The sequence below is a fragment of the Nelumbo lutea genome, chromosome 3 (assembly GCF_056320005.1).
Source record: "Nelumbo lutea isolate HS-2025 chromosome 3, American lotus-T2T, whole genome shotgun sequence".
NCBI lineage: Eukaryota > Viridiplantae > Streptophyta > Magnoliopsida > Proteales > Nelumbonaceae > Nelumbo > Nelumbo lutea.
The window spans coordinates 109,248,210-109,318,444 of record NC_142686.1 but is presented as its reverse complement, the minus strand read 5'-3'; the positions used below and the strand labels follow the sequence as shown (position 1 = coordinate 109,318,444).

The 70,235-nt window shown below is 40.5% G+C and overlaps 3 protein-coding genes and 1 pseudogene across 7 annotated transcripts in view; 2 read left to right on the top strand and 2 right to left on the bottom strand.

Moving 5' to 3' along the window:
- Nucleotides 1-14,446: 14,446 nt before the first annotated feature.
- Nucleotides 14,447-36,621, top strand: LOC148867538 (Small nuclear ribonucleoprotein family protein). 4 transcript variants are annotated; one of them, XR_016109386.1, is made up of 7 exons: nucleotides 14,575-14,847; nucleotides 14,948-15,011; nucleotides 30,422-30,446; nucleotides 32,555-32,717; nucleotides 34,402-34,749; nucleotides 36,108-36,212; nucleotides 36,286-36,621. XR_016109386.1 is itself a non-coding variant. In XM_088975689.1 (6 exons), exons 2-6 carry the CDS (start codon nucleotides 15,007-15,009, stop codon nucleotides 36,400-36,402), a joined length of 327 nt encoding a protein of 108 aa, XP_088831815.1. In that variant the 5' UTR covers nucleotides 14,447-14,847; nucleotides 14,948-15,006; the 3' UTR covers nucleotides 36,403-36,621. The 4 variants fall into 4 exon arrangements, 2 of the variants coding, with proteins under 2 accessions (XP_088831815.1, XP_088831816.1); XR_016109385.1 differs by having other exon boundaries at nucleotides 14,648-14,847; nucleotides 14,923-15,011; XM_088975689.1 differs by lacking the exon at nucleotides 34,402-34,749 and having other exon boundaries at nucleotides 14,447-14,847; nucleotides 32,555-32,629.
- LOC148867539 (small ribosomal subunit protein uS9-like) lies at nucleotides 17,626-18,353 on the top strand (annotated as a pseudogene).
- Nucleotides 36,622-39,342: 2,721 nt separating the features above from the next.
- LOC148867537 (UDP-glucuronic acid decarboxylase 2-like) lies at nucleotides 39,343-42,163 on the bottom strand. The gene is made up of 5 exons (XM_088975688.1): nucleotides 41,179-42,163; nucleotides 40,910-41,058; nucleotides 40,194-40,357; nucleotides 40,024-40,098; nucleotides 39,343-39,855 (listed from the first exon to the last, which is right to left on the bottom strand). Exons 1-5 carry the CDS (start codon nucleotides 41,784-41,786, stop codon nucleotides 39,550-39,552), a joined length of 1,302 nt encoding a protein of 433 aa, XP_088831814.1. The 5' UTR covers nucleotides 41,787-42,163; the 3' UTR covers nucleotides 39,343-39,549.
- Nucleotides 42,164-53,094: 10,931 nt separating this feature from the next.
- The window catches only part of LOC148867536 (protein pleiotropic regulatory locus 1-like), a 24,226-nt gene continuing 7,085 nt past the window's right edge, over nucleotides 53,095-70,235 (bottom strand). The window contains exons 6-17 of one of the 2 annotated variants that reach the window (XM_088975687.1): nucleotides 63,918-64,002; nucleotides 59,101-59,193; nucleotides 58,442-58,505; nucleotides 58,230-58,315; nucleotides 58,024-58,125; nucleotides 57,490-57,573; nucleotides 55,743-55,803; nucleotides 55,556-55,622; nucleotides 55,321-55,398; nucleotides 54,076-54,140; nucleotides 53,619-53,696; nucleotides 53,095-53,528 (exon numbers count right to left, since the gene is read on the bottom strand). In XM_088975687.1, the coding sequence (XP_088831813.1) occupies nucleotides 53,356-53,528; nucleotides 53,619-53,696; nucleotides 54,076-54,140; nucleotides 55,321-55,398; nucleotides 55,556-55,622; nucleotides 55,743-55,803; nucleotides 57,490-57,573; nucleotides 58,024-58,125; nucleotides 58,230-58,315; nucleotides 58,442-58,505; nucleotides 59,101-59,193; nucleotides 63,918-64,002 (1,036 nt within the window). In that variant the 3' untranslated portion in view covers nucleotides 53,095-53,355. Of the gene's footprint in view, nucleotides 53,529-53,618; nucleotides 53,697-54,075; nucleotides 54,141-55,320; nucleotides 55,399-55,555; nucleotides 55,623-55,742; nucleotides 55,804-57,489; nucleotides 57,574-58,023; nucleotides 58,126-58,229; nucleotides 58,358-58,441; nucleotides 58,506-59,100; nucleotides 59,194-63,917; nucleotides 64,003-70,235 lie in introns of both variants that reach the window. The other variant, XM_088975686.1, reaches the window with a different exon arrangement.

Below are 70,235 nucleotides of genomic sequence, written 5' to 3'. Positions count from 1 at the left end.
AATATTATCTTTTATTGATATTTACCCTTATCTGCAAGGTTCAAAGCATAGATACACCACTTTTGATGCATCAGGTGCATTTATACTTTCAACCTTGCATACCACTCAAATCAATATTGAGCGTATTGACAATTGAGCCATGTAACCATCAAGCAGTTGAAGTCGGAGAATAAAGCATTGCTGATTATTATCATTGAGGCTAAGATTGAAAAGAATTCAGTATAAATACAAGATTTTGCACTCTACATATTTGTAATTGTATTCCTTTCAAATTGATAATAGTTTATACAATTATTACCTAACTCATGTAGCATTATGAGTTGAGCTGCATCTGGACAGCTTGAACGATGATGAAGGGCGATTTGGCCGACCTCGTAGCCCGGGGGCATGTGTACATGACCTGGCCCAGTGTACAGCTCAGCTTGACAATATGACCGCAACTCGACGGGAGAAACACGTCAAGTCCAACGCTAGCCACTTGGCAATTTAAGCAACACACCGAGGACCAACACCTGGCCAATTTTGACTTCCACCAAGTATGGAAGGTCCCGAGCTCTCCCAGGAGTCTGAGCTCCCCCTAAGGGGCCCGAAGCTCTCCCTTCCCAAAAGGGGACCACCCTGGCTCATGATTAAGTGTCCCGACTGCACCTCGGAGCAACATCGTCCTCCCTCCCCCAGTGCAGGCACCTCGGCACCTCGGTACAGGGACAAACCTACCCCAGACAGTCTGGTGCGCGGTAGCTCGGTAAGCTGTGGGGAGCCCTGTCTGACATCCATACCCACCGAACCCAGTGGCAGGGCTCTGATCCCTCGCAAGGCGGCGTTCTGTTTGCCTCCTCTAGAGGGCATGACACGTCTGTTAGGCCCGTACCTGGCAATGGCAGTTTGTGGCAGCAACCTGCGCCTGCCACACCTGCCCTGGCAGTAACGGCAAGGGCGAGGGCGGTTATGCCAGGTATGACCTGACTCCAACATAAAAGAACCCGAACCCACACAAAGAAAAGGTATTGAAGCTTAAGCACTTGGAGCACTCTTACTCTCTACTCTCTTTGAGATTTCCTTCAGTTCTAACTTAGCCATCGGAGTGTTCCCACCGGGATATCTCCTCGGGAACCCTTCACTTCCTCCTTCCTCTCAGGTGCTGTTCGTTCCAGTCAGAAGCCAGGTCACAGCCAGCTAGGAGTGCCCAAATCGTGCAGCATCATTTGGTGTCGTCTGTGGGAAAACGTTTCGAAAATACTCCCTCTAACCTCTATGAAACATCTCTTTCTTACTCACCAACATCCATGGCTTCTTCTAGCAACTCCAAACACAGGAATGCCACAGAGGAGCAGCTCCAAATCCCCACCATTTGCATCGGAGAGTTCGTCGTCCCCCTCTCGGCGGACGGGGTTCCTAGCCTAAAACATGCCTGCAACGGTGGCACCGGTAACTGTCCCGCTGCCCCCTGCAGTCGAGATGACCTTCGCCGAACCAACCATTCTCCCTCCGGTGACTGGCCAAGGCCAACTCGAAGACCTGATGCAATGCATGCGGGCCATGCAGGCCCAGATGCAACAGTTTCAACAGCTCCAGTCTCACCAGCAGCAAGTGTTGCACCAAGTATCCCAGTACCAATACCAGCAACAATTCCCATCACTCCCTCCCCAGCATTCGGCGGCGCAGCCAACTAAACCTCAGCGTCGTAGTGAACTCCCTTCCTGCCAGGGAGACACTACGGCATCATCTCACGGAAGGAAGGGAAGACTCCCTACCCCCGAAGCGGCCTCCCAGCCGGTTAGGCCGGCGTCACCCCAGCACTCGCAATTCAAGCCTCTGCTCGCGGGGAACAGGTTTGAGGTGCTAGCTGACGACCTGGAATAAGGTCCTTCTGTCCGCAGCTACCGGCAGCCATCCCTGCCTCCCCCTGGGCCCATCGAGCTCAACAATACAGATGCCAGCAGCACCAACTTCGAGTCGGCCAAGAAGCAGCGAAGATATCGTCGGGCTCGCCGAACCACCACCGTCCACAACCTTCCCGAGCTCAAGGGAAAAATAGAAATAAGCTCGAGAGAGGTAAGAGCCACACCACTTCTCTCGGTCCTCTCTCCTCTATCCCCGGAGCTCCTTGTAGTCCCCATGTCCAAAGATTTCAAGCTCCCACCATTGGACAAATATGATTGGTCATTTGACCCCAACGACCATGTCGACGCCTTTCAGTCCCAGATGCATCTGGCAAGGGCAAGTGAATCTTGCATGTGTGTGGCCTTCTCTACTACGTTCAAAGGGGTGGCCCGCACTTGGTACCGAAACCTCTCGCCAGGCTCAGTAAGGAGCTGGGCGCAGTTCGTGAAGGTCTTCACCTCCCACTTCGCCACTAGCAAGAGATGCCCGAGGACCCAAGAAAGCTTCCTCAGCATAGTCCAAAGAGATGGGGAATCCATCTGAAACTATATCAAACAGTTTAATGACGCTTGCCTGTAGATACCCGACCTAGACCCTGCAATTCGGCTCACTGCGGCCAAGCGAGGCATCACCCACAAGGAGTTTAGATGGCAGGTGGTTGTCAACCAACCCAATACCATGACCGAGTTCCTCGAACTGGCAGATCGGTTCATAGGGATAGAGGAAGAAATCAACCAGAAGGGCAAGCATGCCCTAGAAAAAGGAGGAGGAAATCGAAACCCCTGGCTCCTAATGGCTACAAGAAGAAGAAGGATCAAGCCTAGGGGTGAGCCCGATTCAGCCTTTCCGAGCTCCAGCAGTAGAAAGGGTGTTTACACCCCTCAACACAAAGCGGGCAAAGATCCTCATGGCGATCAAGGACAAAGTGGCCACCTTGGCTCAAGGCCGATCCTAATGTTAGGAACAAGAACTTGTACTGTAGTTTCCATAGAGATCACAGTCATAGCATCGAAAAATATAATAACCTCCCCGATGAGATAGAAGAGCTCATCCATCGCGGGTATTTGAAAAATTTTGTACAACATGGCAATAATAATAATAATAAAGCAGTTCGGCACGGAGGGCAGAATAAAGAAACCCCCGAGTCCAGTAGACAGGCGGAGCAACTACAGAGACAACCTCCAGACGAGAAACCAGTCCGAGGAACCATCCACGTAATCGTGGGGGATCAATTGTCGCGGGCTGCACCTTGGCAACAGCTCGGTCATCAGCCCGTGAAACTGCCAGGGAGGAGTTAAACCCCTTGAAGCAGCCAAGGGTGGAGGAACCAATCATCTTCACTGAAGACGACGTGCGAGGAGTCCACTACCCCCACGATGACGTGCTCGTCATCAAGATCAAGGTCAACGACTTCGAAGTCAAGCGTGTCTTGGTAGATTCGGGCAGTTCGACAAACATCCTTTTCAAGGCAGCCTTCGATCAGCTTCAGATCCCAAAGGGTGACCTGAAGCCCGCAAGCACTCCACTAGTGGGATTCAGTGGCGAGGAGGTCAGGCCGTTAGGGAAAGTCACTGTGCCGGTGGAGGTCGATACTTGGCCCAGTATGGTAAGGCTCAATCACGAGTTCCTGGTGGTTGCAACCCCCTCTCCATACAATGCGATAGTGGGCCGACCCATCACCCACGTCCTGCGAGCAGTAGTCTCCACCTACCACCTAGCAATGAAGTTCCCTACAGGTTTCGGAGTCGGAGTGGTGCGAGGCGATCAACTCGAATCCCGCAAATGCTACATAACCGCCCTCAAAGGAAAGGCCAAGGTAGCTGATGACCCACAGAGTAGTTCGCAGAGCGGGCCACACCTAGTGAAGAGACCATCCCCGTCCCGACCTCGATGGATGATCCGGTGCGGGCACTTCAGATCGATGCTTCTGCCAAGGAGCCCCTACGGTCTCAGCTAGTAAGCTTCTTACTCGAAAATTTAGATGTTTTCGCGTGGTCGGCGGCAGAAATGCCCGGCATAGACCCCAACATTATCACTCACAGACTTAACACTGATCCTTCAGTTAGGCCCGTTAGACAAAACAAGCGCAACCTAGCCCCAAAGCGATGGAGGGTAGTCGACGAGGAGGTTGGGAAATTCCTTGCAGCCGATTTTATCAGGGAAGTCCATTACCCGAGCTGGGTAGCCAACCCCGTTATGGTGAAAAAGGCAAATGGTAAGTGGCGCATGTGCATCGACTACACCGACCTGAAACGGGCTTGCCCAAAAGACTATTTCCAACTTCCCAGGATCGACCGCCTAGTGAACACAACCTCGGGGCACGAGTTGCTGGGCTTCTTGGATGCCTATTCGAGCTATAACCAAATAACAATGGACCCAACTGACGAGGAAAAAATCGCCTGTACTGCTACAAGGTCATGCCCTTCGGGCTGAAGAACGTTGGGGCTACTTTTCCGAGACTTGTAAATAAGCTATTTGAGCCACTTGTTGGCACCAAAGTAGAGTGCTATGTAGACGACATGGTCGTCAAAACCCAGTTTTCAAATGAATTAATACCAGATTTACACTTAGTCTTTGAAATCTTGCGAAGATTTAATATGAAGTTAAACCCAAATAAGTGTGTCTTCGGTGTCACCTCGGGTAAATTCCTGGGGTTCATCGTCAACCGGCAAGGCATTGAGGCCAATCCGGACAAAATCAAGGCCATCTTAGAAATGAGACCACCCCGAAAGTTAAAAGAGGTCCAGAAGCTGAATGGCCAGTTGGCTGCCCTAAGTCACTTTTTTTTCCAAGTCTACAGGCCATTGTCTGCCTTTCTTTAAAGCCATAAAAAGCAAAGGCTTTGAATTGACTGAAGAGTGCCAACTCACGTTTGACGCGCTCGAAAGGCACCTCACCATCATCCCAGTCTTGACCCGGCCCAAAGTGGGTGATGTTTTAGAGCTATACCTCTCAGCGAGTGACGAGATGGTCAGCTCAGTACTAATAAGAGAAGTAGATCGGGTCCAATGACCCATCTATTATGTTAGTAAAGTGTTGCAGGGAGCAGAGACGAGGTACCCAGAGATAGAAAAGTTAGCCTATGCACTGGTTATAGCGGCCCAAAAGCTCCGCCCATACTTCCAAGCTCACACCATTGTTGTCATCACCAATAAACCTCTGAGACAAGTTTTGCTCATGCCCGAGGTCTTAGGAAGGTTGACAAAGTGGGCCATTGAGCTCAGCGAGTATGAGCTCCAGTACAAACCACAAACCGCTATCAAGGCCCAAGCCTTGGCAGATTTCATCGCAGAATGCACCTTCAGCTCCGAAGTCTCCAGACCGGTAGAACACGAGGCCCCCAGTACGAGAGAGCTCGGAGTTCCTGGACTGGTTGAACACGAGCACCATGAAGTAGCAACCAGTGCGGCATCTCTCCTAGTTAGGCTAAGCCCGAATTGGGATGATGAACCTTGGATCCTTCACGTAGATGGCTCGTCAAATCGGCTGGGATCATTCTGTACGGACCAAGCGGTGTGAAGTTGGAGTATGCACTACGCTTTGAGTTCGTGGCATCCAACAACGAAGCAGAATACGAGGCATTGCTAGCCAGGCTGGACCTTGCAAAGGAAGTGAAAGCCAAGCACATCGTTGTCTGCAGTGACTCCCAGCTCATGGTAAATCAAGTCTTGGGTGAGTACGAAGCTCGCGAACCAACTATGGTAGCATACTTAGCCAAAGTGAGAGAGACTCTGCTCAACTTCCCCTCACACTTCATCTGGCAAATCCCAAGATCAGAGAACATTGAGGTCAATGCCCTATCACGGCTAGCCAGCATGGGAGACAACACCATAAGGATTGTGTATATAGAAAACTTACCTCAGCCTAGCATTCTCAAGGGGGTAGAGGAGGTCGCTCCCGTAGTTCAAGCAGAGCCAAGCTGGATTGATCCACTCACGAGCTTTCTACTACATGGAGCCCTCCCCGCAGACCATAACGCCTCCAGGAGGGTAGAGCGCCAGGCAGCCAAATACGTCATGATAGATGGACGGCTGTACCGAAGGTCCTACACACTCCCCTACCTACGCTGCCTGCGACCCTCGGAAACCAAGCTCATCCTCCACGACACTCATGAAGGCCTGTGCGGTGGACATTTGGGGGGCAGGGCCCTTACTCAGAAAGCACTACGACAGGGGTACTACAGGCCAACCATGAAAGCAGATGCGGCCGAGATTGTCAAAAAATCCAACAAGTGCCAGAAGCACGCTAACATCCATCACCGCCCTATCGCCGACCTGAAATACCTCACTAGCCCTTGGCCATTTCCACAATGGGGGATTGACCTACTCGGGCCATTGCCGCCTGCAACAGGGCAAAGAAGGTTCCAAGTGATGGCAATGGACTATTTCACAAAGTGGGTCGAAGCCGAACCTCTCACGACAATCACAGCTCGGAACGTGCAGAACTTCTTTTGGAAGAACATAGTGTGTCATTTCGGATTACCTTGGGTACTAATCTCCGAAAATGGGAAGTAGTTCAAAGACATCAAGTTCCAAAACTAGTGCCGAGACATGGGAATTCAGCAGAACTTCACCTCAGTGGCGCACCCTCAGGCGAATGACCAAACAGAAGTTACGAACAGGGCTATCCTTCGAGGACTAAAAGCGCGTCTAGACCGAGCTAAGGGACTATGGACGGACGAGCTACCCAACATACTTTGGGTGTACCGTACCACGGAAAGGACTGCCACGGGAGAAACTCCCTTTATCCTTACATACAGCACTGAAGTAGTCATCCCAGCTAAGATTGAAGTCCCCTCGCTGAAACTAGAAGCATATAAAGACAGAGCAAACGAAGACGAGCTACGTACCAACCTCGACCTGCTAGACGAAGTACGGGACCTCACGTACATTAGGACCACGGCCTACCAACAAAGGATAGCTCGGTACTATAACGCCAATGTCAAAAAGTGAACTCTCCGTGTTGGTGACCTAGTTCTCCGCAAGGTTATGGTGCCTGAGCCCGGTGTTGGCAAGCTCGGTCCGAACTGGGAAGGACCCTACCGAGTAAAGCGAGTACTCGGGGAAGGAACATACGAACTCGAAACCCTAGAAGGGAAACAAGTACCTCGGGCATGGAATATTGTCAACCTAAGACTATATTACCCGTGAACCACCGAACTGAGTGAACCACGAGTCACTCTCTTCTAGCCTTAGGGCCAATTTTCCAAACAAGCGACAACCTCGGCAAGACGAGGTCCAGTCACCCCCTCAACAGGGGCAGACTCCAAGAAAATAATTTGGTGTGACCACGAGTCACTCCCTCCAGCCTAAGGGTCAAGCGCTAGGTTAACTGAAGACCTCGGCGCTATACATGACTCTACCGCCTCGCCAGCATAGGCTTAGCACGCCAAAGACCAAAGGCATTTCGAGAACAGACCTTCTGACTCCTAGCCTACCTTGGTATACGTGGCTAGAGGTAAATGCCAACCTAAATAGCCAAGCAGTCAGGTTGGGCATGCGTCTTACTATGCCTACCTCGGCGTACATTGCTAAAACCTGATGATCACCCCTATTAAAGTGTAGGAAGACAGTTCGGGGTGACAACGGTAAAGGGTCACTCACCTCAAGGACTGAATTTACTAACTCAACAGCTCAAATAAAGCAAACACTCCGGCAGAAGTGAATCACACAAAGGAGAATACAAAGAAACAAGAAATGTGATCTCATTACATCTGATTTCATTACAAATGTGATTTCGTTACAGAATCTGGGTCATAAACATGATTTCATTACAGAATCCCAAGTACAAAGAAACAAGAAAAGGGGAATACAAGGAGCACACAACTATTTAGAAGGCTTATCAACCTTACTCAGGGCCTCTTTGGGGGCCTCCTCAGGGGTGTCAGCCAGGTCAGTAGTATCGGCCTCCTCGTCGCCGCCCTCATCGTCAGAATCTGGGTCATCCGCGACCTAACAGGCCATGTCGTCTGTAATATTATAGGTGGTGAAGGCACTTATGTCAAGGTCAGGGTGTGTGTGCCTTATCCACCACCTGTCGAGCTTGAACCCCCTATGGTAGGCCTTCGACATTACGTTGTCAAATCTAGACGACCTGACATAGCCGATAACGGCCTGGGCCTTCGCCTCCCCGAGAGCTTTGTCAAAGATCTCGGTCTTCTACTTAATGTCGGCTTTGAGGTACTCCACCTCGTTCTCCAAGGCCCTCTTGGCTTTCTTGAGCCCCTGCACTCAAGCTGCGAAGCCCTCTAACACGCCTTGAGACTCTCCACCTCGAGATTCAAGGCTTCTTGACCCGCTCTGAGCTCGTTCACCTCGGCCTTCAGCCTATCCCTCTCGCAGGCCAGCTCCTCCTTCTCCAACAGCAGGGCTTCGGTAAAGTTCTTCTGGGCAGTAGCGTCACTTTCCAACTGGTGAATCTTTCCCCAAGCTACCCTCAACTCAAAGTGAGCCGCACGAGATGACTCCTCAACAGCCAAAGCACGCCTCAAGTGTTTGTCAGACTAAAAGGTTAGCGTGTGCACAGCGGTGTTCACCTGGCAGAAGGGGGTTGGTCAGTACTAAAGAAAGAAGAAGGAAAGAAGGGAGAGAGGGAGGTGGCTATTAGGGAGTGAACTCACCACCATGGCATGGGTTGCAGCGCGGGCCCCGAGCTGACTAGGAGAGAGTTCGGCCCAATCTACAACCTTCGCGGTGATAACAACCCCCTTACTTCTTTTAAGGCTAATATCGGGATTCATAATGCTCTTTGCCTCCTCCTCAGTCCCCGAGCTAGATGTCGCCGTATCCGCGACATGATGGGCCGATCCCTCGGAAACCTCGGTAGCAGCCCCGACAGGATTTGGGACCTCGGTAGCAGCCCCAGCGGGATTTGGGACTTTAGCGCCAGCCTCAACTGGCTCAACGATCGACTCTGCCGCCGTTTTAGGCCCCCGAGGTGGTAAGTCCCCCTCCAAGTCTATCACGGGAGGGGCATTAGGGAGCTCGGGCCCCAAGGAGGGGACTTGCGGGAGATCGAGTTCCACGCGCGCCTTCTTGGCAGCCCGCTTCTTCCTCTTCTTCATCTAACAGAGGAGCCTTGGACTGGTAATCCTCTCTTCCTCCATAGGACCTGCAACAGAGCTCGGCGTCAGTAAAAGTCGAAGACACTAGGCGGATTGAACAAAACGCTAAGGTGGAAATCGACCTACTTGGGCTCAAAACAGCTTGAATGAGCTTTTCTTCAGCAATGTAGTCCCTGTGATCGAACCCGGCCTGAGCCCATGAATGAAAGGTCTCTCACGTCTTCCGGTTAAGAGCAATGCTGGGAGCTTGAGTGGTCACACTCCAGTTGGTAAGGAATGGCCACTCCGTACTGCTCCAGACTACAAAGTAGTCCCGCTTCCAGGCCTAGGAACTTGTGTAGCATTTTGAAACCCGGGCGAGGGGACAGGTAGTAGGTCTGCCCGTGCTCGGGTGGAGCGCCAGAGGCACTCTTTTTTATTAGCAGGATGGAGCAGAGGATATCTGCGTCTAGAGAGAAGTTTTGCTCGGAACAGAGGGGGATAGTCCCGACCAGGTTCCGAATAAAATTGGGGTGGAGTTGGTCCAGTGTGATGCTAAAGTGCCTCAACACCTCGGGAATAAGGCGGTGGAGCGGGAGACGAAGCCCGCCAACTAGTTGTTCCCTGAAGATCACGATCTCATATGGACGGTGTTCCCAAGGGAAGTTGCCGGTGGGAAGACTATACGAGTACTCCTGGGGTAGGTTGAATTGCTGGATAAGGTGTTGAAGCATTTCTTGCATCATGACGGATGGACCGAACTAGTCCGGCACCTGACCTCGACGAGAGGTAGACGCCAGTTTTCCCGAGGTCACCCGAGCCTCGTGGGAAGGATGGGCGACGGCAAGGTCACCCCACCCGAGGTACACCTTCGTCTAAAAGATTGTCCCCGCTAGACATGGAAGGGAATGAACTGAGGAAAAAAGGAGAAAGGGAAACTCGGGGACTCATCAGGAAAACGATGCAACCAGACCAAGAGACCCGAGATGAAGACCCCAGACGCCAGCTTACGGTAGACGAAAGGTACTTTGCAGCGAAAGAAAATGACCAAGGTCCCCTGATATTTATAGCTAATGGGCTCGCGCGCCAACTGCCAGGATTGAAGCGATTTAACGGTCCTCAAGAAAACCGGCTGCGGGACTCTCAAGGCAAAATTAGTTTAGCGCGTTTTTTGGTGTCCGCGAAGTCCAGATCGTGTGATGTCCGCGTGTAAGCTGTACGTGACCAAGGTCTTCCTTCCAAATGAACCGAGTGCTAGAGCGGTCCGACCAATGATCCACCCAACAGAATGGCACGAGAACCATGCCAAATCCACCCAGCGCGTCATGAACTCTCCGCGCTGGGTCACCACCCCCAGCACGGGAAGTGGGGGGCAATTGATGAAGGACGATTTGGCCCGACCTCGTAGCCCAGGGACACATGTACATGACCTGGCCCAGTGTACAACTCAGCCTGACAACACGACCGCAACTCGATGGGAGAGATACGCCAAGTCCAACGCTGGCCACTTGGCGAGTTAAGCAACTCGCCGAGGACCGACACCTGGCCAATTTTGACTTCCACCAAGTATGGAAGGTCTCGAGCTCCCCTAAGAGGACCGGAGCTCTCCCTTCCCGAAAGGGGAGCACCCTAGCTCGTGATTAAGTGTCCCGACTGCACCTCGGGGTAGCATCGTCCTCCCTCCCCCCAGTGCAGGCACCTCAGCACCTCGGTACAGGGACAAACCTGCCCCAGATAGTCTGGTGCATAGTAGCTCGGTAAGTTGTGGGGAGCTCTGTCTAACATCCGTACCCACCGAACCCAGTGGCAAGGCTCTGATCCCTCGCTAGGCGACATTCTGTTTGCCTCCTCTGGAGGGCATGACACGTCTGTCAGGCCCGTACCTGGCAATGGCAGTTTGTGGCAGCAACTTGTGCCTGCCACACCTGCCCTAGCAGTAACGGCAAGGGCGAGGACGGTTATGCTAGGTTTGACCTGACTCCAACATAAAAGAACCCGAACCCACACAGAGAAAAGGTATTGAAGCTTAAGCACTTGGAGCACTCTTACTCTCTACTCTCTTTGAGATTTCCTTTAGTTCTAACTTAGCCATCGGAGTATTCCCACCGGGAACCCTTTACTTCCTCCTTCCTCTCAGGTGTCGTTCGTTCCAGTTAAAATCAAAAGTATGGCTTTTTGCAAAAGCTTCTTTTAGCAGCTTTTCCAAGGGAACCAGATCTGCAATTCATAGAATGTTCCTCGCACCAATATCACAATACTTGTAGCCCCGCATTAGGAACATTTCATATACTTATTAACAGGTGCCATTTGGGCCCGGTGCATTCAAAATTATCAAAAGCCCATCCTGAATTGCATCCCTAATTTGTATGCTGCCAGATGTTCCCAATTATTCACACACAAAATGATAACCAGTCAATCTTGGTTTGAAGATCAGATGAAGATAAAGACTGGATCCATTCAAGACAGCTGAACAAGAAGTTGCCCTGATCCATTCAAGACAGCTGAACAAGAAGTTGCCCTGATCCTGCAAACCTCGTTTAGCGAGGGATTGTGCAAGCCCATTACAGCATTTGTTAACATATACAAAAGCTTCGAGTCCTTTAATTATGGCGTTGCAATGGATAAATTCATTTCTGTCAAATTTTGTTAAACATGGATTCATTGCATCATCTAGAACAAATGAGATGGCATCTAGATATTGTCAAATTTTTATTGGTATTTAGATAAAATCACATAGCCCAGGCCAAGCATATTAAACACTATAAAAAACATATGTTTTAAAAAAAAAGTAGAATAAAACCCTAGTGAGCATCCAATTGTACCTAACAAATTGTTCCCGGCAGTCCCCTTTCATATTTTTGCGTCTAGGGGTATTAAATATCAATGTGCCGGTTTTGAGTTGGATCAATAAGACATATTAAATTGAACCAGTTCATAGTGAATGGTCTAAAGTATTTATTAGATTGGATTAGACCTAGTCCATCCCTAATGGATTTATATTTGATTAGATCATATTGAATCAATATTTGGTTTATTGATAAAAGATAAGAGTATAGGTGTCAATGGACCATGCTTAGGTCGCAACCAATTTGAACAGATTGGACAGTCCATACATTGAATTGGACTGGTCCGAAATGGTCCATAATATTTATCGGATTGGATTGAACCTGGTCCATCTATATTGAACCAGATCGAATTGACCAAATCTGATCCAATTAGACCTGGTCCATCTATATTGGGCTCATACTGGACTGGATCGGATTGTCAAGTCCGGTCAAATTGTGGAGATTGGTATAGGAAAGGAGACTTCAGTTTGACTAGACTTCGATAGCAAAGTGCAACCTTCTGTCATTTATTTGTGCTGGAAAAGTTGCAGCTTAAATCATTCTTCACAGAAATGACGCATGCCCCTGTTGACATAGAGCCTGTGTTTAAACCCTCAGGGCCTGCTGGAACAGGAAAAGTTGATGCAAAGTAGTTGAAGAACAGAGAAAAAAGCATTAGGTAATAGAGGTACAAGGTGGGAACATGATTTAAAAGAATTTGAACTGCATTGGGGCCGAACAATTGAGCCAGGCCCATTCATATTTTAACATAACACATGCTCGACCTCAAGCACTCAGGCTGCCCAAGTTGCAACTCTACTAGGCTCAGTTCGGAAGGAGTATACATATAAATATATATTTGTAGAGTGTAAAACCTTGTATTTAGTATTATTTTGTATGTATTTTTATTATACATATTTATGTTTTGGAAAAATTTTGGATAAATACCCTATAATTTGGCTCGAGTGACAATTTGGTCTTGAAACTTTAAAATGCGACAATCTAGTACCCAAGCTCTCAAAATGTGACAATTCAGTACCTGCAAAAAAAAATTGAACATCCCCAAATCCTAGCCTCTTCTATTCAAAAATATTGGTGACTGTTTAGAAGAATATAAAATTTGGGACTGTTCATTTTGTTGTCAATGTTTGGATGGTTGATAAAGAGAATTAGATGGCTTTTGAAGGATGTTTTTGACTTTTCAAATGTCACTTAATGGCTGATTAACGGTAAGTACTAGATTGTCACATTTTGAAAGTATTTTTAAAGTTTGGGGACAATTGGGAGTCCCTTGTGTATGGATATAGAACCCATGGATGGGTCCGAGGGCCCATGAATTTCCACCTGTACTAGTTTTGAGAATTATGAACACTGTTGAAAGGGCCCCATTTATACTAGAAATCAACATTGTTCTTACTAGTGAATTGGGAATCAAATTAAGAAAACACTTTTACATCACCCAAGCATGGTGATTATAAGTTTTTTTTTTTATTATTTATTTATTGCATGAGTATGAAAAGCTGATCGAACAAATTAAGAGGGAGGACCAATTTAACAATGGACTAAAATGCTTGAAACATATGACAAGTGGTATGTTGGCGATGGGGGTGTGGATACATCAATACATGATAGTTATACCATGGAAAATTAGCAATCATCGTCATCATCCAAGTTTAATCCCCACTCTATTCAGCCAGCTACAAGAGTCCTTCTTTTCTTTTCTTTTTTTTTTCCTTTTTTTTTTCATTTCATTCTATTTAAAGGCGTGTACATTATTAAATTAAGAACACTTGAGTTGCTTCTTACTACTTCAATCCATGTTCTTTTTGGTATATCCCAATGCCTTTTTAGCCTTTTCAAATTGCAACTGGTTGTTTCTTCTTATGGGTGTTGTCAAGGATCTTCTATGTACATGATTGTTAGTACTTGATTTTTCTCGGCCACCTAAATCCCAATTCACCCCAAACACCCTATTAGACCTTTCCGATTTTTTTGAAACATCGAAAAACCTAAATAACCCAAATTTCATCCCAAAAACCACTAGACAAGAAAACATCATCAGACCCAAGACATCTTAAAATACTTCCCCATAATTTTTCAATATAAGATTCCTTCATTTATCTTTTCATCAAGTAAAAATTCCATTTTGAGTCCTCCTATTAGCCTAAAACACCCACAATCCATATTCCTTTGATCATAACACATCTAAACAAATCAAAATACGCTATTGAACTATAGACACACCAGAACAAATCAAAATGCGCTATTGAACTATAGACACACCAAAACATTTGCCCATGAAATTTCAATCCAATATTCATCCATTTAACCATCTCATTAAAACCAATATTTTATCTTAGACCTCCTCATTGACCCAAAATTCCATAGTCTTGACCCCTAACCAATGAGACATCACCATTAATTTCTAGACATCCTAAAATCCATACCTATAAAATTTCACCCAAAACTACCTTCATTTGCCTTTCTATCACACAAATATTTTGTTTCCATACTCAACTTTTTTTTTTCTCATTTTACCACCTAACACCTATTACAACTAGTATTTGCAACCAAACACAACTTACTTTTTTTATTCAATAACATTGGGGTCATGTCTCAATGGGCATTTGGGGCTATTAATTTTTTATCAATGTTTAGATGGTTCATAAAAAAAATTAGATGACACTGAAAGGGCATTTATGAATTTTTCAAATGATACTATGGCTGATTAATAATTACTTAACGTAGATATAGGATTGAAGTATTTTAAAAATTTGATTACTGAATTATGACATTATAAAGTTGGAGGACCAAAATGATACTAGGCACAAATTATATAATTTTTTATTCAGCATTGGATCAGAATTTTTAAGACCAAAGTACAACTGAGATAGGTGCCAGCTCGATGCCAATTCACAGGCGGAGATTGGTGTATAGAAGAGGGTTTTTGACATTTTGAATGTTGCATATAATTCACATTCTGCATTGTGCCCGTCCGTACTTTCTTTCCCTTCATTTTTATCATTTTTAGTTGTTGGCAATAGCGGCCATAGCGCGAGAGGAGATCTGAATACTAAACTCATCACTGATTCACTGGTAAGATCTTTCACAAGTTCCACTTTAGACTCTCCTTTTGTGCTTACTAGAAACCTAATTTGTGTATGGTACTAGTTTTATTGCACTCGTTATTTCGCAGTTTTCGAACAAATCCTTAGAAGAATCTCAGCTGCTCGCAATTTCCTAGTTCGATTCAAGATGAGGTATCTCCTAGATTATCTTAATTTCTTAGCATGTTTGGGTAGAATGTTTGTAGCTGCACTTGATGGTTTGATTGTTTTTCCTAAATAAACTATTTTTTTTTTTTAATTTATGAATGTTTTTCCTAAGGAAACCTTTACCACTAAGACAGATTATGCGCCGAAAGAAATGTTTGTTTACAGCTGCAGTTGCGCGGAACTACTATGACGAATAAATGAATTGTTCACAGAATAAAATAGTGTTAATGAAAACCGTTTGGATGTAGAAAGGCAAGGATTAAAATGGCAAGGTAGGGTTGTTTCAGTGACAGTTGACGCTAATCATACAAGCATGGCGGTAAAATTGGAAGGAAGGACAATGTTACCGTTTTAAGCGTGGAAGTCGAGTTGCAGGAAGCCAAGAACTATATTATGAAATAAGTGGGAAAGCAAATAACTTAGTTTCCATCGTTCGCTTACTTAGGTTTACATGCAGAACCATTAGATTTATTTACCATTTCTGAACTCATCAAATGATTGTGTCGACTTTTGTTCAGCATTATAGAGCACTAATATCTCTCTCTATCCCTATTATGAAATAAGTGGGAAAGCGAATAATGTATGTGCGCGTGTGACAATCCCATGTGGAAAGAACGGAAGGTTCCCCTGAAGATGCTGGGGAGGTACCTCTTAGAAGCTATTGTTTAATCTATTGTTTTTGGTTATTGAATTTTGCCTTTTATTTAATATTAACCTATTAGCCTATTAACCTAAGTAAGTGCTTCTAATAGATATTACTTGGACTCCTGTTTTCTTTTGGGTGGGAATTTGTTTTTAAGCATAATTAAGGGAAAATATTTCATAGAAGTGTTAATCAAGAATTCATGGAATGTCAGAATCTGATGCATATTTGACAAGGATACTTCATGATGCCAGACATGTAGGAAAATTTACCTTTTCAGACTTGGAATGAGCTTGGATGTTGACAGTAGGTCTGAACATAAAATTAATAAGGATTCAAGGTGGCTGGGAACAGGTTAGGTGTTTGGACTTGGATGAAATTCTCAGGTGCGTAGCGGATCAGCAAGGGACTTTTCTGTTTTCACATCTGAACAGAGAAAACTAGAGGGAAAAAATTCTGGAATCAGGAGAAGGCATAGGAGTTGAACTCAGGGGACTGGATTATGAAGAAAAAAGGAAGTAGCAATGGGTTATAGCTTATATTTGTGGTTGCTGGGCTGAGTGTTATAAGAGTAGAAGTAAGGTTAACACAGAAAGGATGAAGTACAAAGAAGATAAAAGAGGATAACACTCACAGGGAGTCAGCACCAACAAGACAATTAAAATTATAAAATCTTTTTTATATTGATTAAGAATTTAAGACCCTAATATGGACTTGTTCGGGCTTGCCTCAAGGGAATAGATACAAAGGTGGCTCGTAGAATCAGGAATGCATAATGTTTAACATCACATTAACTATTTGAAGTAATGCAATAGGGGAAAAATAAAGAGATTGATAGTTTTACATGCTTGAATGTGTTTTATATGCTATGCTTGATTTTATTTTTAAATTTTCACTTTAAATATTTTTTACATGTTATGTTTATGAATTTTAACTTGAGATAATAGTTTTTTAAACATTTATTTTGAAAATTTAGTTTATATTTTTAATAAATATCATATTTAATGTTTTTTAATTTTTTGGATTTTTTTTTCTTGCCTTTTTTTGAATTTTAATAATTTATTTAGTTATTTTTTGCATTTTTGCGCCTCGTTTCAAAAAGGCTCACACCTCACCCTGTGCCTCATGCCTTGAGCACAAAAGGCCCCTTGCACTTTTAAAACACTACCTAGGCCTGCAAATTTTAGGGCCAGGCCTGGGTCTAATACTTCAAACCTGTGCCATGCCTAACTTGCATATATTTAAATATATGTATTTTATGCATAATGTACATATGTTATTATATGTTATATTATATTATTTTATATATAACTATTATAATATGACACAATATAATTGCATAATATTCTGTGTTATATATTCATAAAAAATTCTGTATTATATAATGTATAAAATAAATTTATATGCATATTATATGCCATTTAATATTTTTTTTGAGAAGAGAAAAAGTATGATTTCATTATAAAAGAAAAAAACCTTTGTACAACCAGACACTATACAAAGGGGGCAAAGTCACTTTAATTAAAAGTGTGCTGTCCTCCTTTCCTGTGTTTTGCCTATCTATATTCCCTATTTTGGCTAAGTGGGCTGTAGTGTTGGAAAAAAGATGAGGGACTTTTTGTGGAGGGGATGGAAGGAGGAATCAAAATGTCACTTGGTAAATTGGAAGAAAATTTGCTGCCCCAAAGCTAAGGGGGATCTAGGGATTAGATTAGTGAAAGATGTAAACATTGCATTGCTTGGAAAATGGTTATGGAGATTTAATGAGCAGTCAAATATCCTGTGGAGAAGGTTAATTGTAGCCAAGTATGGGTTAGCAGCAGGGAGTGGGAAACATAATAGGTCAAATCATTCTATGGATGTTCAATTTGGAAGGCAATTCAGAAAATACAACCTTAGTTTTTGAAGGGTGCAAAAATATATTAGTGGGAAATGGCCGAAGGGTTCTCTTATGGAAGGACCACTGGTGTGAAGAAGGTCCTTTGAAGACAATGTTTCCTGATCTGTTTGAAGTATCTACAAATAAGAATGGGGTTAGGGTTTAGTGAGGAGAGGAAGGAGCATAGGTAAGAGAGAGAGGTAAAAGCAATAGGGAAGAAGCACATTCATGGCCACACCAATAGAGTCTGTTCAATGTTTTGGCTGAAAGAAAACGACTGTTATTGTTACCTACTACAAGTGCGGGAGGGGTCTGATCAAGATTAATGGCTATCCGATCGAGTTGGTGGAGTCGGAGATACTTTGTTGTAAAGATTTCAAGCCCATTGTTCTATTCGTTAAGCATTGTTTCTCCGGTGATGATATGCAAATTTGAGTGAGAGGTGGTGGGCAGATTTCATAGATATATGCAATTTGATAGAGCATCGCCAAAGCATTGGTTTCGTACCACCAGAAGTACGTAGACGAATAGTCGAAGGAGATCGAAGATATTTTGGTCAGGTACGACGGAACACTACTTGTTGCTGATACTTGGCGTTGTGAGCCCAAGAAGTTTGATGGACAGGGTGCTCATGCGAGGTTCCAAAAGTCTTATCATTGAGGAACAGGGTTTGTTGTTGGAGAGGCTTCTCTTTCTGGAGTCGAATCGTTTGCTCACTCTTTTTGGTTTGTATTGGTTAGGGCTTCTATAAGGAGCGATCCAGTGACATTATGCTATTGAAGCTTGTTTGAGTTTGAAAGTTTTGAACATGGATGGTATGGTGCTTTAATTAAGTAGGCTGGTTGGTGTTAAGCTCTATTTCCTGGCCGATGTGAAGGGATTCATAGAGGCAATGAAACATGGTGTCTAGAAGGATTAAGTAGGGCTGGAAAGGTAGCATGGAGCATACTTCCCTCAACAGTTTTTTGGGCTGTGTGGTGTGAAAGAAATAGTAGAATGTTTTAAGGAATTAGACCTCAAAGGAAGTAATCTTAAGCAAAATACTAGGGATGGCTCATTCAAGGTTGGCAGTTCACCCTTTATTTAGAAATGGACATTCTCATTCTTATTTTATTTTGATTTCCTTTTTGTAAGGAGTAGATGGTTTTGTTCTGGGAATTGTTGATACTTTGAACCATGTTTGGTCTTTTAGGGTCTTTGTATACGCTTACGGTTTTCAAGAGATGTGGAAGGAAGTGACAGTGAATCCGGATGAAGAAGTTAGAGATCGTCTTAAGCTGCTGAATTGTAGTTTAGCTGGTCATTTTGTTAACTCCAACCTAGATGTGGAGAAGATCGAAGAGTGGGTCATTGCTGAGTGGCGACCTGAGAAACCCTTTCATGTTAGGAAGCATACAACTGGTTTTTTTCTTGTTCATCTTCAAAAGCACGGAGGAGGCAACTGGCAAGTAATATCTTGTTGAGTGAACAGAACAAGTTTCGAGAACCTGATCTTAGAATTGGGAGATGGAATCCTCTAGTCGGAGCAATCAGGGATATAGGTCCTCTAAATATGGTGTGGATTGCTTTTTTCGGGATACCCTTGCATGTGTGGAGCTTTCAAACTTTTAAGACAGTGGGAGATGCTTGTGGTAGATTTATACTCGATGATCCTAGAACAATTTCGTGGAGAAAATTTGCTGTTGCTCGTATTTTAATTGAAGTTGATGAGATCCACCTTGTTCTTACTTCCCTTTCTCTTTGTTTTGCCAGTGAATCTTTCAACTTGAGACTGGTCATTGAAGGATCTTACCCAACGAGGTGGATTGAAACATGGAATTGTGGAGAGGAGAGACCCAGAAGATTAGTTTGGGTTCTGGCGATTTTGGAGGGAAGACGAATAGTCAGGCCAAAAAGATTGGGCACAAGGTTGAAAATGAGGGTATTTTAGGAAGCAAAAATGTTTATGTTTCGGTTGGGATTTTTATATTTTACCTTGGGCCACATAATGGACAATGTAAGTAGAGTTCTGTTAGAATAATGTTAAAATAACTTAGTTGCAGATGTTAGGGCCTGTTTGGCTAAATAAAGTGTTTTTTATTTCGTTTTTATTTATGTTATGTATGTTATTGTACTCAGGGGCACAAGGGTCTTTTCCCTTGTATTTTCTGTCGCCCTATATATAGTAAAATAAACACTGGTGCTGCCAGTACTGTTACATTGCAAACCTTCTCTCTTCTCTCATCTCTTCTCTTCTCTTCTCTTCTTCTTCTCTTCTCTTCTCTCCTCTTCCTCTTATCTCTGGCTGGCCACACTGTCAAGATGGTATCAGAGCGGGAATGCTGATTAAGAGAGAGCAGATCGATCAACCCTACTGTCAAGAGAAGATTGGCCAACCCAAAGAACAGATCGAACAGACTAGCAGAACAGAAATCTGATTATGGACTATAGAATAGCTACAACTGGTACAGTTCTCCCTATTTGTCTCTTCTTTACTCTCCTTGGTCATGTGCCGAGTGAAAACCCTATGAATCTGGGGCGGTTGAATGCTGTCGAACCTGTGTAACCCTAGTTTTCTTGGATCGTGTGATCCTATTCATGCGTTAAGACAACTGTAGGTCAAGGATGACTTGTCTTCTTAATGGTTTGAGTTGACTATAAGTAAGAAGGATCTCTCCTGCTGATTAGTGGCTATTATACATTCTGGAATTCTGGTAGGTGGGGACTGTTAAAACTATACAGGTCTGAAATCTACTGAATATTACCTCAGTTTTTGTCCGGAATTTGGTACTGTTTGTGCTCAATCTGGTTGGTAAACCCGAGTGTGTGGGTGTGAACTGAGTGGAGCATTGTTTTGTGGAGTAAGGAGGGGTCGTAAGTCCGTTGTTTGGGACTGGTTAACTGCTTGCCCATGTCGACTGAGAATTTTGCTACTTTAGAGATCTCAGGGAGCCACAATGGAGTGAGTGGGGGAATGGATATGAGCTTTCCCATGGCTGTCATTCCCTTTGATGGTCTGAATTACCTAGAGTGGTCTAGGGGGATAAAACTCTACATCATTGTTAGGGGGCGAATAGGATACATCAATGGGAGAGTAAAGGAACCGAAGTATGGAAGTGCTGAGCATGATAGGTGGAACCAAGAGAACAGTATGGTAATGTCTTGGCTCTTGGTTTCAATGCTGCCACAAGTAAGGAAGACTTTTATGTGGGCTGAAACTGCTTGTGAGATATGAGAACAAGTGAAGTCCACTTATTCAGAACAGAGACACTATGCCAAGATATATCAACTACAAGTTGAATCTTCTACTTGCAAGCAGGGGGAGAGGAGTCTCGCGATGTACTATTATGATTTGACATCAATATGGAAAGAACTTGATCACTATCAGAATGTGAATTGGAAGTGTGATGAAGATGCAAAGGCCTATAAGTCACTTGTATCACAACAATGAGTGTTTGCCTTCCTCCTAGGGCTGAATCCGTCATATGAGTCCATCAGGGTATAGATCTTGGGTAGTAAAGACTTGCCATCAGTCCAGGAGGTGTATGCCTTGGTGCAGTCAGAAGAAAGCAAAAGAAGTGTGATGAATGGTGTAGAAGGGGAGTCAGTTTCCCTAGCGGTCCAGGGAAATGCAGATAGAAATGTCGGAGGTGGCTTTAAAAGGGGTGACACTCAGAAAAAATCAGAAGATAAAAGCAAGCTTTGGTGCACTCACTGCTAGAAGACACGACACACGAAAGATACATGCTGGGATCTCCATGGAAAACCTAAATGGGCACAGGATTTGGGTAAGAAGTCAACACCGGATCAGGGCAAGAAACCAGGCCAGCAGAATAAAAATAGGTATAACTCAGCTAATATGGCATCGACAGAGACTAGTCCTTCCGTAACTCAGGAGAGACATCCCGGTTCTGACCCTAAGGAAGATATTATCAACTCCTTCTGTGAACATTTGGAATTGTATGGTAGGACTCTCCGCCAGGTGGATTCTGGGCCTACTCCTACCTCATTTGCGTCTACATCAGGTAATGCCACAGCCTTCCATGTGTCATCTCATACTACTGATTCACCTTGGATTATTAACTCTGGAGCCTCAAATCACATGACTGGTAAGTCAAATTTGTTCCAGACATATAACCTTCTCTTTGGGAGAGATAAGGTAAGACTGGCTGGTGGTTCTTTTTCTACCATAGTTGGCCGAGGCACCATATCTCTCCCACTTGGCCTTACTCTTCCTAATGTCCTGCATGTTCCGAAATTACCTATTAATTTGTTGTCCATTAGTAGTATTACTCACTCTTTGAACTGCTCAGTCACCTTTTTTCCGTCTTCATGTGTGTTTCAGGATTTTACCTTGGGGAAGACGATTAGTAGAGGAAGCATGGTGGATGGTCTCTACGTGTTGGAAAATCATGCTGGTCTAGTGGCGACTGAGTCCACAAGTTCGTCGAGTGAGAGTCAGGCCTATTTATGGCATAGTCGTTTAGGTCATCTTTTTTTTGAGTCGTTAAAAGTTATGTTCCCAAAATTGTTTGAGTCCTTGTCAGTGAGTCAGTTACAGTGTCAAACTTGTTAGTTGAGTAAGCATTGTAGAAGTTCTTTACTTTTACGAAATAAAAGATCTGAATTTCCATTTCATATTGTTTATTCTGATGTTTGGGGCCCTGTTACTCTACCTACTGCGGCTGGCTATATGTATTTTGTTACTTTGATTGATGATTATTCTCGATACACTTGGGGTTACCCTATGCGATCTCGAGATGAAGTGCCACAAATTGTGAAAGATTTTCAACGCATGGTGTTCACTCAGTTCCAAACGGAAATTCATATATTCCAGTCGGACAATGCAAATGAATATTTCCTTAGTGATCTCACGAAGTTCTTTGCTTCGAGTGGGTCACTTCAGCGAAGCTCTTGTGCCAGGACACCCCAATAAAATGGTGTGGCTGAATGAAAAAACCGTCACCTTCTCGAAGTTGCTCGTGGTTTGCTGATTCATATGAATGTGCCAAAACAGTTCTGGATGGATACAGTATTGTGTGCGACATATATCATCAATCGCATGCCCTCTCGGCTACTAGAGTATAAAGCTCCACATCAGCTCTTGTTCCCTACAGTTCTGCTGTCCACCATTCCGATGTGTGTTTTTGGGTGTCGTTGTTTTGTCCACAACTTGTCACCTACTTGTGGTAAACTTGACCCTCGGGCTGTTCCTTGTGTTTTTCTTAGTTACCCTTCATCTCAAAAGGGGTATCGTTGCTATGATCCCATTGCCCGCAAGCACTATGTTTCCATTGATGTCCCATTCTTTGAGAGTCAACCGTTCTTCTCGGTTTCTCCTCAAGGGGAGAGTAGGGTTGAGGAGAAACAGACGACGACTCAGATTCAACTACCTCCTTTACCCGATCCTCCTCCGTTCTGGGTTTTTCATCGTCGCCATAAGAGCCAGCAGAGTTCAAGAATCGTGGAGCCGGACACTATGCAACCAACATCATCGGATTCACCCGAGGCAGATCCGTCTCATCAGCCAGGTACACTTGCTCCCATTGCTCCTTTAAATGTTGATTCACCTGTCACCAATGATCTTAATATTCCTATTGCTAAGAGAAAGGGTGTTAGATCTTGTACCACTAATCATCCTATCTCTAATTTTGTGTCCTATGAGCAAGTTTCACCTTCGTATCGTGCCTTTCTCTCTTCTATGGATAGTGTCTCCGTTCCTAAGACCATGGTAGAAGCTTTGTCAAAACCTGAATGGACAGATGCAATGCATGAAGAAATTGATGCCTTACACAAAAATGGTACTTGGGAGTTGGTAGATCTTCCTGAGGGGAAGGAACCAATGGGGTGCAAGTGGGTGTTCACAGTGAAACACAAAGCTGATGGAACTGTTGAAAGGTACAAGGCTAGACTGGTAGCAAGAGGCTTCACACAGGTATATGGAGTAGACTATGCAGAGGCTTTTGCTCCAGTAGCGAAGATGAACTCTATCCGGATTCTCCTTTCCTTGGCAGCAAGTCTTGACTGGGATCTTCACCAATTGGACATCAAGAATGCCTTCTTGAATGGTGACTTGGAAGAGGAAGTGTACATGACCCAACCCCCGGGGTTCTGTGCCAAAGGCAGTGAACAAAAGGTGTGCAGGTTAAAAAAGTCCCTATATGGGTTGAAACAATCACATCGGGCTTGGTTTAGTAAGTTCCATTTAGCAGTCCAACAGATGGGATTCAAACAATGCCAGTCAGATCATACCCTGTTTGTGAAAAGAGGTGAAGGTAGTAAAATTGCAGCTCTTATTGTGTATGTGGATGACATAGTGATCACAGGAGATTGGGAGGCTGAAATCTAGTGACTAAAAAAATTCTTGGCCACTAAATCTAGGCCCCTTATGATACTTTCTTGGAATTGAAGTTGCCCGCTCTCACAAGGGCATCTTTATTTCCCAACGGAAGTATGTACTAGATCTACTAGAAGATACAGGCAAGTTGGGGGTAAAACCATCTGATTCACCTATTGAACCTAATCACCATCTGGGAGACAGTCAGGGAGAGTTTTTGAAAGATGTAAAGATGTTCCAGAGACTCGTGGGGAGACTTCTGTATTTGTCTATGACCAGGCCCGATATTGCCTATGCAGTGGGTGTCCTTAGTCAATTCATGCACAGCCCGATGACAACTCACTTTGAGGCTGCAGAGAGGATCTTGAGATATCTCAAGAAGTTTCTTGGAGCTGGTTTGTTGTTCCAGAAACACAGTCACTTAAAAGTGGAAGTATATACTGATGCAGATTGGGCAGGAGCAGTCAATGATCGAAAGTCTACCAGTGGTTATTGTGCCTTTGTAAGAGGAAACCTTGTCACATGGAGAAGCAAAAAACAAAGTGTGGTGGCTAGACCCAGTGCTGAAGCAGAGTATAGAGTGATGGCTCATGGGGTTGCGGAAATCATGTGGATAAGAAATCTGTTAGGTGAACTGGGTTTCGCAGTAAGCAATCCTACGCCACTCTACTGTGACAATAAAGCTGCCATCAATATTGCTGCTAATCCAATTCTGCATGATAGGATGAAACACATTGAAGTGGACAAGCATTTTATCAGAGAGAAACTTGAAAGTGGAGAAGTGTGCACACCATATGTCAGCTCAGAAGAGCAACTTGCAGATATCTTCACCAAAGATCTTCATCATGTGCGGCACAAAGATTTGTGTGACAAGTTGGGCATGATTGACATCTATGCTCCAACTTGAGGGGGAGTGTTAGAATAATGTTAAAATAACTTAGTTGCAGATGTTAGGGCCTGTTTGGCTAATTAAAGTGTCTTTTTTATTTCGTTTTTTATTTCTGTTATGTCTGTTATTGTACTCAGGGGCACAAGGGTCTTTTCTCTTGTATTTTCTGTCGCCCTATATATAGTAAAATAAACATTGGCGCCGCCAGTACTGTTACATTGCAAACCTTCTCTCTTCTCTCCTCTCTTCTCTTCTCTTCTTCTTCTCTTCTCTTCTTTCCTCTTCCTCTTATCTCTGGCCGGCCACACTGTCAAGAAGTTCCAAAGAGAATTAAAAGTTGTGGGGCCCATGCGAACTTAACTGGTGGGGCGAATGGGTTGGGACACATGGGAGTAGGAAGAAAGGAGAGTTTTGGGGAGACGAAAGAAAAGGAAAAGGCTGGATTATTAGAAGACGAAGAGACAACTCAGGTAGGAAAAGTTGGAGAAGGTTTGATTGTGGTCCATGCTTTGAAGACAAAGGTCATTATTAATGCTGGAGAGTGCTCTCGAAAGCATCATTTCAATTTAAGGGTTCTGAACAAGAGAAAGCTTAAGTGACTTTGAAAGTTATGCACACATTTCAGTTTATATTTTCTGGGAAGAGGCTTTGGAGTATGAGTCCAAAGACTGCTCGTGAAGTGTTTCTGAAGAGTGCTCAATGCAGAAGCTCTAGTGTTCCCCCTCTTAACGATGAAAGGAAGAGAGGGAAGAAAAGTTCGATTTAGCAAGCAGGTAAGTTTATCTCTTTTGGTGACTTTGTTGTCGAGATCTCTTCATTTTCGACAAAAACATGGACTCTGAAGGAGGGGACTCAAGTTGCTGTTTATTCAGAAGGCTCGGACAGTCACAAGGGAGGTGGTTTTTGGGGAAGTAGCGAAGGAGTTAGTGAGGTGGGAAGGGGAGGACAAGGAAGGATTGTTTGGAAGGGCTGGTTGTGGAGGGGATAATGCTAAGAGAGAGTTATCTGATATCTGAGTAAAGATACTGTATGTCAACCACAAGTACAGAAAGCATTTCGGTTATGGCAAGCTGAAGTCATGAAGAAAATAAAGAGAAGGTTGCTGAGAGGGTGAGAGGGTGAGAGGGTGAGGATCTGAGATGGGAGAATTTGTGGAGGTAGGCCGTTGGAAAAAAACTTTGAAGATTGAATCTAAGGAGCTCCTATTTGAGGACCTGAGATTAAATGGTCAGCTGAGCTTGAAAATCAGGGAAGCAAAGAGAGGGATGGTGCTGTTAGAAGGGTTGGGGGTAATTGAAGGGCTCAAGGAGTTTGTGGAAGGTGCAAGTAACAAAGGCAAGCAAAATAGTTGGAAAGAGCTTTTCTCAGAATCTGGAAGAAGGGTTGTTGTAGAGTGTAAGAGAAACCTTAAAGGTTATTTTATCTCCTTGACAGAATTTTTTGGCAAGGGTAGAAAGCAGATGATCTGCTTTCCAGAAGGAAGGAAGAGTCAGGGCTGGAAGGCAGTTCTTGGCGCCTTATGTGAACTGCTGAAATGCGTGAGTGTAAAAAGAGAAGCAATAGTGAAAAGGAAGATAAGCAGGTCTAGTAGTATGGTGAACAAGACTATGCAAGAGACTCCTTTAGTGTTAGCTGGGGCAGGCATTTACAGAATGGGAGTAAACATACAGAGAGGGGATTGGAAAAGTAAATTGATAGTTGAAGCTTCAGCTCCCATTCTTGACTGGAGGAAAGTTGCAGATCTGTTAACAGCAAGGTTAAAGTTGAAGAGCACATTTATTTTAACATCCTTTGAGAAGAACAAGACTTTGCTGGATTTGCTTGAGAACAGAGTAGAAGTTGAGGCTTTAAACATCCAAGCTAAGCTTGGAAATTTCACAGTATCAAGATGGTGTCCGGGATCAAACTCCAAAGATTTCTTTGTTGAAGATGGAGTGCTGGTGCATCTGTTAGGTCTTCCCTTTCATTTGTGGAAGCAAGAAACTGCTGAAGCCATTGCTTTGATGTGTGAAGGATTACTAGGAGGGGCCTTTTGGGGGAGACCTTCGTTCAGCTTCCATTTTATTGAATGGAGTAAAACCTGAGGAGATACCTCAGAAGATAGAGGTGCTAGTCGAAAGGCAGTGCTACTCAGTGTGGCTGGCTTCATCCACTGAATCGATGCTCTGGAAAGAGGCTCGTATGGAGGGAGATGAGAAGGTTGAAGAAGAAGAGCTGCGTGGCAAGAAAGGGTTGGAGGATTCAAACAAGAAAAGCACTTTCACTAAATTGGAAAAACATTTGCTGGAGAAACAAAAGGGTAGTAGGCAGGGGGTGGGATTTACGCGTGTGGACAGGGAGGTTGAAATCGGCAAGAGTTTAGGGCTGTTCTTTGGGGTGGGGGGGGGGCGAAGAGTTTGCTAGAAAAGCTTTTGAAAACGATGATGGGTTGAACGTTGTTCGATCCTGAAGACTACCCGATGTCTGAAGGGTGGTTTTATATTTCCTTTTTGTCAGTTTTGAATCTTTGAAAGCCTTGTTGTATGAAGAGGATGGGGGGGGTCTCAGTTCTTCTTTGGTTAGTCTTGTGTCTTTGTAAGGTTTGTTGGGGTTGGTAGAGGGTTCGGGTGTTATCTTAACACCCCTGTAGTGCTGTAATCTGCTTTTATTTTTCAATAAAATTTTCTTTTATTCTTCAAAAAAATAAGGGGCAGAATGGTATATCCTCAGTTCAGTCTCTCATTGTACAAGGGCTTCGTTGTATTTTGCAGTGTTTAGAAAATTGGGCCAGATTGGCTAGTCAAACTGGTTGAACCGTGACCCTGAAGCCTTGACCGGTACAGTCACACCCCAATAACTGTATTTACTAAAAACCCAGTGAAAACTGGCTGGTTTAACCAGAAAACTGGTGAACCGGTACCAGTTTCGTGAAATCGCCCAGGCCATTAATTACTTGAAATTTTAAAATGAGTTTGAGAAGACTTGAACCCATGACCTATTATTTTCATATATTACTTAATTACCAATTGTCAACCTCTTTACTTGTGTTATTTAATGACTCTGTATTGTATATATTACTTTATTACACATGTATTTTAAAGAAAATGTAAATTATGAGACTTGAACCCTGGTCATTTGTTTTAAAAATTTAGGAATTTGCCATCCATCCACCATATTTAAGTATGTAAAACGTATTATATATAGTATTTATATAACTTGTAGCATATATACATATATGCCATATCATCATGGTTTGACCTCCAGTTTGACCTTGGTTGAACCTCTGACCCGTACACCTCTCCCTTCTCCAGTTCTATCCCAGGTCTAGTTCTCTGAACATTGGTATTTTGACCTTTTGATTATAATGAAATATTTTACCTTACAGTTCAAAAAAAAACCCAGAGGATGTACAACAGAGAGAAACAAAAAGATTCATCAAAAGAAAAAAAAAAAACGGAGAGAAACAGAAAGAAAATTAGACCACTATCCCTTTTGAGCTTACAAAAGGATTTTCAAAATAAAAAGAGCTATAACTTGTTCTATCCAAATGGAACTGAGCTGCTGACCAAGAGAACAGTTTGCCCACTACTTTCTGCCACACTGCCTCAGCTTGGCAAACTTTGTTCTGAAAAATCCTTGCATTCCTTTCCTGCCATACAACCCAGAACACTGCTTATGGAATCATTTTCCAAATTGCATTTCCTTTCTTACTCAGTCCTTTGATCTGCCAGCCTTTCAAAAAGATTTCAATAGATGCTGGGCAGCATCCCTTGAGAACAAATATCTTAACAACTTTCACCCGAATCAAACATCATTCCTCTAATTAACAGGTTGTCCTTAGTGAGGATCTTATTCAGATAGGCAGACCAGACAAAGAAATCTACCTTTGAGGTAATATATTTGCACCAGATTATGCCCATAGGAAAATCCTGCCTCTTCTTCTGGGGTTAATTTGTTGTAGAGAGATTTTACAGTAAATTCCCCAGATTTTCTTCCAGCCACAGTCTTCTATCTTCTAAAGTAGTGTCAATTTGCAAGCTGTAGAGATCTTCTAAAAAGGGGATTCCATAAACACTCACCATTTGAGATCTGCATATAGTCGGCTACTTACACATCTTTATCAACTACAATTGCAAAAAGCTCTGGGAAATCATCCATCAGGCAATGATGTCCACACCGCACACCTTTCTAGAACTCTACTTTGGTTCCCCTTCCCGCTTCAAACTTAAACTCCTTTGCTAAAAAACTGTAGCTTTTTTCAATTCCCTTCCACATTGAGCAACCATATGATTGATTTGCTTCTCTAGGATCCCAGCCCTCATTTGCTTGGATGACTCTCTTCCATAGGCCAAACCTCCAAAACCACTTGCCTAGAAGAGCAACTTCAATTCTCTTAGCCTTCTTATGCCCAACCCTCCATTTTTCTTAAGCTTACGAGTTGCGATCTTTTCCCCACTTTATCAATGAGTCTTTTTAGTGTCCTTTCAACCTTTCCATAAGAATTCTGTCATTCTTTTTTCAATTAAGGATGGCATACCTGCTGGAATTGGGTATGAGGGCATCAGGTAAACAGGAAGAGAAGACAATACACTCTTAATCAAAGTGTGCTTGCCCCATTTAGATAGGGTATTTTGTCTTCAGACAGCTAATCTTTTCTCCACCCTTTCTACTATTGGTTCCCATTTCCAAAATGGATTTTGCATTGCATTTGGCCCCTAAAGGCATTCCCGAACACTTGATTGGTAATATTCCCACCTTAAAACCCCAATAATGTGCCCACTGTTGCAGCTCCTGAATCTCCCCACTGCCACCAACTCACTTTTATGAACATTTAGATGTAACCCTGAGACGATCACAGGGTTGCCATCAAATAATCTTAACTGATCACGAGATGCATTACAAAGGAACACTGAATCATCTGCAAACTGTAGAAGAAGAATTTCTACTTTTTCCTCTCCCACTGTGAAACATTCTAAAAAACCTCCCAAAACTGCTCTCAGGACCATTTTACCCAAAGCCTCCATTATAAAAATAAAAGGGGGGACGAAGGGTCGCCTTGTCCTAGATCCTTTGAACTCTTGAAATAACCACAAACTACACCATTAAGCAGCATCCTAGAAGGAGGGGTAGATACATACACCTTCATCGAATTCCTCCACCTGGAACTAGAATTCATCCTCTGCAAAGGATAATCCAAAAAATTCCAATTTACATAAAATATTGTGTGTGTGTGTGTGTGTGTGTGTTTTATATTTATATATAAAAGATATAGGCCCAGAATCAGGCCCGGTCCGGCCCATGATCACCTCTAATAACATATTAATACTCTCTTGCAAATGAATTGGGGTAAAGACACTCAAATTATGCTAGTATAAACTAGTATAGTTTTCCATTCCTTAAGTTCTTTTATGCATATGTATACATATACGTACAATTATATTTAATCTCTAAGCCGTATTCCAGGTTGAGGAATCGCTACCTTAAAATTTTATTAAAAACAAAAGGATGGGTGCACTTAATATGAACTAAAACTTTTCCCTTACCTCAATTCTCTGAGTTTTATATCTTCTACTGCACTACTTGGATTGTGTAGATCTCAACAATTTTGTTAGTTGTTTGTAAATGCAAAATGTTTATAGCAAATTAGCTATTTGGGTAAGCTTATTAACAATGCCTTCTCTTTTTGCAGTCGGCCAATGGAGGAGGATGCCAATGTAAGTTGCTTAGAAATGACTTTTAATAACTTTCTGATATAAAATCTGTATTTTGGTATAGTTGTGGGTCTTTAGATCTTTGTGTTTTTTAATAGTTTTTTGGTGCAAGTTACTTGATATCTAAAATACTTATATTTTTGCATTTTGTGCTTCAAAATGAAGTCTTATCCCATTATTTTTCATTATGTAGCCTCTAACTGTACATGGACTATACTTGTATGAATTTTAATTTTGATTAATAAAATATTGGAGAAAATCCTTAAACCTACCCTGAAGTTTCTAACAAATTTTAAAACTCCCCCTCGCCTTTCTAAAAGGACACTAACATCCCCTGTTGACTGACATGGCAGGACAACTCATTCTTCCATTAGTTGCTTTCAGTATATGATCAGACACATAGTTTTGAAGGCACCAAGGCAAGGCTAGGCGACATGGGGTGCCTTGTCGCCTAGTCACCTAGGCAATGGTTTTTTCTTTTTTAAATAAAAAACATGAAACCTGGGGTAGTTCCCCTAGGTTCCACAGTAACTAGCAATCATTATTCATTAATAATTATCTATATTTTTCATAAAAAAGTATAAACTTTATAGTTTATATTCAAATATAGAAAATCCACATATTCATAAGAAGAAAAGGAGGAAAGAAAATAAAATTCAAAACATATAGGGGCTGAGCCCTGTTTTTCTCCTAGGAAAAGAAGAAAATAAAAGCTGGAATATTTTAAGTCTTTGAGGGTTCAGGACACCATACACCAACATATGTGTTGATTAAACCCTAACAAATAAGAACATGATGAAAAGAAATTAGTATATAAGCCCACAAGATGAACAATTTAGTTTAATATTTTATTTCTATATTTTTTAAAATAAATTAAGAATATAAAAGTATTTCATTGTGTCTCGTACAAATTAGCTTGGCAATTAAGTGAGGCCACCCTTCATGAGCACCTTGTCGCCTAGGTATTGCCTTGACAACTATGATCAGACATGACATTAAAGTTTGATAAAATCCAAATAGTGATTCTATTCAACTTGACTTCAAATCAAATGGACCAAGAAGCCTACTGTAACTTACCTTTAAAATATCATTCATTTTAACCACATCACCGAACAATTTCTATCCATTGAAGTTTTATAAAAGTAATCAAATTTTGGATTAAATGCCTACCATGGAACCAAATTTTAGAGGTGACATATTTAGAGGACAAGACTGGCTTCAGCACGAGTGGTTTAGATCTACTGTGAAGTCCATTAATTTGGCCATGTTAAAAACCAGGTGACTCACCTATGACTAGGGCAGTTTTGGTATTTAGATTCAAACATCTAAAACCCTATAAGGGTATTCTTGATATGTTTCCTGTTCCGTCAAGGTCAACAGTGGAATCCTTTGAAGGGGATGTTTAAAGATTAGGATAAAACTGAGAGGAGTCTGAAGGATTTTTCCCTAAAATCCCATCAGGGCATCCTACTCTTATGACTTGGCCATCTTGCTTCATTGGATGTTAAGTTAAATAGTCTGATTTGTATTTCCCTCTTGCATGAGCATAATAGAGTTTCCCCCCAACATTTTTTTTATTATCTAAATATATATTTTTTAATTCTACTTTTTATGTCTGATTTTTTTTCATGGTTGACCACTTTTACTGTTTTCTACTTGCTATACCAACAAGGGAAATAAGTTAATTCATAAAAAAGGAAGCAATCTAAAGTTACCTAACACATTCACCTTTGCTTTTTTTTTTCTTTTTTTAATTTATTCAACAGGACTAATTTCAATAACAAAACTTCAAATGAGTATTCATTATTCACATGCAGAACTTACTAAAAAGTACCAAGCTGTGATTTAGTAGGAAAATGAAGTTAATATTTACCATAAATAACAAGTACAGAACTCCTATATATATTGTATTTTAGGATTGTATATTAGAAAAAAGTATTTCCTAGATGTCTTAGTCTTTATATTTGAACTTGATTTATCTCATCCACTTCCCATCAAAATAGGGTTGCCTTGTACATTGCACCCATCCTGAAAATGGTTAACTAGGTTAAATAGAGGTTAAATCACTTATTCACATTTGCAAATACTTCATTCAATTTTCTTGTTTGCAGGTAAAGAATGAGGAAGAGGAATTTAACACAGGACCACTTTCTGTGCTCATGATGAGTGTTAAGAACAATACCCAGGTAAAAACAGGGTTGATACGACACACTGTCCACAACAATTATTTTCATGCATGTATCATATTTACAAGATCAGGACGCACTGACACAGGTTGGTTGGTTCTCATATAACACATTCTCAATTTAAGTCACTAAAAGTTTATCCCAACTATATGGGGTTGGCCACATTTGTCTTCTCTTTTTTGGATCAATAACAGAAACTTATATTATTAATAATAAAACAAGATTACATACAACACTCCAGGGAGAGATAAAATGACTTAACTTTCCCCCAGAGAATCCAAAAAGAAATTATAAGTTAGCCAAAACATGTAGGGGCATCTCTGTTGATAAATTGTGAATACTTAGATTGTTTTCACCACTTTCAATTCATGCACTTTTCAGTCGTTCTGTAGCTCTCCTAGAACCATGACCATCAACTTATATTGGATTACTTAATCCTGTTTCTTTTTCTTTTTTGGGGGGGTAATGGAATTACTCAATTCTTACAGATGCAATAGGTGGTATATGCAAATGCCATAACCATCTTAGCCTATTTCTTCTCATTTTATTACCAATTGATGTTCCTTTATGAGCTTTCTGCCCTTCTATCTCATGTCTTTATCTTTGTGTTACTCATTTATGGACATGTTGCCTCTTGATTGCCTGAAGTGAAGCTGCACTCAGCATTGCTAGTCATGTTGCCTTCCTACAAAATTTATTTTTCAATCTGAATATATTCTTTCCTTACACAATTGTCTTGATGCTCCTCTCCACTTGATCCACTTCATTATAATTTTATGGATGACATCCTCCTCAGTAATTCGTTGCTATCTTCTCTATCAAGTATCAATTAGCATAGTTTTCAAGGCACCAAGGTGAGGCTAGGTGACAGGGGGGCCCCTTGTCACCTAGTCACCTAGGTGATGGATCTTTTTTAAACAAAAAACATATATCCTATGGTAGTTCCCTAGGTTCCATAACCATACTACCTTAATAATTGTCCATAATTTTCATAAGAAAAGTATAAACTTCATGTCAAAGTAGGGAAAATCAACATATTCACGAGAAGAAAAAGAAGAAAGAAAAGAAAATTAAAAAAAAATATAGGGGCTGAACCTGTGTTTTTGTTATGGAAGAAGAAGAAATTAGCTGTCTGTGAGGGTTCAATACAGCAGTCATCAATGTCTATTTTGATTAAACCCTAACAAATAAGAAAATAATAAAAAGAAATTAGTATATAAACACTCAAAATAATCTCAGAAAATTAAAACCATAAAAGTATTTTATATCACAATATACAAAACTGCTTGGTGATTATGTGAGGCAAGCCTCCAAGGGCACCTTGTCGTGGCGTTGCCTTGACAACTGTCAATTAGAAATATAGTTTCAATGGTTGATTACCAAGTTGGTTTTCTGATATGCTTGTTGTATAGTAGTTTTTTCTTGATTATTCTCTTCTAAAACATCAGTGTCTCATAAGTAGGGCTGGCAATTTTGACCCAAACCCATCTGACCCACCCAACCCACCTGCTTGATAACCCACCCATCCCTGCAGTGGGTCAATATGGGTCAAGTGACCCATTAGGGTCAGGGTGGGGTTGGGTCAAGGATACCCATGGGTCGACATCTATTAGATTTAGCTAGGGTTTATTAAAGCTTTACTTTCTCTCTCTCCACCTCCGCTGAAAGAGAAAGCGGAATCTCTCACTCTCAACCTCTGGTCTTCTATTCTTCAAACCTCCAAAGATGATGAAATAGCTTCTGCTCCTTGACGATTTTGCCTTGTTCGAAAGCTTCTTCAACCTTCAATGCGAGCTCTCTCATGGTGGCAACGTTGGACGAAGCTTCAGCTCTGAATCTCATACAACAGCACCTCCTTCAAAAGTTTCTTGAGCGATTTTACCTGAAGATGAGTGGAACATCTGCTTTTTGGAGATAAATCACAATGATAATCAATATTCTAGACTTTTCCCTTTCGACCTGAAGCAAAACCCCAAATTGTTGACTTGGCTGCCCCGAAATCCCTGAGTTCTAGTTTCAACTTTCAGCAAATGGCATTTGTCGATGAAGATCTCTCCCTCCCGCAAAGAAATTTTGACGAATGCCCAATACAGCCATTGAAGCCTGCGGCTTTACAGCAAGTATTTTCCTTTCCCAATTTCCATTTTAGAAGAAATATATACTTACTAACATTTTCTGTGTTCTGCTGTTTTGTTGAAATTTATATTTTATATTTTTGATTATTAATAATCTTTATATTTTATGTAATTTCTAGTTTTTGGGTAAAATATATGTTTTGTTTGAATATTTTCTCTGTTGTTTGCAATTTCTGTTATTTAGTTAGCTGTAATTTCTTTTGAAAATTTATCATTTTCTATGTTATTTTATGATTTCTAAATATAATTTTATTTAACTTTTGAATAATTTTCTATATCTTTCTACAATTTCTGCTAATTTATAAAATATATGTTTTTTACAACTTTCCTTGTCTCTATGCTTTCTTTTGTTATATATATATTTGGAAATTTCTATTAGCTTCTTTAACTTTCCTACATTTTTATACCTTTTGTTCTTTTCTCTACAATTTTTACACTTTCTTGTATTTTTTTGGTTATTTATTTGCATTTTTTCTTTTTTCTATATTTTTCTTGTTTTTATGAAATTTCTATTTTTGCAAAATTTGTGTTTTTCTACAATGTTTTTGCATTTTCTGAAATTTCCTGTAATTTCTTGCATTTTTTGTATTCTACTACAATTCTCTTTATTTTTGTACTATTTATATTTTACAATTTATTTTTTTATTGTTTCATATGTTTTTCTGCAATTTATTGCATTTTTCTGCAATATTCTATGTTTTTTATACAATTTCTCTTTTATAGTTTTATTTAAAATTTTTATTATTTCCTTTTTTTTCCACTTCTGATGGTTTTATACGAAATATATATTTTTTACCATTTTTTGTGTTTTTTATGCATTTTTATAGTTCTCTGTTTTTATACAATTAGAAGAGAAAAAAAATAATAAAAGAGGCTTAATTTGAAGTAGAGGGTCAATTGGGTGGGTTGGGGTGGGTCAGGGCCAAACTGGGTTGTGACCCACTTTGACCCTCAAACGTGGATGCCAAACGGATTAGTGGGTCAATATGTGTGGGTTGGTACTCAACCCACACCCATCCAACCCAACCCACCCATTTGCCACCCCTACTCATAAGTCTGATATTACAGCTAGTGTAACTTTACATATTGCTGTATCTGCTGGTCTCCAAAAGGAAAAGAAAGTTGGTCTGATTACTTTGTCGAATATTTTGTTACCATCATCGTCAGGCATTTTCTTTCCTTCTTTGGTTCATCTTGGAATTCTCAAATCTCCTGTTCTGTCATGTATATACCTTGATGGTTCTTAGGTGAATGAAGTTCATTTTTATATTTGTAAGATTTAGTGTGATCTTGGTAGCTAGTTTTAGAATGCACCAATGGTATACTAAGTTCTTTCTGTTTAGGTGCTTATCAACTGCCGGAACAATAGGAAACTTCTTGGCCGTGTAAGAGCCTTTGATCGGCACTGCAACATGGTTCTTGAAAATGTTAGGGAGATGTGGACTGAGGTTTGTTTATGAAATCTCTCTCTCTCTCTCTCTCTCTCTCTCTGAATATAAACATTCTGAATTTTTGGTGCAGGTACCAAAGACAGGAAAGGGGAAGAAAAAAGCCCAACCAGTCAACAAGGACAGATTTATCAGCAAGATGTTTCTTCGTGGGGACTCTGTTATCATTGTTCTGAGGAATCCCAAGTGAGATAACCATGCTCTGAGGCATTTCCAGATCATTACTAGTTTTCTAGATAGTCAAGTGAATCTAGATTGTCATATGCTCCAGCCAGCATGGTAGTAGCTGTAGATGTACATTTAACAGCCCCCCTAAATACAATCTTTTCTTTATTTCTTTCGTTTGCCATCCAATAGTTTTCTTGTATTAACTTCACTGAAACCTAAAAGTTGTTACCTATTATCGGTATTGCCATTCCTATTCATTTTTTTGCGAAAATTCCCGATTAGTATCCTGTACTTTGGGCCTAGTGCCACTTTGGTCCCTGAACTTTAAAATGCACAGTTCAGTACCCAAACTTTCAAAACATGAGAATCCAGTACCTGCTGTTAATTAACTGTTAACCAGCCATTAAGTGGCATTTGAAAAAGACAAAATGCCCTTCGAGTGTCATCTAATTTTCTTTATCAACCATCCAAACATGACAAAAAATTAACAGTTCCAGATCCTTGCCTCTTCTATTCAAGGAAGTTGGGGTCACCAGAATGCCCACTCAAATGTGACCACAACCTTTTTGAATGGAGAAGGCAAGGATTTGGGACTGTTAGTTTTTTTTTTTGTCAAAGTTTAGATTGTTGATAAAGAAAATTAAATAACACTTGAAGGGTATCTGTGTCTTTCAAATGCCACTTAACGGCTGGTTAACAGCTAGTTAATAGTGGTATTGGATTGTTATGTTTTAAAAGTTTGGGTACCGAATTGTCACATTTTAAAGTTTGGGGACCAAAGTGACACTAAGCCCAAAGTACAGGGTACTAATCGGGAATTTTTCTCTTTTTTTTTTCTGAGATCCTTGTTTTACCATGGTAAAGCAGCACTTGCTAAGACCCAGTGAGATCCCCAATGTGCTTCCATGAAATGCCCTGTTGGAAGTTGTCCACTAAAAGGTTGATGGAATGCTATGTTGTTCTCAGAGATGGTGCACATTTTTTTACCAATGCTAGATAAGGATCTCAATGCTGTTCAAATTTTTTTCCTCCGTATTATTTTGGTGGCAGTTCTTGCCCCATCAGTACGACAAAAGTAGCCTGACAGATCTTTGATTTTATAAAATGAACTTCTGTTGCTTATAGAGCCTCATACTCAGATGTTTAAACCAATTTAAAGTATTTTTTTGTTCACATATGAAATATGACAATAATATTCCTTTTCATTTGTCAGTGGGGAACTTGGATTTGTTGTAATGTGATTGTGTCGTGTCAACACTGACTGAGCATACATACAGTACCACTAGTTATGTCATGGTTTAAAAAATAACCCGGAAATGGAATCGTTCTGGCCACTAGTTTCTGGGTCGATAGTTTGATCATCCGGTTTGAATGGATGACCCATTCTAACAATAAAAATAAAAAATAATTAAAAATAAAAATGACCAAAAACTGTTGAATGAGTCGACAGTTCGACTGTCTGGGTTAATGGGTCGTTAACCGATTCAACGGATTTTGGTCAGGGACTGGGTTTGGGATAAAATGGAACCGGTTGCCCAGACAGTTCCTGGATCAAATGGTGCAACCGTCCGAGTCAGTGGCAGTTCAAAAACCATGAGTTATGTAGTTTGTAGGGAAAAACATGAGAATGCGAACTTGTATTGTTATTCTTGTGATGTGGCAGTTAAGCTTAGAAATTACCAATTACAGGTGGATAGATGGGTAGAAGCTCATATTTCCAACCTATTTTGCGGAGAGAAAAGAATAGAGAACCAGGGAATTTCAACTTCATTCTCATGTGCAAGACCGAGAGGCTTTATTCCATTTTGTGTGTGGTTTACTTCTTAATCCAGAGTGAATCTTTTTTTTTTCCTGAAAAAACTCCAATATGTCTGACAGGAGTACGCGTAATGGTCGGAAATTTTTGTTGTACAACCTTTTTCGGCTCTCTCTTGTCAGGTTCGTTTCAGAAATTTTAGTGCTGCTTGCTGTATCTGTTTCAGAAACTTTAGTTTTCACTCTTGTTTTGGGAGAGAGTGGAAGTAGCACTGGATTGTGGTGGGGTGGTGGATACCGAACTTTTTATCGGTAACGTACCGGTTGTGGTTGCGGTTGCGGTTGCGTGCATTCTTACCAGTATTATTACCGTACGGATTGTTTGCCATGTGTAAATTCGGTTCAAAAGTCCAAACAATTAACGCGCGAGGCCCTCGTGTTCCGTAGGGTTGGTAAATGTAGTATGTCCACTCTCCACTACTAGTATTTGTGCTTTCTTGACAATTCATCAAACAACGATAGGTTGTGAAGTGCTCTGCCACCTCCGACGGATTGGAGTCGCAGACCAGGATTCATCATCTCTAGCTGAATGCCTGAATCCATAATTAGATGATGATGATGACTAATGACTAATGGTGGGTTGAGGGAATTGGGGATAATATTGACGCCTTAATCATAGGGGTAGGGGATGCTCCGGTGCTGACTGCTAATAATTTCTCTCCAAACTCCAAAGTCTATTATTCGCGTTGAATTGATGATTCCATAAAGGAGGTACTTGCCACAGGCCCACAGCAATGAATGCCATTAATAAAAGACCAAGATCGAACACGTCGGGAGTAGGGGAGGAACTGCAAGAGATTTACGCCTCTCTTTTTGGATGGGATTGATGAGATTTTACGTCATCGTTTCCATATTTGACTCCATGATGCCATTCGCTTTAGAACCAGACATTTACAAGTCAAATTTAAACCTTTAAAGTTATTATGTTCATTGGCTACCTTGGATATAGCTGATACGAATTTGTTAATGGACTGATTAGACGTCCTTGTCCCCTTTTACCAGAAGATCATCCACTAATGGAAAAAAAAAAAAAGAAAAAACTAAAAAGCTCGTGTGGAAATTCCAGTTCAAGCATCACACTAGTGCATAGAAAAAAAACAATGGTCGTTTCAACTTCTCTATTTACTTTGAAAAGGGAACATGCATCTGCTAAACTCGCTGCCTTTGATTCATGTTAAAACTTTCAATGAAGAAAAAAATATTACAGAAAGAAGATAAACACATGCCGGAAGGTAGCAAATCACTGTAACTATTAAAAAGGAAGTGGGTTGTAGGGGAAGGGCTTCTGCTGAGGTTCCAACTTTAATTATTCAGTTCAGGTTCAGGATAAGGTCTCTGTGACTGAATATTTTTATTATGAAGAGGAAATGTTATCTTTGTGGTCGCCAAAGATGCGCTGGCGGAAGTCAGAGACCATGAGGGGAAGACCCTTGCGCAGCGAGATGACGGGCTCCCATCCCAGAAGCTCCTTGGCCTTGGAGATGTCTGGCTTCCTCTTGTGCGGGTCGTCTTCTGTGTTGGGCCTGAACTCAATCTTTGCATTCGGGTCTATTGTCTCCTGAACCACCTGGGCAAGTTCCAGCATCGTGAACTCCCCGGGATTCCCAAGGTTGAATGGCCCTACATGTTCCCCTTCCATCAGCCGTATCAGACCCTCCACCTGTGGTTTTTTTTTTTTTAATTCAGACCCAAAACACCATTAATGAACTATTAATAGTAGTACCCCAAGACTTCACAGATCAGTTAAAACTTAGAATCAATTAAATTTTCTTTTAGGAAAACCAACAAACATTTGGAGCATGAAGAATTGAAGATGAAGAGGTCTTACAAGATCGGAAACGTATTGAAAACTCCTGGTCTGCTTCCCGTCACCGTAAACTGTCAATGGTTCCTTCCTTAATGTCTGCAATTGTTATTAATTGTAGAACCCTTTTAAGTTTTAAGTTTGAACACATAATCAAATCAAATAGCCTGAAAATTAAAAAAAAAAAAAATCACCTGAGCAACAAAGTTACTGACGACGCGACCATCGTCGATGCACATCCGAGGTCCATACGTGTTGAAGATCCTAGCAATTCTAACCTCAACGTTAGCTCCCCTGTGGTAATCCATGGTCAAAGTCTCGGCCGTGCGTTTGCCCTCGTCGTAACAACTCCGAACACCTGCAAATCGCCCCACCATTTACAAAAAGAAAAAGTGAAAAACCCACCATTCGGACGCTGTCAGATTTCATATGAAGAAGGAATCAAGGAACTGTGCTAAAAAAGTGTTCAGATACTCGGAGTCTAATTACAAACACACCCCAAACAGCACTTTCCATTAATTCGAAAAAGGAAACAACCTCAAAAGGAAATCCCCAGCCCAGATTAACGGCGCAGGGCCTCCCGCTTTCGCGGCATATTGAAGAAACGCCAATGTTGTCTGTTTCCAGAAAACAAACCTACAAAACACAGACTACTCTCCTCTTTTCCTTCCTCTTTCGGAGAAAGATTTTGACCCTTTCGGTTGATGAACCCCGTCAATCACGGGCCCCCCACAATTAAACCAAATCAAAGACCGCGTACTTTACGACCAGATCTAACCTTCTCCCGGCCGTCCGCCTCCGTCCTCACCAATAGAACGCCGGTGGTCTTGCTAACGTGCGCCGGTTCTTGTCCTCACACGTTAGCAAGAATGACATGAAGCAGAGAGAGAGAGAGAGAGAGAGAGGTCACCTATGGGATTCACGTTTCCCCAGTAAGTCTCCACCTGTGGGTGCTGCAGAGGATCACCGTACACCTCACTGGTACTCGTTAGCAGAAATCGGGCACCGACCCTTTTCGCCAGCCCCAGCATGTTGAGAGTTCCAACCACATTCGTCTTGTAATCTCTACCCACCAGACGAGTCAAAGCCAACAGCAACCCAAATCGAGAACAAAATCAAACAAATTTAAATGAAAAGCAGAAAAAAAGCAATCGAATACAGAGAATATGAAGGGATATGATGGTCTTGACTGGATTGAACTTGTAATGCACAGGCGAGGCAGGGCATGCCAGATGGTAGATCTGATCCACCTCCAACAGTAGGGGTTCCACCACGTCGTGGCGTATCAGCTCGAATCTGGGGTTCCCAAAATGGTGCATTACGTTCTCTTTCCTCCCGGTGAAGAAATTATCGACGACGATTACGCTGTCTCCCCTCGCGATCAGTCGGTCCACCAGGTGGCTCCCCACGAAGCCGGCCCCACCCGTCACCACGATCCGCAGCCCCTTCCTTTTCAGCCCCAGCGGTATCTTCCCTCCGGGATTCGTAGTCCCAAGGATGCGGTGCTGCAACCCAACTCTATGGCTGAGTGCATTGGATCCCCCTGTCGGGAAATACGTCTCCGGTATTGGGTAGTAGTTGTGGCCAGCCTTCGGAGGGGAGGAAGGCAGCAGCGTGAATACAAGGGTGGCAATGGCCATGCCGACCAGCACGAAGATGAGACGTTGCTCGCGAAGCATGTAGCGAATTGGGCGAGTTACAGCGAACCATGGCTTCAGGGGCTTCGGAGAATACGCGTCCGCCTGAGGTTGTGTCTCATGGCCTCTGTAAATCAACTCCGAGGCCATATTCCGATTTCCCAACCAAGACTATTCTGTCTCTGTTCCTCGGAATTACTCTGGGTTTCCGAGAGAGATGACTCGAAAGATCTCTGTCTCTGTGTCTGTCTGTCTTTCCGTTATCTGGTTTTCACGATTTCCTGAAACTTCTGTTGGGTTTTGTAGAGAGAGGTAGACAACCCAGATGCTCAGATCGATTTGAGAGGGGAGCGATGCCTCCCCTTTATGTAGAACACTCAGATGAGTTGCTTCTGTGCAGGAATTTTCGCCGGGGACGACAGCGTGACCCCTCTCTCTCTCTCTCTCTCTCTCTCTCTCTCTTATTTCCCACACTCTGTTTTAGCATTTAAGCCATTGCTCATACTTAAATAATCTTTTGTTTGCCTTATTATTACGATTATGCCCTCCTTTTTGTTTTGTTGTGTTGGCTAGTCAACGTGGGCTCCATTTATGAAATTACAGCGTTGTCCTCCTCCTCCTCCTTAAATCTTGTTATCTTAATAGTTAAGCGATTAACGATAATGGAACGAAAAATAGGGACATTCTGGATATTTGGCAAGAAGCACAAGGGCATTTTTGGACATCAACATATATTTGAATGAAATCCTGGAGGTTCATTCGGACCGGCATGCCTACCCCGGTTTGGTTCGGTACTACCACTGACAAGTATGAAAAATGCGGGTCATAATCAAAGTACAAAACCCGAATTCCCGGGATCCACTTCTATTTTATATTAGGGTAATTAGGATGCATCTCGCATGTTGTACCATGTGTTTTATCATTGCCTCTTTAGCATTGTCTAAGTGATTAGTTATAGTTGTTGACTTTTTAGATTATTAATGGTATAATTGTAATTTATGGAGAAATGAGTGGCATTGGTTTGGCAATGACCACTTCAAACTAGATTGGCGCCTCAACCGTCCACCTGGCAAATGCTGGGAGGGCTTTTGGGTGTGTATTGTGTAATGTTGCTGGAAAGTGGTGAAGTAGAACCTTTCGGGTCTATGCTACGCCTCCTACGGTCCTACCACACCACTCTCCTGTTCTACGTTCTAACATGCGCCCATTGAATGCGGTGCATGTTAGTATTGTTTATGTTTTTTATTTAAAAAATTACATTAAAAGGCATTTTCTATCTTTATTAAATTAAAAAAAATGAAAAAGTCAAATCCTAAAGCCGACCTTGCTTTGAGTGGCTGAGTATTAGAATAAAAATAATAAAGTGTTCACTTTGACAAACATTGGGTTAAACAATTTAATATTCTCTTTTATATGCGTCAATAATTTATCAATGGATATGATATTAATGGAAAAACATGATTTATGTAGCCGATCACATGTAATTGGGATAAGGCAGGCTAAGATGATAATCACGATTATATTCTCTTTTTATATATATGGTAATAAACCGTAGAAGGGGGTAGAGGCATGTTGAGATGGATGATTGAGTATTATGAATATGGATCTCCTAAAATTAAAAAAAGAAGAAGAAGAAATTGCAATTAGGGTTGCCAATTTTTATCTCATTTGGCATGAATCGCTTAGAGAGGGTGTTTTTGTTTGAAAAATGGATTTAAGATTTTATAATCCATGCGGATATAGATTGGGTATAGTATTAGGATAAATAATCTTCCTATCATGTATATTGATGGAAGGTAATTTAACTCATGTATCTGGTGTTGAATTTAATATTATTTTAATTTTTATATGAAGGATAATTGATCATTTATGTTTAATTAAATAATTTCAAATTTTGATGTTTGGTTATATTGTTTTATTTGTTTATTGCTTATGTATAATAGAAATTAGATGTTGGTTCTAGACTTAACCCGCCAACTTGACTTGTCCACCCTTAAATGGAAAGAGGGTAGGGTCAAAGAAAGGTTTTGCATTTTTCATATGTGGGAGGGTTTGAATTCTGAAAATCTAAAGCGCTCTGCACACTAACCTCATAATACATTGCAACCATGCATTAGAAACATCTCCCCATGAATGAGTATGGGTGCAACTTAGGCGGGCCCAAGTTGAGTATAAATTGTTCCAGCCTACAATTTTACATGGGTTGGATTTGGATTTTTGCTCTTTGGGCCAAGAATAGGCCCAAATGTTTGGGCTTTTTAATTTTTCTGGTCTAGCCCATAGGTAGCTCCGACTTGGCTTGAGCATGGATGGACCTTATCCCAACCCATGCTCGACCTAATTATATAAATGTACATTGGTGACGGGTAATTTGGCCCTCTAGTGACGTTGTGCCACATAGCACTTCTAAACCATTGCATAACACCTCGGTGCCACGTTGGCAGTCATGTATCTTTACCAAGTCTGTCGGAACCACCTCGGATGCACCTCGCACACTTTGAGAGAGCAAGTGCCCAACACCTCGACTAGGGCTGAGAAGGGCATGGCCTTATGCGACGTATGCACCTCGGTGGAGCGGAAGAACAACCTCGCCAGAAGGGCCAACTACCTACCGAGCACACACCGATCTGATCGAGGCCCGAGGTGGTGACTTATGTGATGTAGTGACCGGCTTCCATTGTGTGCAATTTATCGTATTCGAGTTCTACGGGATCACGTCGCCTAATCGAGGGAGCGGACTTCTGTGTTGCCCATTTCGTAGATAATCGGATAAGCCTTATTGCTATCCATGAAAATCACCTTTGGGGATGGAGGGCCAATAAACCATGCCCTCCCGGAGATCTCGGACTTGTTATGTGAGGCCCACAACTATCCATGCCTATACAAAGGCACCTCCTTCAACCATAGAAAGTACGCAAGATTTTGCTCTCAAACTCTCTCTCTTGCTTTCTTCCATTTTTTACACTCATCGTTGACTTAGGCATTGGAGTGCCCACCCTGGGTACTCTGACTATTCTTTTGCAATTTGACCTACTGACCTTATCAACCCGACGTCCAAACAGTTCTCTAGCAATAAGCTACCAAAGCGTACACCATCATATATATGCATATATATGCCATGTATATTTTTTTTTAATAAACAATACATATGCATACATAGATATATACATAGGGAGAATCTATGATGCGAGAAAGACATGGTATCACAAGAATTTTGACCAATCAAAATACACCCATAAATTTTGATAAATAACACCTGATTGACTACAATGTTTACGATACTAGTTGATTGGTCAAAAAAAATTAGATATCATATCTTTGTGATATCATAGCCCAACCCCTTAATTTTAATTTGATGATGAGTCCTAGTCTTATAATGAAATTTGAGATGTGCGGACATAGATCATATTAAAAACGTGTTGGAACACCTATTGTTGGGAGGGGATCCCAATCCCAACTCATACATTATACATATTTTTGAAAAGATTAAGCAATAGAATATAATTTTACAACTCAAAGCTCACAATCTTCCTAAAATATGAAGCTAAACGTTACACAACAGAATCATAATTTCTTGTTTATTAAACCAAAAATACCTTATTACCAAAAAAAAAACAGAAAACGAATTATAATATCTGAGTTGTATGAATGTTAAGTGAGAAGTGATTTGGTCAGAAATCAGAACCAGTTCCAGAGGGGCCATTGACAATGATACGTGTATACCAGTGGACTGGTCGTCCTCCCTCTCTCCTTGCCGGATTCTTAGATGATTAGATTATAAACAACAAAGTACAAATCCACTATTAGAGTCGAGATAACTTTCTTCAATGGCCACAGGAAACTCTCATCACGTCTGGGGCCTTCTGCATTTATTATAATCTCCACCTGTCGAATTCTCAGGTTTATGGAGAATTCAAATTTAGTATCATTCACTCAACAGAGATGAGTAAATTAAAAGTTGTTAACCTTCTAATCTGAATCTGAATCTCCTCGTCCATAGAATTTCTCAATTCTTGGCTTTTGCGGTTTGCAGTTGAACCTTCCATCTATGACTTTAGCACTCTTGGTCTCTTGCTGTGTGTGGATTCACTGGATTGTGTGAGATGAGGTCTTTCTCCACTGCTAAGGGTCATGTTTTACGGATGAGAGTTTTCTCTTGGAAGAAACATGTCCAAAAACAAAACAATATTGATTTTTTCAACATTTGAATTGTGAACAAGTCTTCGTCTGTGGGTGTAGTAGTTGAGATGGACCTACTCCAAATTAGACCTTGCTCTCAAAATCTACATTTAAGGTAAAGACACACTGATTAGCATGAAGCAAGAAACCTCAACCCCCCCCCCCCCCCCCAATCAACCTCAAATTTTTTTAAGTGATTTACTGATTGTCACATTCCAACCATACCAAGAAGAGTTCCCATCCATGTTTTGTTAAGATTCAACTTTACTCAACCTTTTGAAAATTGACAAAAAAAATGGGGCAATGTTATAATAAGGGTCCATTTGGTTTACAGTTGGAGTTGGAATTGGAATTGGAATAGTATATTCTCCTACCTGTTTAGTTCAAATGGGAATCAAAATCTAAATGAAAATCCGGTGGGATGAGATTCTCATTTTTTAAAGCTATGTTTGGTTTGAAGGAAAAGGTAAGAAAAGGAAGGAAAAGATAAAAAAACCTACACAAGATTTATAAAGATTTCCTTACCTTTCCCTACCTTTTCCTTCAAACCAAACGTAACCTAAGGAGGGGGAAAATTTATAGCACAAGCAGATAAATTAATAATTTTGCAGGGTGGACGGGAGGATCTCCATCAAATATCAAATCAGGCAATTCAGTGATCTTCACTCCAAAAATGTTGAATCATACGGGCAGAATTCATATTTCAAAATTTTTAAAACATCATATCAGCACTTTCTGTTGGCCTAACTAATGAAAGGGGGTGTGGTTGCTGCTTTTCTTTCAAACAAGAAAGGAGATTTTAGCAGAAACCAAAGTCAAAAGAAGGTTGAAGTAATTTTTCCTTTTGAATTTAATAACTGAGGTAATGTTTGACTCCATTGATGCTACATCAGAACTAACTAGGTTATTATGAATTTAAGGCTCAGTTTGGGAAGAGCGTAAATACAAATATGTACAATACAAAACCTTATATACTATATTTCTAAATCTTATGTTTACATTATACATGGGATGATTCAAGATTGTTTCTTACCAAACAAACAGTACAGCAATTTCATCTAAACGAGATTGATGGTAATCAAACCATCATCGAAAGTTGATTGAGTTTTAACTTTTCTTTAAGCATCAGAATGAAGTAATTTTCTTACAACAGAGGGGAAAGAAAGTTCCTTTCTGCAATTTTCTTTTGGTTGGTTTTGGTAGAGAGGGTATTTATTGATGGGGAGAAAATGAGTAAACTGTTGAAAAAAGAGGGTAGTGAATGGTGATGAGTGCAATCTTTTTCCTTGACCCTTGAAAAATACTGGAAGGGTTTCATTAACCAAAAAAGGGTTTCATATTAGACAAGGGACCTGTGCACTCAAATGCATGAAAACCCATAAGGAGTCATTCCTTTCCAACTGGGTTCTGATGTCTGAATACGCCATTAGTAAATGGGTCCCATCCAAGACTTGACTTAGGGTCTATAGGATCAGAGTAGCATCTTCCTCTCTCTCTCTCTTTCTCTGTTGTATTTTTCATAGGAGGGATAACATAGCGAAATGAGTAAGCAAAGGATCAGGAAGCGAAAAGTAATGAGTGGACTCAAAGGAATGATTCTGATTACTAGCAAGAAGGGAACCTATGGTTCTAACTGTTTTTAGTCACCCTTTGAAAAAAAAGAAGAGAAAAAAAGGGAAACAAGAGGATGGTAAATAAGGCCAAAACCCCGTGGGACTGGACCCTTGGTGCCTAGAAATCAGAAGAGGGGTCCATTTGTTCATGTGAGCTCTGATGATAAATGGAGTATATTTGGGGAGAGGACCCTTGTCACCTCCAACTCTATTCTCATTTCTAGTCTGATTCTGATCAATTACAGCAGATCAGAACTGAACTCGATTTGGGTGTCTTGTTCTGGGTGGAGTTGCTATCCCTTTGGCCCACCTGGGTGGAAAAAAAAGTTCAGCTCCTTCCAAAATGTCCAGTATTTTTCAATTTTGTTCTTCTCTTGTTTTTTGTTATAGGGAGAAAACGAGAAAACATAAGGGGAGAGAGAACGGATGACATGATCATGATGAACACAGTCTACATGGGGAAAGTGAGTGGGGCTCTGTGTGGGGAACCACCTGCTCTTCAGAAAGCAATCTCTCTCTCACCCTTTTTTTTTCTCTATGTTGCCAAGACTCTACTCATGTTTGTTGGCGAGATCAGAGGACTCCTTGTCAAGTAATCAAAACCAATAGAAGAAGAAGAAAAAAAAAATTGTTGATTCCATTATTGAATGATGGTAGAAGGTTTATGGTTATACATAATCTAGTCTTCTAGAGACAGATTGTAATGGCATTTAATTTCCACGTTTCCTCACGATCTTGCACCAGAATATCTCACTTGACCTGATTAGGTTATTGGTAGATAATAGAGTTTTTATAGGTGGAAGTTAATTAACATTCTCTGATCATTAAGGTATTCTTCTTTTTTTTTTTTTATTCTTGACATGATCTGGAGATGGTGGAGGAAGAGTTTTTTTTTTTTTTTTATTCTTTAATTTTGGGTAAATTATGCATACCATCCTTTGAGTTTAGGCAAAATGTATGATGCATCTTGCAATATAACAAAAGATATGATTGGTTGAATGTGATGGTAAATATATACTTAATGAAAGTACACTAAACATGAATATATACACTAAAGGTGAATCAATAAAAAGTAAGCAGACTTTAACATGATTGGTTGAAATCGAGGTTTAGTGTATAATCAATATTAATAAATACACTGTAGTTGAACTTTTGAATTTATCTAACAATAAATACATTGTAGCCCTCTGATAGCCAAGGTACAGGAGGTTTGTTTCGGAAGGATCAGAGTTAAAACAAAAATATTTATTTGCCAAAATACCCTTAACAATAAAACATTAATTTTGCCCTTCGAAATATACGTTTCGTAAATTTGATAAAAATACTGTTTAACGGGCTTAATGGGCTACGGGTAACATATCTCCCATACCCATCCCCTTTCAAACCCAGGTGAAGGTAGGAATGATCCCAAGTCTCCGCTACAACCATTTAGAGACCATCAATTGAACGCACAGGGATCTATGGTTTTTAAAACCGTACCGGTTAGGGGTTTGGTTATCGGTTCAATCGGTCTGATCATTCGATCCAGACGGCTGATTCGTTCTGACAAAAAAATAAGAAAATTATAAAAATTAAAAAACGGTCAAAACTATTCGAATAGTTAATCAGCTGGTTCAGCGATTTACTGACTAAAATCAATAATTTTGAAAAAAATTAGAACCGATCAAGTGATAGGTTCCCGACTTTTCCGGTCCGACCATCCGGTCTGATTCGATTTTGAAAACCAGGCAGGAATCTGTTACTAACAAATGCTCCTAACAATGTCCCAACATGCCGCTATAGCCACTGGCACATGGGAAAATATCTCCCTTGTCATGCATGGGGAGATGTTCCTAATGTGCGACTGTACTGGCTTATTGGGACAATGTTGGGAGTATTTGTTGGTAGCTGATCTCAATTCCAACTGAGCCCCCTTCCCCATGTAAATGAAGTGATTGACCTTTCAGTTTCCGGTCTCTCAGGTTTTAGGAATTTAGAGATTTCAGGGTTGATTGGAAAGACCAATAAGACCTATTTGAATTGGACCAATCCATACTGTGAATTGGATTGGACCTGATTCATTGTATAGATTTTATATTGGATTGGATCGGACTGATCCAAAATGATCCAGAGTATTTATTGGATTGGATTGGAACTGGTCCATTTCCAAAAAACGCATATTGAACGTGATCAGAATGGATCAAATCCGGTGCAATTGACACCCATACAGCAGCGGACACTTGAGATCGAATCAAGCCTCCACCAGAATCCAGATCCAGGGTTGCGGGAAAAAAAAAGAAAAAAAGATAGATAACAAGGATTTAAAGGTAATTAAAACAATAGAATGGACAATAGAGTCAAGTGGTTGTAGGGACTGTGGGAGTGTTAAACAGGAAGTTTCACTCTAAAGCGATGTTGACCACTGCACCGTACACGTGGCAATTAACTATTCCTCACGTTTGTTAACTTCAACTATTCTATCATCCTCTCCAGTTAGAACTTAGAAGTTGGAACCTGGAAGACTTTTTCAGTCAGATTCGGAGGGTGTAGATTCCCACAATAATCTCTATTCCTCCGTCTTCTTGAGTTTTCTTTTTTACTCCTTCCACCCACCCACGACAGAAATAATAGCGTGTGCTGCATGTGAACAGCGTGGAATAGTTCCTACTTCCTAGCACGTGGCCCACCAAAGGATTTGAATCATCGGATCAAGGCCCTATCGAAGAGGTAGCCCAGCCCAGCCCACCAGTTTAAGCCATTAATAAGGGGATGTTTGGTATTGATGGTGTTTATTTTATTATAAACGTTTTGTATATACTGTTTTGAAAATTGGGAAAGTTTTGCTTTAAACATTTTTGAACACCTTGGCGTCATTAGGTTCAACTAGACTCTATTAGGCATCATATAATCCAAACAGTAAAAAAAATGAAAAACAGTAATTTTGGCATTTTTATGATAAATGGCTCTCACGAAAGTCGAAAGACATGTTTTATCTGATAAACATCTCAATTAAACAGCACTTTTGACGTTTTTCTGTTAAACGCTTATATGGTACTAAAAAACATCATCCATACCAAACACCATCTAAATGGTCCAATTCTCATCAGTATTAGTTGTTAGAAGAGTGGGGCTGTCTCAGTCATATATAACCGAAGAGGAAGCCAGAATGCAAGATGTGATGGAATGGAATTATTTAAGGGGAAAGAGTGGAAATTTTATGTCATTAGTATATGGAAATTTCATTACTCATAGTTGATTGATTAGTTTTGGGGAACCAAACATATGCAGTAGTAGGTGCAACGACTAGAACGAGTACCTTTCAAGAATTTTTTTTTTTCTTTCTTTTGCTATTTTTGAGTTTAATTTAGGTTCTTTGCTACCCCAAAAGGTTAGGCTATAAACCAACATATTTATAGTCAAAATGTCAAAGTGAAAGTGAGTCCTAACCTTCTGATAAGTAATTGATTATTGCGTTGGATGATTGAAGAAAGTTTTGGCCGTGGTCAATTGCTCAAAAGGAATTAGTTCCTGGTGTGTCTGTCCGTGTGTTAGATTGTTTGGCGGTGGTCCATCCATCACAGCCCACAGATTGGACGCATTAGGTTAGATCAATGGACTCATTGATTAGATGCAGTTCACAGGCTGCTGCTGATTTTCGATGAGTTTTATAATATATTCTTTACACAATTCTTGAAAAAAAAAAACTGAATAATAACCTTAAAGAGTGAGGACAAAAACTGTCCCTTCAAGAAGTGCAACTCTTTAATCGCAGATAGAATTCAGGGTCTGGTTGGTCCATGAAAATAGGGGTCTAAAATCAGAATCAGTTCATTTCCACTAACCATTTGATTGGGAATGAGAATCCATTGCAGCTCATTTTTATTCCAGTCTGAACCAAACAGATGGGGGAATAAACTAGTCCAACTCCAATTTTGATTCTAATTGTAAACCAAACAGACCTCAAGCCCTTTTTTTGGTTGGGTTTCACGGGGGCTACACAACAGGGGAGTGGCGCATAGAACTAAAGTCTGGCCCCTGGGTAATTGCAATTTGCATGGGTGATCCTGATTGGTAAACGATCCATTACCAACTGGTGATGGCACAGTTGGTAGAACCGTAGAATCTCTGACTTGTAGCAGAGAAGTGGGATCAAATCCCACTGCCACCAAGGTGGTTGGGGGGCAGGGAGGGGGTTTAAGGGGATGGGGCCATAGGGGGTGCCTACCCCCCAATTGTGTAGTTGTTAAGATCATTTTATGGGGCTTCATAGGGCTACACAATGGGGGTAGCTCATTCCCTATAACCCCCATTGTGGCAAGGGTACTTGATCCCAATTTTCACTACAAGAATCCAGAGAATTTGCCAACTAAAAGTTAGGTTTTATAATGGAAATTGTAACTATATAAGCAGTCCATTTTCGCAACTGTAACTATCTAACTTGATAATCACTGAAAAAAAGTTCTAGCTTGATGAATGGGTTTATGGAATTACCAAACTCTAATTGGGTTGAAGACCATAACAAAGGATTGGTATGCTTCTATTAACATCTGATGCTTTTAACAGTGACATGTCCTCAAAGATGTACAAACAAATCTTGATGGCATTAGGGCTATTCATATGAAGGCCCAACCCAATCCAACCCGAGTCGTCCGAGCTTTCATCAGCACCGGTCGGTTTCGGGTTGGGCAAATTCATGAACCGATATATCAGGTCGGTTTCGATTTTCTTGTGTAAAATCAAAACCGACCCAAACCGAACCGAACCAATTAGTCTTCTAGTTCGATAGTTCCTACTTAACTAAATATATCCATCATAGTTTATATAATCTTTTACACCAAATAAAAAACCTATTGGGCAATTACAATTAGAATTAAGTGTCCTTTTTTACCTAGATTAGAATTTAGAAAGTTTCTTGAAATATAAATATTTAAGCCTTCTTTCTATAAAACAGTTTGACTTTCTATTTTATTGATAACTTTTGTCTTCTCTTCTATTCTCTAACTTGATCCGCCCCCCTCAAGTCATCATTAGGCAATTACAATTAGAATTAAGTGTCCTTTTTTACGTAGATTAGAATTTAGAATGTTTCTTGAAATATAAATGTTTTAGCCTTCTTTCTATAAAACAATTTGACTTTCTATTTTATTGATAACTTTTGTCTTCTCTTCTATTCTCTAACTTGATCCGCCCCCCTCAAGTCCTCAAATCAAGACATCATTTGATTTTTGAACTTGGCTCTCCCAACTCTCTCATCTTCTCAAATAAATTTCCCTCTAATTCTAGGCTTCTCTATCCTTTTTGTACAAGAGCAAAACCGAACCCGACCCAAACCGACCCAACCCGACTCAAACCGACCAGGTCAGTTTTGTCTATCAGTGGATCGGTTTCGGTTTCCAACTTAGGTAACCCAACCAGGTCGGGTCGGTTGGGAAAACCCCAATAAACCAACCCGACCCGATCCATGAACAGCCCTAGCTGACATGATGTCATTGAAATCAGAGGCCATACAGCCTACAGGGCCTCAGGCAACAGAACAGCATCATAACCACCTGTCCACTACGCCCAGACCGAAGACTGCCTCATGCCACCAATACTGTGATGTTGGTTATGAATTCCCATAGATCCGGTGTAAAGCAATGGGGGCCATTGAATCAAGCTGAGCTTAATGGAGGCAGTGAACGACGTCAAAAACCATTATAATGCATTGATTTAAATAGGTCGGAACCAACTGTTGCACGTCTGCCGATTTGTGCACCATCCTAGACTACGCCTAAATATGGCCAAGATGTCACTCAAACTTAGCTGAAGGTGCTGGATCATATACTCTCCAGGATAGTTCAGTTTTAGAAGTTTGAAACCAATATTGCCAAAATTTGGAGAGCACATAAGCATCCATGTTACAGACGGAAAATAGATCATCAATCGGGTTTGTCGGGCCAAAAGGACCATTAGAATCGCCGGATATCTTTAGGTGGCTTGAAGTTGAGGGGATGAGTTTCAGGAGTAGCATTCTCATCTTCTTTCCACATCTTAATGGTCTTGTCAGCTTCACAAGTTACAAGCCTTGAGCCGGTTATATCGTATGATAGAGCATAGATGCCAGCTTCACTGTCCAATGACCCTGAATCAAACAGTCATCCATCAGTACCTGCTTTCTCAAAAACAGAACAAAAGAATTGCAAGACGAATGCAAGTGCATTATGATACATACCAGGCTGCACAATAGTTTGGGCCTGCTGGAAGTTATGGCCACTCCTCCAATCCCAAAACCACAAGCTCCCATTGTCACCTTCCAGAAGAACAAAAAGTTCAGTGTGGTCATTACATTCCCTGCTTCCCACTATTTATCACAAGGACTCTTAGAAACCCAAATTGGCCAAATGGGAAGAGGCCATCATCCTTTCTACAAAATATACAATACACAATCTTCGAAATGGCAGCCAAATGGGGCAAAAAAAGAAGACCAGGAAAGTCCAATCTCTCATACTAATCAATAAATTAGATGCTTAGTATCATGTTACCAGGATAAGTTTAGTCAAGGAAATCTGCTAAGAGGAGTTTTTCTCATCTTATTTGGAAGAAATCTCATCTACCAATTGTTTGCAATATTTGGTTCTTCGCATTCACTCAATAAAAATTCTGTGCTGAAAGGACACACTGCAATATACCTGCTGTAGCCATTACTCCATCCTCATTGACTGCCATTGCATTTATAATTGTTTTTTGTTGGGAACTGCCAAGGAAAAGACTGGAGATGTTAATTTATAATCATAAATTAAGTATGACGTTGAGATTAATGCCAAACTATTAATTTCAGAAAGTGGAACCTGCAGGTAGATTTATGAATTGTAATTAAAGATCAGATTTTTTTTAATCTGTCTTTCCTGGTTGGGTGCTATTTCATCCCCCTTCCTAGATTTTGTACTCCTTTTCATTACTAAATAAAATTCTTCCTTTACTATCAGATAAAAGAAGATCTTACCACACTTGTAAGATATGCTTCAGACAAACTTTTCTTAGGGGTGAAAATCTGATACAAAAGAATGAAACAAATATCCAACAACTAGAAACACCTTTTCTCAGAATGATGAGCCTTAAGGTTCTGTTGTACATCAGATAACATGGGTTAAGGGATGGTAAATAACAAATATTGTAGACTAGATGAAAGATGAGGGAATTGTCATGTAATCAAAGTTCCCAGCAATGTTCAGTTTTAGGTTGAGTTGAGACTTGAGATACTAGTGAAGGGCTCATGAATTCAAGCATGGTATTTTCTTTGTTTTGCTTATGGCACCACCTGTGCCTCTTATCCACTGTGCAATCACACTGGGGGGTGTTTAACAGAAACACTAAAAATTCAGCATACACTTTTTTTTATCAATAACCACATAATTCATTAAAATAGGAAAATTCAGCATACACTTGAAAGTAGAGGTATCAAATGTTCAAGAAAACAGTGAAATGAATTAAATAATCAAAGAAATGGGAATAAGGGTCATTTGAAATGCTTTTTTTTTATCAGTGGTCATTTGAAATGCTATTCAACCTATGGATCTGATTTGAAACTTCACGACAAGTTAATTTTGAAACATGGTAGAGGTAATTTGGTCTTTACATCTCACATGTTTTGTTTTTTAACATCTTTTGAGAAGATTTTTATGCCTCCATTCAGGTCATTCTCCTGGATCTGCAGTACTCAAAAGTTGACACACTCCTATCTGTCCAAGCCTTCTCAAAGATTCCGCTTCTTTGGAATATTTTCTTCTTTTAACATTGCTTTTAGACAAAAGCCAAAACAAAGTCATACCTACTATTCTATAAAAACTATAATGGCAGTTGCCACTTTAAATATTGACAAAGTTGAAGATAACTGTCAGTTGTGAAAAAAAAAATAGAACTTTTCAAGCACTCACAGCATATTGTGCAAAAACTCTCCTTTTGGAAGGTTGAATTTCTTTATGTTGTCTGCTGATGCAGATGCAAAGCAATTCCTGAAGTTCAAGAAAGACAAGCAGCAATTTCAAAAACAGCAAACGAAAAAGGAATAGCAACATTGCAGTACATATTACACATTATTTTTCAAAGAAAATTATCATCAAGAAGAAACTACTTCCACAGAAAGGAACATGTGAGAGCTTAGATGCATACTCTTTAGGATGTAGTGTCATTGCTCGAACAGATTTCTTATGGTGCGTGAGAGTCAGCATTGTTTTTCCTATAATAAATGATCAAGTGAAACGAGAAACGTCACAACTTGTATAAGAATAAAGAATGACTACAATTCATTCTTGTATAAGAATAATAAATTATCAAGTGGTAAAGAATGACTACTCACCATATCTAAGGTCCCAGAACTTTATAGTTGTGTCATGAGAACCAGTTACAACTTGTGGATCCTGAAGAAGGAACGTTGTATAAATAAATTCCACCCTTACAACAAAGCATTTTATGCATATTTACCAAAATAATTTCACATCAATCAACATATATGACATCCCTACATATTGATGTTTTATAGACAACAAGCTCTACTTGTAGAAACATTCCTAGACTCAAGCAGAAATTGATCGAGGATATTTCTTCTGAATCTAAAACTACTCTACAACTTGCATAAGAACATAAAACAGAAGTAGTTCAACATGCCACTGAATTGAGTTATTATTTCAAATATTATTCATCCTAGGAGAGCAAAATTTTGTAAAAATCTGCTTAAACCTACAAGTAGAGCTTGTTGGATTACAGTAGCCATGGTTCAACATCAAACAGAAAATCCTGATGCTTTGGTGAGCAACCATGATCCAAGTCAGGGTGATAAGGCTTCTGAAACTCCCCATTCTGTTGATATTGTCCCTCCTGTGGATGCTGGTAATCCCTGTAAGTCTTGTGTTTTCGGTTTTGCTACTGATTCCTCTTCTAGTTCTCTTGCAGATGGCCCAACCCCTGATCCTGCTGTGAATAGGCTCCTGGACTTGAATAGCTGTGTTGTGGTGGGGGAACTTCTAGAGGGAGGTCTAAAGCCAGATTGTGGGAGGGAGGTAGTTCCTTTGGGGGAAAATATGACGAATGACAAATATAGTAAGGAGGGGAGAAGGGTAAAGAAAAAACAGAAATGGATAAGGATGACCCTGTAGGAGAAGACTTACCGGGGGAAGAGAACCAAGTGAAAAACCTAGCTAATAGAATGGGGCTTAACTTAGAGAAATCTAAGGAGGGGATTGCTCAAAAAAGACAGGGAGAACAGGGGGTGGAAAAAGAAAGAAAAAAAAACTGAATGAAGTGGAGAAACTCATCAATGATGTTGAAGGGGACAAAGAATTTAGTGCTAGGGGGAAGAAGAAAAGGAGGTCTTTAGGAAGAAGGGCATCTGGGTTTTGTTAGTAAGTTCAATGAAGATCATCAGCTGGAATGTTAGGGGTCTAGGAAGTGCTACAAAAAGAAGGTTGATTAAAGAGATGCTGAAGAAAGAAAAGCTAGACATAGTTTTGATCCAGGAACCTAAAGTTCAGGATGTGGATCAGGAGTTTTGGGGGAGAAAGAAATTGTCAGTGGAGCTTTGCAGCAGCTTGGGGTGCCTCAGGGGGAATAATAACAGCCTGGAAGGAAGACATGTTTACTTGTAGTGAAGAGCTGGTGGGAAGATTTTCAGTCTCGGTAAAGCTGAAGAATAGTTAGGATGGGTTTGATTTTGTCTTCACCAATGTTTATGGGCTAAATTCTTATAGGAAAAGGAATGTGATGCGAGAAGAACTAGCAGATATTAGAGGACAGTGGAAAGCCCCATGGTGCTTAGGAAGTGACTTTAATGTGATTAGATTTGTGGATGAATCAATTGGAGGAGGACAGAGGATCACTTCAAGTATGAGGAAATTTAACAACTTTATTAAGGCTTTTGAATTAAGAGATTCCCCACTAGGTCAAGCTTGCTTTACTTGGTTCAATCTCCAGGCTAACACTATTTGCTCTAGACTGGATAGATTCTTAGTGTCTCTTGTTTCTAGAACACTAGAAAATATAAGAACATGAATTTGTTCTATAGATACAATCATCATCCCATTGTAAAATTAAAAACAAAATCCACATACTGTAGGACGAGTAAAAACTGAGCAAACTGTATTGTCATGGCCTGAAAGTGCATGAATTTGTGTTTTAGTACGAATATCCCAGACCTGAAAAAAAAAAAAGCCAAGTTGCATTATGACGTAGGTGCATCGGCTTGTTCAGTTTATATTCATCAGCATATGAATTAAATTGAATTATGAATAGTCTGCTAAGGGCTGTGGATAGGGACATACATGTATCTCTGAAAACAGATATGGATTGTCATGGAAAATAACCTTGAAGCACAAAGTGACAAGATACACACATGTATATAAACATACATAGAAGAGGGGAGGGGACAGAATAATATCTCTTTATGAACATTTAAAAGTAAATAAAGACAAACTATTTTGTTTTGATGTAAAATAGATAATCTGGCTTGCAGACAAACGATTAGCTTGAAATACTGAGTAAAACTGCAAAGTAATTTCCACTTCAAACCGTCAACAGAATTTTAATTTTATTTTATTGGTTGGTTTAATTGTCAACAGATTTACTATAATGACATACATTCATACCCGGCAGACAGAATCACGTCCCCCAGTAAGCAAAATGTCAATAGTGGGGTGAAGAGCTAGGCAGTACACACCACTTAGATGCCCATGATAAGACCGTATAACCTATAAAAAGAGTGATACACTCAAGTCAAAATAATAACTTAACTACAGAGGGACAACTCAAAAGTAAAGGATCCAAAGAGCATTTAATTTTTTCGATTGCCAACCTTGTTCTGTTCAAGATCCCAACATTTAACCTGTTTGTCATCTCCTGCAGAGAACATATAGGTGTGGTGTTTGCTCACAGCAAGGCCTGCAGATGGAAATACATATACATTCTTACAATTTGTAATACCTGAAACAAATCACTACCCTAATGAACAACCCATGTTTATGCATCGCAATGTAATCCAAGACAACTTACTGGAAAGAAACTAACCACGTATCTGTTCAATATGCCCTGTTAATGTGAGCTTTAGTCTTCCACTCCCTACATCCCATATCTTGTGAACCAAAAGGCAAAGGGGTCAGAAGATGGTTGCGAAAGAGAGCAATAAACATAGTTCCATTTACTACTAGAAAAATAGTTCTTTATATTTTTTTGTGATTTGTTATTTTTTTCTAATAGTAAATGTACTACATTTAGGACATCAATGAAATTTCATATGCAATTTAAAGACTTCAAATTTACAATAAGACACAATGTGGAATATTAGTACAATATTTTAGTTAACAAAAAAAAAAGGCTAAAATAAGCTGAGACAGGGAGTAATGCTGAGGTAGTCCCCTTGTCTGTGGAAATTCCATACTTGTTTTTAAGGATAAAAGAGAATTTCATTAAAACTGAAAAAAAAGGTATAATACAGGTCAGTTGGTTGTCAAGTTGACACACCAACCCAAATTCCCTGTGGAAACTCCATACTAGCACACCACTGGTTGGATGAAGATTTAAAACAATTCCTACATTATTCCCTCCTTTATTTTATGTCCTTGCTTCTTTTCTATATAGCATCATGGAATCACCAATCCACGTGCCAATTGCCACCACAAATGCTTGAAGCAACTAACATGTACAAAACAACATTCAGAATTTGATACCTTTATTGTGCGGTCTGCAGAGCCAGTACAAAACCATGTATTGCTAGGATCAAATGCAATTGATCTAACCCATCCTAAATGACCACTAATTACCTACACAAGTTAAAGGGAAGAATATCAATTAACATACAGTACTACAAATCAAGAATACATAAAAAATCAATCAGCATAAAGAATATGCATTTCCCAAGCCCCATAGGACAAGAATCAATAAGTCACATGACAAAAAACACAGAATTTGTAATCAGTTGATAATCAGAAAAGAGATTTCTAATATACATTCTATAACAAATTATGCAAATAACTAAAGATGACTAACATTTTTTTTATAGATAAAGGTTATTTTATTAATCAGCACAAAGGATACGTATTACAAAACTATATCCAGTGATTTAAAAGGCGCGCTTGAGGGGCGTGGTACGAAAGCGGCTCATAGAATGGAGAATGTGTTTTACATCACATTAGCTACTTGAAGCAATGAAATTAAGGAGAAAAAGAGATTGTGGGTTTTACATGCTTGAAAATGCTTTATATGTTTGCTTTTATTTTTAAATTTTCATTTGAATACGCTTTACATGTTATGTTTATGTATTTTAATTTTAGATAATAGGCTTTTTTAAAACATTTATTTTAAATTTTAAGTTTATATTTTTTATTAACATTATGCTAATATTTTTTGAATTTTTGCATTTTTTTAGTTTTTTGACTTTTTTTATTTTCCGTTTTTTTTAGCTTTTTTTTTTTGTAATTTTGCGCCTTTCTTAAAAAGGCACACGCCTCGCCTTGTGCCTTGTGCCTTGCGGCTCAGGTGCAAATTGGCCCTAACGCTTTTTTTGCGCCTAGCTCTTTTAAAACACTGACTATATCGTAAAACTTACAAATGAGCCCAAAAAACTGATTCCTATGTAACCCTTGTTTGGCTAAAGAATCTGCCAACCCATTTTCCGATCTTCTTTCCCAGTGAATTGTGACTGACATATTTGATGTTAACCATCTGAACCTTCTCAAAGCCCCTCTGTAGGATCATGTTGCCATTTCCGGCTCTTTTAACCACCCAACTAAAGATGACTAACATCACTAATGATGTTACAGTTGAAACCCCACATACCATGAAATACAACATGCATGAATGACATATTATCAAATTATCCACCCCCAAGGCATATGATAGTGCCAAATAAATGAATTGTTAAAAGAAAAGATAAACATGAGATCAGTGGCAAACCATACGAGTGAAATAAGCACTCACTACAGACAACAGGTATTAATAATGAAATTTCGCATCATGCACTTTAAGAGTAATTTTGTTAGATGAAATCATTTTTTTTTGGATGTATTAACTTTTTTGGGGTAGTAAATAAAAAAGAAAATTTATTCATAGAAGAAAGAAGTACATCTGATAGTGATGAGATGTCACTAGAAAACAAAGCTACAAAGGAGAGTGGAGCAAACAAGATACACTAAGAAGAAAAAAAGGAGAAAAAACATAAACCAAACAAAGGAAAACAATTAGGCCAACTTGAGAATGTTCCAATTCTTTTGCCGCAGAGAAATGTGATATGCTCCCTTGATCGAGCCTTCTCATCAAATATTCTTCTATTTCTTTCTTTCCATAGTTCCCAGCAAACTGCCAAAGGAATGCAGCTCCAGGCGATCTTTGCCTTGGCATTTCCTTTTACCTTTGACCACTTGGAGAATATCTCCTCCACAGAATTGGGAAACCACCCACCAGCCTTGATGAGCCTAAAGAAGAAACCCCAAATGAACTAGGAGAAAAGGCACTCAACAAGCAAATGAAAGACATTCTACCCTTGGAAGAACAAGGTTTCCCTATATGCCTTTCAAATCAAATTTTTCTCCATTTGACCTTGACAAAGACTTGTAGAAAGATTTGACTGAGAATAGGCCATTTCTAGATTCTTTCCACCATCTTGAATCTTTCCTTTACACCTGGGATTCAGCTGACTGTAGATTTGCCAGAAGATCCACACACTCCTGAATTTCCCAATCAAAGAGAGATCTCCTAAATTTTGGACACCATACTTGTGTCAACTTTAGGTGTGTTTTCATTTTACAAACAATATGAATATTAGGTAGAGAAACAAGAAAATAATCCCCAATATCAAGGATGAAAAATGTGTCCTCTAAAAAGGATACAGGTAGCCAACCATGAAATGGATTATGAATTCCTATGTTAAGCCTAATTAAGATGAAAGGTCACAAGAATCAGAGGCGGCCCTTTGTGGACTGACCATACACCATCCATTGTCAGAAACTGGGAGGGTTTTCCCAAAATAGAAAATTTCAGGATGGTAAAGTTACAAAGTTAGGAGCAAATACTTAGTGATAAAAAAAAAGTTAGGAGCAATACTGTAAGACTCAGACCAGACTGGATGGTCAGACTGAACCTTGGGGAACTGGCAATCATTCCAGCTTTTCATACTCAGTTTTTCAAATTTTGAAAAAACGGTAAACCCTTCAAAACTTGGTAAGAACCATTGTCAACCGGCCACATTTCAATATGGCTAAGCCGGTTTTCAACAACCCACCCAGGTCACTAAAGTACCACAAACTTTAAAACAACAACAAAGAGACTTGAACCTGTGACCTCTTTCTTATGTATAAAAACATGCTATTGTTGATCTATCATACCATTTGTATCACTTATATTGATTAATTCACTTTAATATATATATATATATATTGATTTAATACACTGTACACATATTTTTTAATAAAATGCGAGTTAAAAGACTTGAGCCATGGTCACTTGTATCAAAAGCCAAAGAGACAAGCCACCTAGCCACCATCTACACATATGTTACAAAATACAAAATATATTATATTATTTATATGACCTAGTTGCCGGACCATTTGACCCATGACCTGGCAGACATTCTGGTTTTTTGTTTGGTCCAAGTCTTACAACATTGGTTAGGAGATTGTAATCAGGTATTCAGATGTATCACAATCTTTATCCCAGGCTGTAAGCATATCAAGTTGAATGAAATTTGTGTGATCTTTAACTTGTTAATATATAATACTCTTTGTTGGTACCAAACCCAAGTGACTAAATATTTTTTGGTATAGCAATATATATATATATGGAAAAATGTGTAGACAACTTGCTGATAAAAAAAGAAGTGTAGACAATTGAAGTAACTTATAATACTTTGGGTACCCATCATCCTTTAACCCAACTTATCACGGTTAAATTGATTATATAATTTAAAGAGCCTTATTGAAAGAAAAGCTTTTGAAATAATCATTATTGTTTGGTTGAGAGGCTCTCAGGAGGGACCTTGGAGGCTTAGAACTCTTATTAGAGAAGTTAGATCACAAACCTTGGCCCTGTATGCTGAGATATCTTGGGTACCTAGATCTGCTGACTCCATTGCAGAATCCCTACTCCCCAGCTAGGGAAAGTGCCAGTAGACAGTATCTGGTATGGGGTAACCACCCTCTCAGCAGAGAACAGGAGCACTTGGTACACCCTCTGGAATTGCTTTAGAAACAGGGAGGGACATGTCATTGCTTTCGTCTCAGGACCAGCAGGACTGGGGGATTTAGTTAGGGATGAATTCTTGGCCATGTGGTAACCACCCTCTCAGCAGAGAACAGGAGCACTAGGTACACCCTCTGCAATTGGAGCCTTGGAGGGGATTTTAGAAACAGGGAGGGACATGTCATTGCTTTCTTCTCAGGACCAACAGGACTGGGGGATTCAGTTAGGTCTGAATTCTTGGCAATGATGTAAGGATTACATATAGCCAAAGAATAAAACTTGAACAAGTCCATTGTTGAAGGAGATTCAAAATTAGCAGTGCGTTGGCTACAGAATCCGGGAACTGGTATTTGGTCATATAGAGATGAAATCAAGAAGTTTAAGTGGTTAACCAACAATACAACAGTGAGTATTCATGGGAGAGGAGGTTGGCAAATGGAATGGTTGACTTTCTAGCTAAACAAGGGATCGATAGAAATCAGCTATATTGGGCTCAATTATATATATATATATATATATATATATATATATGTTAATTTTACTTGGATGAGGTGAACCTCACACCTCTCCTTTGGGATGCTTGCAATGATGTACATTTGATCTTCTAATAAAATTGAAGTTACTTATTGAATAAAAAATGGAGCACTAGGTATACAACTATGCCATGGGGGAGCAGCAAGGGGCTGGCTCCATCTGAAACAGATTCTACACATTGTATTGATACTGTATATAACATCTATACCATATATATATATAATGTTAATTTTACTTGGATGAGGTGAACCTCACACCTCTCCTTTGGGATGCTTGCAATGATGTACATTTGATCTTCTAATAAAATTAAAGTTACTTATTGAATAAAAAATGGAGCACTAGGTATACAACTATGCCATGGGGGAGCAGCAAGGGGCTGGCTCCATCTGAAACAGATTCTACACATTGTATTGATACTGTATATAACATCTATACCATATATTTTGTAATAAAATTGCACTTACTGATAAAAAAAATCATTAATAAGGTCCCTGCATACAAAATTTTCACAAACAACTTCTAGCATTTATAATGCCTTAAATATGAAATGCATAATAAGGAAGAAGGAAATCAACTAATTCAACCAATTAATATGGCATGATACGATTGAATTTAGCAAGACTATTGTGATGAATAAATTGGGAAAAACAGACAACAATGATTGGAGTTTTGCAACAATAAAACTACTGCAACACATAAAACATAAACCATATTTCTAGATGATGAATAAACATACTAAAAGTTATAAAAAGATGAAAGAAATAAAGAAAAGACCAACCCTATAGTTCTTCCATGGAGGACGCCATACAGGGCGTGGCCATTTGCTAGGAATCCTTTCCATTAGAGCAGAAGTTGATATATTCCTGATAGACAAAAAATAAACAAACCTCTCAGAATTCCATTGAGAGAGTTGCATAGAAAACCATGCTGAACAATCACAGAAACAATAATTGGAATCCAACAAGTATCTGGGCATCTGAGTCAGCAAAATGAAAAAGCATAGGCTCAGGGAGATGCCCAACATCAATATTTATTATTAAAAAATCATATCTTGTGAATTCTATTGTCATGTACATACAAAAGACCGCACCAATCTTTAGTTTATCCTTGTTACCTAGAAACTTCTTTTTTTCTGAGAAAGAAAGGATGGAATTCATTTTGAGTTCATATGCAGCAAGGTAACTAATGGTACAAGTAAATGCTAGTCTAAATTCACTGAGATTCTAGGAGGATATTATACCTGGATACTTGACAAGGGTGGCATATTGTATCAGATTCAGATGCTTCAATTTTTAGTCTAAATTCTGTTCCATTTCTGGGTAACAAAAGGATCTTTGCTATTACAGTAGTAATATATTAGTTGTTCATTTATGTCTAATAAGCAAGGAAAAAGAGGAAACCATGTATAAAAGTTACCCCTCAAGAACCACAGGCTGTTAGAATCCAACATGTGTCCAACATGAACATTTCCCAATTAGGAGAGTCCATGTAACACTGATAGAAAAGCAATATTATAAATCAAATGGAAAAGTGGTGTATGATACTATGGAACCAAAATATGAAAAGTTCAATCAGATTTATGCTGAACAAGCAACATAGATAAGATGCTAAAGAAGTCTATGTGGAAAGTGGCAAGGTGTACCACTGCACATAGGTATTTCCAGTCAATCTATATCTATACTACTATAAAAAGTGGGAATGGACATTTATAAAAAAAAAAAATGAGAATGGACCTTGAGTATTTTTAGAATTTTCCTTTAACTCAGAATTTGACCCCTCTATTAAAAAGGCAAAAAAATGTAATTAAAACTACTAGGTTTCAATTCCTCTGTAAGATTTTATTTCAAAGAAACAATAAAGTACAACAGATTCCTGGACAGGAAGCCCAGAATTAATACAATTACAGACAGCAGTAACCGACTCCCAGGAGATCAGCTTGCTGACTGCCTGCTGCACTAGCTCATCTGGGCTTTTTGATTTGTTAGAGAAAACTCTGTTGTTTCTTTCTGACCACAAGGACCACAGAACTGCTACAGGAATTGTTTTCCCGACTAATCTTCCTTTTTTCCTCAACCCTGCCAGATTCCAGCTAAATAGGAGGTCTTTCACTGATCTCGGCATGACCCAACAAACTCCAGCAGACTTTAGAAAACCTTCCCACACTAGAAGAAAATGAACAGTGTATACTTAGATGATCTGTACTTTCAGGCATCAGTCCACACAGCCCACAAGCAAGGTTTGAGAGCTGCAGACCCCTCCTTTCCAGGCTAATTTTTTATAGGTACTTATTAAGCACCATAGTCCACACCAGAAAATTAGACTTAGAGGGAGAAACTGCATTCCAGATTTGTTTACAGGGAAAGGTAACAGACCCAGAACTGCCAAGTTTGGATGATAAGGACTTGACTGAAAAATTACCATCCTTACTCCATTTCCAAACCCACTTGTCCTTACTAAGCATGTCAATATTTTGGCCCTGTAATAGATTCAGCAGATCCAGCATCTCATTTAGTTCCCAATCAAACAGATCTCTAGTAAATCGGGGAAGCCAGGTCACTGAATTATTGGAAAAGTTATAACATCCCGCCACAGAAACTTCTTGGTCAGCTGCACACTAAAAGAGCTGGGGAAAGGCATCAGCCAAGCTACTATTCAAACACCAAGGGTCCTCCAAAATTTAATCCTGTCTCCTCTGCCCACTTTGAACTCCACTCCTTCCAGGAAAGCAGGTTGACCTTTTAGGATACCCTTCCACACTGAGCAGCCCCAACTCTCTCATTAACTCCTATATTTAAGACACTTTTGTTTCCCACCATTAAATTTCACTAGTTAACTCTATACCCCATAATTTTAATGGTATACAAGCCATTGTTCTTAAAACCAACCTGGAAAAGAAACTGTTTTCTATAAGAGTAGTGGGCCAGTGGTTAAATCATCCAGGTCAAATGGGTCAACCCATAACGCCATGTTCAAATAATAAAAATTTATATAGATACAAATACAAAAGATTACAGAAAAATACAAAAAAAAATCATGAAAAAATGTAGGCACATCTCTAATATTATATATTCATCATATTACACAAAAATAAGTTTCATAAATAAAAATTATTTTTACTCGTGATGGAAATGGAATACAAAAAAACAGAAAAAAAAAGGAGAATTAATATTTAATTTGTGACCCCACTCACTGGGTCACCAAGTTGTTAACCAAGTCAACAGTATTTTGCAAGCAATAAGTTTGGTGGTGAAGTGGACCAGGAATCCTGGTTGGATAATGGGTTAACCGACTGATTTGATAGCAGATTGAAAAGCACTCATAAAAAGCCAACAATTTGAAATAGGAATCACGTTTCCCACTGAGTGGCAGGTCGACAATTTAGTCGCTCAAGTCAAACAAGTCAACTTACGATGTCATAAATTAAATAACAAAAATAGAAAAACATAAAAAAATCATGAAATTATAGAAAAATTGGGCATGTCTCTAATATTATATATTTGTCATCTTATACAAAATATGTGTGATCAACAAGAATTGTTGTTATTAATGATGGAAATGGACAAAAAAATAGAAAAAGATAACTAATGTTAGTGGTCTGGGGTGGAATAGGCCTAGAAATCTGGCTAGGTGACAGATCAATTGATCCAAGCATTATGTTCAACTGTGGGTTGAAAACACTGATATAAACTATAAATAGAAAAATTTTGTTAGGATCCTGCCTAACTCAGGGCTCTTCGAGGGGCCAACCTCCTGAATTCTTGGAAGGAGAGAGAGAGAAAGAAAGAGAGAGAGAGAGAGTTTAATGCTGAAAGAGTCCTCCCTCTATTCCTTTCCTGCTCTACTACTTATAGTGTTACAATCTTGACTGTTACAGCTATTACAAGTGGATGGCAGTTATTACAAGTGGCTGGTTAGTTGAGCTGATGTGGCCTCCCCTTGTAAAACTGTCTATCTGCCTTCTGTTGGTCTGTTCCAACAGTCTTGACAATCCAATTGGATGGCAGTTGTTACAAGTGGATGGCAGTTATTATAAGTGGCTGGTTAGTTGAGCTGATGTGGCCTCCTCTTGTAAAACTGACTAACTGCCTTTTGTTGGTCTGTTCCAACAGTCTTGACAATCCCCCCTTCCTTTAGAGTGACCTTGCCCTCAAGGTCTAATGTAGGAAAATTTGATTGCAGATCTTAGTAGGATTCCCAGGTTGCATCCTCTTCCGGAAGGTTAGACCAAACAACTAATGCTTCTGGTATCACTCTGCCCCCCGGTGCACCCATCTGAAATCAATGATGCGGGCTGGCTCAGTCTGCACTTGTCCTTCTGAAAATATGGGAAGGGTCGTACTTGTAATGACTCCTGACTTCGGCCCTTTCTTTAGTAAGGAGATATGGAATACAGGGTGCAGTTTGGATGTTGCCGGAAGGTCCAGTTTGTAGGCCATTGATCCTACTCTCTCCAGGATTTTAAATGGGCCAAAATAGCGCGGGCTGAGTTTGTTCCACTATCGGCTTGCAACTGAAATCTGCCTGAAGGGTTGTAATTTGAGAAATACCCAATCACCTACTTCATATTGATAATTCTTGTGGTGTTTATCATAGGTGTGCTTCATCCATTGTTGTGCCTGTAAGAGATGATGTCTCAGTTCCCTTAGCACCTCATCCCGTTGCGTTAGCTGTTCTTCAATGGCCGCTACTGTGGTGGTTCCTTTTTCATAAGTAGAGGGGGTGGGTCCCAACCATATAAAACTCTGAAGGGTGTCATCCCCACGACGCTATGGAAAGCGGTGTTGTACCACCATTCAGCCCAGTGGATCCACTTCACCCACTGTTTTGGTCTATCTCCTGTGAAGCATCTCAGATATGTTTCGAGACTCTTGTTAACCGCCTCTGTCTATCCATCAGATTGGGGGTGGTAACTAGTTGATTTGAACAGTTTAACCCCGTGTAGGCAGAAGAGCTCAGCCCAGAAACGGCTCATAAAGATAGGGTCCCTGTCTGATACAATTGAGCTGGGGAGTCCATGTAGGCACACAATTTCCCAGAGGAATAATTCAGCAACTGTGGCTGCTGTAAATGGGTGTGATAGAGGTAGGAAATGACTATTTCGTTAGTCTATCTACTACCACAAGCATGACTGTTTTGCCGGTAGAAACGGGCAATCCCGTGATGAAATCCATTGATATATCATCCCAGACCTGGGTTGGTATTGGAAGTGGTTGCAAGAGGCCTGCTGGTGTTGTAGTGGCTGACTTGTTTTGTTGGCATACTGCACACCCGGCTATGAAGTTCTAGATAGATGTATGCATGCCCTTCCAATGAAATTGTGTGGCGATGCACTTTTGTGTTCGTAGGATGCTGGAATGGCCACCTATGGGTGAGGCATGGAATAATTCCAGGAGATTCCTGAGATGAGCAGAGGCTGTCGTGATTTCCAGGCGTCCCTTGAAGAAGAGTAGATCATTCTGAATTATGTACCCGGGGTGTAGTGAGGGATTAGTCAATACTTGGGCCTTCAACTGCTGTAACTCCTTATGGGATTGGGCTTCTTTTCGCAGTAGATCCAGGAGTGGAGAAGTTGGGGAATATACTAGTAATTGAAATGACTGTGGGTGTCGTGAAAGGGCGTCCGCCACTCGGTTAGCAGCCCCTGCTTTGTATTCAATTTTGTAGTCGTACCCCAGTAGCTTGAATATCCAGCATTGCTGTTCCGGGGATAGAACTGATTGATCCAATAAGAACTTCAGACTTTGATGGTCGGTCCGAATTGTGAATCATCTACCGATCAAGTAGGACCGCCAATGTTGGACTGCTACGACTATTGCTATTAATTCTCGCCCATAAACTTATTTGGCCCACTTTTGTGATGTTAAGGCCTTGCTGAAAAAGGCAAGTGGTCGCCCTTCTTGCATGAGAACAGCCCCAACGCCTTGACCGGAGGCATCACACTCAATGATGAATTCTTTTGTGAAATCGGGCAGTGCTAATGTTGGAGGGCTCGCAACAGACTGTTTCAATTGCTCAAAACGCTTGTTGGGCCTGGGTTGACCAGTTAAAAGTGTCTTGTTTCAGCAATTGGGTCAATGGAGTAGCCATTAGGTTGCAGTCTTTGATGAACGGCGATAGTACCCGGACAGGCCCAAGAAGGCCCTCAATTCTTTCACACATTTGGGTTGCGGTCAGCCCAGTATACTGGAGATTTTATCTGGGTCAGCAGCTACAGTCCCCTTTTCTACAACATGTCCTAAGTAGTGAACTTGGTTTTGTCCAAAGGAGCACTTGGACTCTTTAGCGAACAGCTGGTGGGCCTCAAGTGGTGCAAGGGTGACCTGTAGATGGTTCAGATGTTCCTCCCAATTGGGGCTATAGACCAATATGTCATCAAAGAAAACAAGGATGAACTTACGTAAATATGGCCGGAATATGTCATTCATCAATGCTTGAAATGTGGTTGGAGCATTGGTCAGCCCAAATGGCATGACCCGGAACTCATGATGACCATCATGTGTCCTGAAAGTTGTTTTGTGAAAATCCCCTTTATCTACCCTTATTTGATGATACCCAACTCGTAAATCCAGTTTTGAGAATACGGTGGCTTGACTGAGTTCATCAAGCAGCTCATCAATGACTGGTATCGGAAATCGGTCTTCAATGATGATGCTGTTAAAGGCTCTGTAAGCAATACAGAACCGCCACGTCCCATCTTTTTTCTTGACTAATAGTACCAGTGAAGAGAATGGGTTGTGACTGGGTTGTATTATCCCTTGCTTAAGCATATCTTGAACTTGGTTCTCAATTTCAGATTTTTGAAAGTAAGGGTATCGGTAAGGTCTTACATTGGGCGGGGCTGATCCCGACATGAGGGGGATGTGGTGGTCATGCTCCTGGCGTGGTGGCAGTCCTTGGGGTTCTTTAAACACGTAGTCATAGTGCTGAAGGAGTTGTTGTAGGCGGCTTTGGAAGTCTCTAGGCCCATCTGGGCTGCTGTTAGTTAAGGATGGCCTGGTCCAATTTGAGTCTATGTGCATGAATATGGGCTGATCTGAGTCTCCTCTTTGCTTTGTCAGTGTTGAAAGACTGATGGGCCTTGGGCCCTTGCATGTCT

What these genes read in the sequence shown, in the direction of transcription:
- LOC148867538 (XM_088975689.1), top strand. An exon ending in GTGTTAAGAACAATACCCAG is followed by an intron (nt 32,630 to 36,107) that starts GTAAAAACAGGG and finishes CTTTCTGTTTAG; the next exon opens with GTGCTTATCAACTGCCGGAA. An exon ending in TTAGGGAGATGTGGACTGAG is followed by an intron (nt 36,213 to 36,285) that starts GTTTGTTTATGA and finishes TTTTTGGTGCAG; the next exon opens with GTACCAAAGACAGGAAAGGG.
- LOC148867537 (XM_088975688.1), bottom strand. Translation starts at nt 41,786, where the DNA reads ATGGCCTCGGAGTTGATTTACAGAGGCCATGAGACACAACCTCAGGCG. An exon ending in TTCAATCCAGTCAAGACCAT is followed by an intron (nt 41,059 to 41,178) that starts CATATCCCTTCA and finishes GGGTAGAGATTA; the next exon opens with CAAGACGAATGTGGTTGGAA. An exon ending in TCAGTAACTTTGTTGCTCAG is followed by an intron (nt 40,099 to 40,193) that starts GTGATTTTTTTT and finishes TAACAATTGCAG; the next exon opens with ACATTAAGGAAGGAACCATT.